Consider the following 72,089-nt stretch of genomic DNA (forward strand, 5'->3'; position numbering starts at 1 on the left):
TTTATGAGCCTGCTAAAAGGCTTTGAGGTACGCAAAGTAATATATATTTTAATGGTACCGCACACGCTAGGTGTGCCCTATACAGATAGTAGCCCCTGAGACTCTGGTTGCTAACCTAAAGGCGGCAAACAGAGGATCATAGTCCCAGGTAATGATCATGCTGCTTTCATGTGCAGGCGGCTGAGGGTCCGGTGGCTAGCCGGACTGGTGAGTTTGCCGAACTGAAGCGGCAGATGCCGACATCCTGCTTGTAAACAAGCGGCTTGACGAGGCACAGGGTATGTATTCTCCGGTGGTTAACGGATATTTAAGAGGAGCATGATGCTAGTATCTATAATATGTTGTGACTGCAGATGGAGCTGCCGCCGTGGAGACCCTTCGGGCGGAGCTTGCCCGGGCCATGGATCAAGCCAGGAGAAGTGATGCGGCCGCCCTAAAGGCGGTCGAAGAATTAAGAGCTGAACAGGCTGCTCATCGCCAGAGCGAAGATAAAATAGCCAAGATGGTTGTTGAGCTGAAGGATGCCGCCGACCGGTATGAGCTTCTTGAAAAGGAAAGCCAAGCGAAAGCGACGGACCCGAAGAAAGCCATGGTAGCAGCCAAGGAGACCCGCTCTAAAATCAGAGCGACGAACGAGGAGCTTCGTCAAGCCGGAGATATCACGGCTAGGAAGCCCTTTTTGTTGTGGACGAAGTTCGGAGATCCGAAGTATGCCCCTCTGGATCAATTATGGACTGCTGCAGATGCGTACTTGGACTTGGCAGCGAGTGCTACGGATGCGACTGAGTTTTTCAAAGATCAGAAAGATCATGAAGTTGAAAAGTTGTTCTGGTCGCAGTTCAGTGCTTCAACGTGTCCGCTGCTGTTAAATGAGCAAATGGCCGAGTGGGCTGAGCTCCATAGGTTGTCCGGGCTTGCCATGAGGTCTGTTGTAGATCATCTTTGGCCGGAAGGACCAAGGCCGAATAGTTATTTTGGTTTGGTGCAACGATTCCTTGGTGCTGTGCCGCATATCGACGCTACAAAGAGGTCGGCGTGCATAGTGGGTGCGTGGATGGCTCTTGCCCGTGTTAAGACATACTGGGCAGAGATGGAGGCCACCGCTATTGCAACCAAGAGTTCGGCCATAGGCTAGGTATCGACCGAGCACTATTTTGAAGAAGTCCTAGAAGGCGCTCGTTTAATAGAGGCTTAGTGCTCGAAGAGTATCATGTTCTAGTGACATGTATCCCAATTGTAAAACAATGCAATTATGATTATAAAGGCTGTTTTTATATTTTTGCCTGAAAGTATTATGATGCCTCTTGTGCGGCCGTTTATGTATGTATATAACCTGAAAGTTTGCAGTCGTCGGCTTCAGCCCCCACGCATATAATGCGGGGGTGTTCGGAAAAGCGCGTATTCACACTTGATCCAACGTCTTGGTCCATTAAGGAGGTGATAGCGCGGCGAACAAGGCAATCGGACTATATTGCTTTAACACTTTCACTTAGCCATAGGAGTTTGATGGTGGGGCTACTATATAGCCCCTGGTACTTCTGCGTCTATCCGAATACGGTGCGCGTACATACATGACCGGGAAACCGGTCCCTCGTTAATGCGGAGGAATCGTGAAGATTCTGATGAGTCATCGAGTGGTTGACCAGTCTCGTGCTTTATCATGACAGTCAGTTTTCGGCTTTCTCTACTGAGGTGCTCGTCCAGATGAACCAGGGCACAATCGCAGTAGTTCTCCTGGTGCCACCTTAGCCGATAGAGCGGAACGTAAGGTAGCAAAACACGGGAGCCGGGCAAACCCAATTATTGACCAAAGACATGATTCGGAGCTGATGCATGTAAGGCCAAACTCGCGACGCCGAACACTCCCTAAGGTATTCGGTCTTTACAGCATATACCGGGCTGAGTAACGCCCTTGATAATGAACCCTTAATTTCCAGGTACGTGCATTAGTCTGACGTGGCGAAATTCCAATAACGCCAGCATCCCTCTCGGTTGTGTTGAGTATCCGGAGGGTGTAAAGCAACAAGAGACAGTAAGAAAGGTTTACACAGGGTCTTAATCCAAAAAGAAACCTTTGAGCGGGGACCTGCTGCACGTCTGCGCATGTGTCTTCGTTGTGCCGTATCCTGGAAGGGTGTAGCACGATTATCATCTGTAAAAGAGAAAAACTCAGGTGAAAGTTTTCGTGTGAAAAATTGGTTATTTTTAATAAACCATTAAAATTCAGTCTAAATAAGGTCAACCCGAACTGTAGTTCTTTTTACATGCGGGAAGCCCCTAGCACCACCTATGGGGGTATATCCATCAACCCGATCTCAGGTTTATCTGAGCTATTCCAGCCAGTGTTGCGCCGGACTTGTCTAGCCGTGTCCGCGGTCTTGACGACCGATCATTTATTCTGGTTGGAGAGGCCAGTCAGTGTTCGACTGCTAAAGCCGCCACACATTCTTCCGTACGAAGGAATGATCTGTGTTTCCGCTAATTATGATGGTGCCACGTGGACCGGGCATCTTAAGCTTAACATAAGCGTAATGCGGTACTGCATTAAAACGAGCGAAGGCCGTTCTTCCGAGTAGTGCTTGATAGCCGCTTCGGAATGGAGCGATGTCGAAGGTTAACCTTTCACTTCGCAAGTTGTCGGGAGAACCGAATAGAACCTCTAGTACTAGAGAGCCCGTGCAGCGGGCCTCTATGCCTGGTATTACTCCTTTAAAGGTAGTATTGCTTTGGTTAATTCTTGTCGGGTCTATCCCCATTTTGCGGACTGTGTCCTGATATATCAGATTGAGACTACTGCCGCCGTCCATAAGGACTGGGGTGAGATGGTATCCGTTAATTATTGGGTCTAGCACCAAGGCAGCAGATCCTCCGTGCCGGATACAAGTCGGGCGATCCCTGCGATCGAAAGTGATCGGGCAGGCCGACCAAGGGTTGAACTTGGGGGTGACGGGCTCCACGGCGCATACGTCTCAGAGTGCACGTTTGCTCCTCCTCTTCGTTACGTGAATCATGTTCACTGTTTTGACCTCTGGTGGGAATTTTTTCTGTCCCCCAGTGTTTTGCCGGCGGGGCTCATCCTCATCTTCACTTGGTGTCTCCCTCCCCTTATGCTCGGCGTTTAGCTTGCCGGCTTGCTTGAAGACCCAGCATTCTCTGTTGGTGTGATTTGCAGGTTTTTCGGAGGTGCCATGAATCTGACATAATCTGTCTAGAATCTTGTTTAGGCTGGACGGTCCATCTCGGCTGCCTTTAAATGGCTTTTTCCGTTGACCGGGTTGAGAGCCCCTGAATCCGGCATTTACCGCCGTGTTGTTTGGGCTGTCTTCATTGCTTCAACGCTTGCTTTTATGACGTCGCGGTTTCCCATTACCATCCCTGACTTCGGATGTGCTTGGGTCGCTGGTGCCGCTACGGGCCAGCCAACTATCTTCGCCCGTGCAAAAGCGGGTCATAAGGCTTGTTAAGGCTGCCATTGTCCTCGGTTTTTCCTGGCCGAGGTGTCTGGCGAGCCATTTGTCCCGGACACTGTGTTTGAAAGCCGCTAAGGCTTCGGCGTCCGGGCAGTCAACAATTTGATTCTTCTTAGTGAGGAATCTATTCCAAAGCTTTTGGGCTGACTCTCCGGGCTGTTGAATTATATGACTTAAATCGTCTGCATCTGGAGGCCAGACATAGGTCCCTTGAAAATTAGCCCTAAAAGCATCCTCAAGCTCTTCCCAACTTCCAATTGAGTTTTCGGGGAGGCTCTTCAGCCAATGTTGAGCTGGTCCTTTCAACTTGAGGGGCAAGTATTTGATGGCGTGGAGATCATCTCCATGAGCCATATGGATATGAAGGATAAAGTCCTTGATCCAGACCCAAGGGTATGGCGTTCCGTCGTACGCCTCTATGTTCATGGGTTTGAATCCCTCTGGAAATTCGTGATCCAGCACCTCAACGGTGAAGCATAGGGGGTGCGCGGCACCCCTGTACTTGGATGTGTCATGACGTTCTAACGGTTTTAGTGTTCGGTTTTGATTCTGTGCTAGAGCGCGCTTCCTAGATCCGTAGATGGACCTGGTCATACCGACATCGTTAGCCGCCCTATCGCGGCCACGGGGTGGTCGATTCGGCTGATTGGCCGTTTTATTTTTCGGCTGTATAGGCTCTAAAGCCTCGTCATCGAATTCAGGCAGCAGCTTGCGCTTTGGATAGCTCTTTGTGTGGCGACTGCCACCGTACTTTTCTGCAGTGTCGAGCACTTTGTTCCATCTACTGTTTAGTGTATTTTGCGCGGCCTTAAGCCTTTGCTTCTGCTTCTTTAGGCTCCTCGCGGTGGCAATAAGCCTTCTATGGAGGTTCTCTTGTTCCAAGTGCCTTTCCGGGATGATGTGTGCATCGTCGTCCGGACTGTTCTCCTCTCCCGAGACAGGTTGATCAGCTTTATCCTCGGTGCCGCCTTGATCGGACAGCGGCTCCGTACTATGTTCGCCATCCGCTGGCTCGTCTTGCTCTGGCACTGGGTCCATGTGGTCGTCGTTTTCTTTGGAGTCGACCAGGGTATTATTTTTCCTTGCACTATTATCGCTGCTTTTGCCGAGGCGGGATTTGGAGCGGCGCCTACGCCGTCGCTTTGGTTGCTTCTCGAGGGAACTATCCTTCGCTGCATCCTTCCGTTCCTCGTCATTGTTTTCTTTGGGTGTATCCACCATATATATATATATCGTGTGATGAAGTGGCTGTCCAGCGCCCTGTGGGCGGTGGTTCCTGTTCCTCTCCTGCATCGTTGTCCATACCGTCGATGTCTTCAGAGTCGAAATCGAGCATTTCGGTTAAGTCGTTGACAGTGGCTATTTAGTAGGTGGTGGGTGGGAAACGAATTTCTTCGTCGTCCGCTTCCCGCTCGAGCCAGACATAGTTTGGCCAAGGGCCTCCTGACAAGGAGAGAGACCTTAATGAATTTAGCACATCGCCCAAGGGCGAGTGCTGAAAGATATCCGCGGAGGAAAACTCCATGATTGGCGCCCAATCAGATTCGATAGGCATGGACGCAGGCGGTTCGGAGCCCGTGGCTGGGGACGAATCCAAGGATCGGGCAACACAGGTCTCGTAGGAGGTAAAGTCAGCATTCGGCTCTATCGCCGCTGAGTGTGCGGCCTCCGTGATGGGGTCCATTCGCCCGTCCTCGGACGGCGCGATGTGCTCCGGATAGAGGGCCGAAGTTGCCACAGGGGTGATCTCCCGAACACTGTCCGGCGGCAGAGCTAAGTCATGCTCGTCGTGACTGTGCGGCGCACCTGACACGGGCTCGAATCCGTCGAAGATCAAGTCTCCGCGGATGTCGGCAGTACAGTTTAAGTTTCCAAACCTGACCTGACGGCCAGGGGCGTAGCTCTCGATCTGCTCCAAATGGCCAAGCGAGTTGGCCCGCAGTGCGAAGCCGCCGAATACAAAGTTCTGTCCGGGGGAAAAACCTCACCCTGGATCGCGTCGTTGCCGATGATTGAAGGAGCCATCAAGCCTTATGGTGACGGCATAGTGGAACTCTCAATGAAAGCACCAATGTCGGTGTCAAAACCGGCGGATCTCGGGTAGGGGGTCCCGAACTGTGCTTCTAAGGCGGATGGTAACAGGAGGTGGGGGTCACAATGTTTACCCAGGTTCGGGCCCTCTCGATGGAGGTAATACCCTACTTCCTGCTTGATTGATCTTGGTGATATGAGTATTACAAGAGTTGATCTACCACGAGATCGTAGAGGCTAAACCCTAGAAGCTAGCCTATGATTATGATTGTTCTTGTCCTACGGACTAAACCCTCCGGTTTATATAGACACTGTAGGGGCTAGGGTTACACAGAGTCGGTTACAAGGGAGGAGATCTACATATCCGTATTGCCAAGCTTGCCTTCCACGCAAAGGAGAGTCCTACCCGGACACGGGACGAAGTCTTGAATCTTGTATCTTCATAGTCCAATAGTTCGGCAGAAGTATATAGTCTGGTTGTCCGAGGACCCCTTAATCCAGGACTCCCTAAGTGAGGAGTTGGATGAGATTCATCATGTAATCGAGTTAGTTTTGTTAGGGCTTGATCCCTGGTATCCACTATGTTCTTAGATTGATGTTGCTATGACTTTGCTATGCTTAATGCTTGTCACTTTGGGCCCGGTGCCATGTACTCAGATCTGAACCGTTTATGTTATCATCATTATATCCATGTTTTAGATCCGATCTTGCAAGTTATAGTCACCTACTACGTGTTATGATCCGGCAACCCCGGAGTGACAACAACCGAGCCCACTCCCGGTGATGATCGTAGTTTGAGGAGTTCATGTATTCACTATGTGTTAATGCTTTGTTCCGGTTTTGTATTAAAAGGAGGCCTTAATATCCCTTAGTTTCCAATATGGACCCCGCTGCCACGGGAGGGTAGGACGAAAGATGTCATACAAGTTCTTTAATAAAGCACGCATGACTATTTACGGAATACATGCCTACATTATATCGATGAACTGGAGCTAGTGCCGTATCACCCTAGGTTATAACTGTCACATGATGAATGTATCCAACAAGTCACCGATCCAATGCCTACGAATTTATCTTATATTGTTTCTGCTGAGTTACTACTGCTATCATCACTGTTACACTTGCTACAAAATTACTGCTATCATTGTTACTGTTACCGTTACTGCTGTCACGACTATTGAAACTAGCAAACTACTTTGCTACTGATCACGTTGCTGCAGATAATTAATCTCCAGGTGTGGTTGAATTGACAACTCAGCTGCTAATACCTTCAAATATTCTTGGGCTCCCCTTGTGTCGAATCTACAAATTTGGGTTGGATACTCTACCCTCGAAAACTGTTGCGATCCCCTATACTTGTGGGTTATCAGACTGACAGATTCATCATCAAGAAGATCCTAAGAGCCTTGTATGGAAAATATGATACCGTGTGCACGTTGATCCAAATGATGCCCAATTACAAAGATGTCAAGCCAACTGAACTCATTTGAAGAATTGTTGCTCATGAGATGTCACTCAAGGATAAAGAAGAGCTTCACAACAAGTCTAGTGGTGCTTACAAAGCCTCATGTGATGCTCCTACATAATCAAGTGAGAAAAAAGCCTTCAATGAAGACTTGAGCCTAATGGTGAAGAACTTCAACAAGTTCTACAAGAGTAGAAGCAAAGAAAGAAATTCCAAGTCAAGGTCCTACAATGAAAAAAGATCTTCTAGTCGTGAGCGTAATTACTACAATTGTGGAAGACCCGGACACTACTCCAATGAGTGTAGGGCTCCCTACAAAAGAAGAGAAGACTCATCTAAAAGGAGAAGCAAAAGAGAAGAATCACCTCCAAGGGAGAGAAGAAGTAGAGATGATCGTTATGAACCAAGAACCTCTCGCAGAAGCAAGGATTCGGAAATAAAGGAGAAGTCATGAAGGAGCTATACAAAACGAAGACATCAAGCTCATGTTGGTGAATGGGTATCCGGCTCCGACTCCGACTACCACTCCGAGAGAAGTTATCACTCTGACTCTGAATATACTCAAGATGAAGGTGTTGCCGGTCTAGCACTTGTGTCAACCAACTCCTATGACATTTTCGATTCACCAAATGAAGGAATTGGAAGATGCTTCATGGCTAAAGGCCCAAAGGTATCACACCCCGAGTATGTTGATTTCAATAGTAATGAAGATGATTTGCTAGGTGATGATGATTTACTTGTTGATAACTCTAGTGATGAAAACTATGATAAACTTGCTATTAATCATGCTGATCAAGATAAAACGAATGACAATGATAAAAAGGAGATTGAGCGTCTAACTAAAGAACTAAACACTCTTAAGTTAGCTCATGAAACTACCTTAGAAGATCAACGAGAGCTTTTAAAGACTCATGAGAACCTACACTTTGAAAAGCTCAACCTAGAGCAAGAGCATGGGTTCTTAAAAGCAATCAATGATGATCTCCGTAAGAAAAGTTCTTCTTACAATGCCAAGCATTTACTCCTGTCTACTTACATGCCACAAGTAAAATCTAGCAACAAGAATAAGAAAGATTCTTTATCTAGTAGTAACAATAATCATGCTAAATCCAATATTGTTGCTTCTAGTAGTTCTCTTGATTCCACTAATGGTTCTCTTAGCCAAGTTACACTTGAGCAAGAAAATAGCTTATTGAAGGGAATTATAGAGAAAGGTGTTTACAAGAGCCTTGTCGGAAGTAAGCAATTGAGGAAATTGTACGCAAGCAAGGAAGGCACCGGAAGAATCAAGGTGTTGGTTTTGAACGAAAGTTCAATGCCAATGGAGTTGAGTGGGAAGAAGATCAATACCCCAAGACGAAGTTTGTTCCTCAAGAAGAGAAGTATGATCCTACTTCTTTCAAGGGGACACAATCTCAAGATGATCTTCCACCACAAGACCACAAGCAAAAAGGCAAGGAAAAGCTTCAAGAGGAGATTGATGCATATGAAAAAATTCCTAAGCCTTGGTCAAGTGGGTTCCCAAGACTACATCAAGTTCTACTTCATCAAGTACGACAACAACTCCAAGGATTCCCATCAAGTCGATGTGGATCCCGAAGAAGAAGAACTAGAGAGTTCTTGAGGGTGACTCCGCCAACGTACTTCACTCATATTCATTTTGGCAACAACAAGTGCAAACAACTTCCACATCTTGCACTAGTTCAAGGAGTCACAAACCCTCTTGTTGGTAAGACAAGGGACAAGGTAACCTAATGCTTTCATGGACATCATCTTGTATGTACTTCACTCTATGTCTATGGATATCCTTGTTTGTTCCTTGTGGGACTAACCCATGTAGGTATTGAAAGTGCAACTCACTCCAATGGATTGCTCCAAATGATCTACATTAACATTGAGCATCCACATCTTCAACATCTACATGAAGTCATCATCGACAAAACCCAAGGTTAGTTCATCCCTCTTAGGGGGGATATCACATCTAGGGGGAGCTTTACTCTAAGAATTGAGTTAAAGCAACTCTAATGGTGTGAACACAACAATGCTTTATGTAAAAGTGGTAACCCCACTTGTTCTTAAACGACGAGTATGACCTACGATCAAATGTTCTCATTTGACTCCTCAGTCAATATACTCATATATAGATGACATAGTCATCGCCAATTGCTTGATATATGCTAGAGTGTTTGTGCATGCTTTGCCACAAATTTCATTTGCGATCTTATTGTGTGAGCATGTTGATTGCATATTTTTCCCATTCGAGGACATCCATTTGTTGCTTTGATTGTTTGGCTCTTCTTCTTTTGCCAAATGGATGGACAAGAATGCCTAAGAACTTCCTCTAGCTATCTATGCTTTTCTCGTCTCAAACTCTATTCATGCTACATCACAAAGTTTGATCAAGTCAGATTCGAATCCTCTGGGTGAGGAGCACCCGGAGCCACCGATTCGTCATAGACTTAAACTTCCAAAACCTCTCTGTGTATTTTGGTCTGATGATTAATTACTTTCGGTCATACCTAGTTCACTGAGTTGATCTAGGTTTTCAATCTTGGTGCAACCGATTTGAACAATTCGGTCACACTGAGTTGCAGTAACCGCTTGCGATTCTGTATCTTGGTGCCACCAAGTCGTTCCACTCGGTCACACCGACAGGGTCAGGATATATATACCCACGGGTTGAATTTTGGAAATTTCTCCAAAACCCTTCGCCCGCGCGTATCCTGCTATGCCAACTCGAGTTTCCAGATCGTCTCCTCATTGCCAGTGACCTCCTGCCGCTGGTCTCCGCCGCCGTCAACGGGGACCTTTGCGGCCGTTGTCGCCGTAGCGAGTTCACCGTCGAGTTAGGGTATGAACTCGACCCCTATGTGCAATCTTTACCTCTGATTCCTCCACTTAGGTCAATGACATGATTCTTACCACGTATGAGATTACTCTATCATGCAAAAACTTCCTTTAGATTAGTTTTGAATCGAAATTTTAGGGTTAGGTTTCCGCCGAACTCATCTCAGACCGACCAAGTTGTAGAAATCAGTCTCACCAATTTGGCCTAGGCCATTGCACTTGTAATTTTCGGTCTGACCGAAACTTATGAATCGGTGTGACCGAGTTCAACTCTCAGTGAAACCCTAGCAATCTTGGAGTCACCGAACTGTGTCTTGGTCTGACCGATTCCCCTAGTTTAGACTCCAATGTTGCTTCGGTGTCACCGAGTTTAACAAATTGGTAGATCCGAAATGCTTTTTGTAGAAAACTAAAACTAACTTTTTGACTCAATTATTTTGCAAAATCTCTGCACTTTGTGATGCTCATCCACTCTATATCAACTACATCTATTCACAGGGTCAGCTTTCAGTTTGCAGTGTCAGCTATGTCAGATCAAAGTGACAGCCAGAACAAGTCTGAGGAGCAAGTTAACATGAGTGAGGGCACTAGTCCCTCTGGCAGCTATGATGAGGGTAGCAGAAGCACCCCAAGCAACTTGCCCAAAGCAGCTACCAGGACAAGGAGAAAGAGAAACTCAGATTCTAAGGATGAACATTATGTTGCTGCTAAGGAGGAGGTCAGCTCAAATAAGAAAGTTGTCAAGAAATAATTTTGCACTGTAGCTTCAACCAAGCCTGGTTTGCACAAGAAAGCTCCTGCCAAGAGAGTGCCTATGTCTAAGGCCAGAGCCTCAACTCTTGAAGCCTCCAAATCAAAAGTTGTATAGGCTGCTGGTGAGGGCAAGAAAAATAAGGAAAGGAAGAGAGGGAGATGGTGCAAGCGTGTTGATCCCATGGCTGAATTTGAGAAGCACTCTTCAGATGAAGAAGAAGATGAAGAAGAGGATGCTGCACCAGCACCCAAAGCTCAGAAGCTGATGGGGGATGCCATCAAGTTTGGGGCTGCTCCATCAAAGCCCGAGACTGTCCCCAAAGCTACAGCTCAAGCTTCAAAATCTGCACCAAAGAGAAGCACCAGAAACATACCTGCTGCAGAAAAGAACAAGGCCCCAGTGCCTGAAATGGAAGAAGAGGAAGCCCAAGTGCTCAGAAAGTTGAAGCCAAAGTTCCCTGACCATGATGATAATCATCCAGTGGTTGAAAACATGAAGGAAAGAAAGGATGCAGGTCTCAGATTGTGGAGACAATCAGACCCCTATGATGCAAGGAGAATAACTGTTGTGGATTACAGATTTCACACCAAGTAACAGCAAGACTTCTATGAGACAATTCTGTTGGATAAGAAGCCTATTGTGTGTGACATGAAGTGGATAGACTGGGAATACATTGATGAAAATGAAGACCACTTCCCTGGAGTACATGAGAGCTTCAGATTCAATGAAGTTGACACCTTTGTGGGTCAGAAATTGACCAAGTGGAATGATGAGCTTATCATGCAGTTTTATTCAACAGCTCACTTCTATCCAGATGGAAGAATTGTTTGGATGTTTGAGGGTACATGGTACCAGTCAACTATTGCTAAGTGGGACAAGCTTATCAATGCCCCTGAAGAGCATGAGGATGACATTGATGTCTATGCCAAGCGCAAGAAAGATCACAACTCCATGGCCAACATGTACAAGGAGATATCTGACAAGGCCTTGGAAACACATAAGCTAGGCTCAGCGTATTATCTGTTGTCTGGACTGGCCACCATAAACACCATATCGAGGCACACCTTGTTGCCCAAATCAGGTGATCATAGGATGATCATAGGCCACTCCATCAACTTGCTTCAACTGTTTCATGTGCCACAGAAATTCAAGGTGATGAGCTTGATAGTTAAAACCTTCAAGAGAACTGTAGCAGACCAAAAGGGATCATGTGGGTATGCTCCACACATTCAGATACTCATCAACTCCAAGATGGGCAAAGGCATATATCTGTTGGACAAAGAGCACCTTCCCTTGAGGCCCGATTTTGAGGACAACACAGTTGTCATGGATGCTACAGATCCTACATCAGTAGATGCTCAAGAGAAGAGAGAAAAAGCAAAAGCAGAGAAGGCAGCCAAGATGCCAAGTGTTGAAGAGGCATCCCAAGTTTTTCTCAAGTCTAGACAAGACCAACTTGGCTATCTTATTCAAGCTAATTTGAGGATTGAGAAAGGATTGGCCACCCTGACTCGGAATCAAGAGAGTCTTGAGAGAATTTTTGGGACAAAACTTCATGAAATGGATCTCAAGGTGACAGAGATTCAAACTTCTGCGGAGAAGATCCAAGAAGAGCTTCAGGATAGGAGTGACAAGACCACCACTGATGCTTATCAAAGGGTGCCCAGAAGACAGAGGTCTGCACCAGTGCTAGTGACAGACACAAGAGCTACAACTTCAGCTCCTGCAGCCACAACTTCAGTTGCCCCTCCAGTTGCAACTCCACCAGCTCCTACAACCTCTTCAAATGCATTTGTTCCAGGACTCCTCTCCACGCCACCTTCGCACTCAGGCGCTCCCAAAGATCAAGCTTAGAGAACCACTTAGCACTATGCATTTTCAAGCTTTTTGGTAACTTGTTGCCAAACGGGGAGAAAGTGTATAGATCATAGGCTGAGAGAGAGAGAGCTTTGCTTCTTTTTGCCTTATTTGCTACTTATTTGTTTGCTTGCTTGGATGATACTCTATGGTTGTGTGTGTGAGATACTTGTATGGTCATATGCTTGATGATATCATACTTTAATGTTTGTGCCTGGATGATGATATTCTCTATCTCTCATGCATGATCATTTACTTTGTCTTGGTGATGAGTGTATATTTCACAATCTATCATTTTGAGCGCTCCACCAAGATGTATGTGACATGGAAGAGTAAGCCATGATTGTAATTGATTGTGCATTTGCATTCAAAAGCAAATTTTAAATAACGCACAAATTTAGGGGAGCTCTTGCTTATCACATACTTCTCAAAGCGACGATGTATTTCGTTCTTATTATCATTTGTCGAAGCTTTGACCTATATGTTGTCATCAATTACCAAAAAGGGGGAGATTGAAAGTGCAACTAATCCCTCGGTGGTTTTGGTAATTGTTAACAACATATAGCTCATTGAACTGATACTCTTTCAAGATGACCATTACAGAAAGTTCAATGATTGGCATGGCATGGACTAGAGATGTGGACCCCTCAAAATGCTAAGGACACATATTGGCAAAAGCTCAAGACTCCACATTTTCATTTTAGTGATCCAAGATCACATTGAGTCCATAGGAAAAGCCAATAGTATTAAAAGGGGATGAGGTGTTGCTTAATGGCTTGCTTGCTCAAATTTCTTAGTGATATGCTCCAAAAACCCTCAACCACTTTCTCAATTCCACATATATCCTAAACCTAAAGTCAAACTCGGCCCCACCGATTTGATCTATCCGGCGCCACCGAGTTCATTTGACATAGCCACTGCCAGAAGCCCTAATCTATTCGGTCTCACCGATAGGGATCTCGGTCTCACCGAGATGGGATTGCAAACTCTCTATTTCCCTTCGTAATGTTTCAGTCTAACCAAAATGAGCGATCGGTCCCACCGAGTTCGCAATGAAAACTCTCTGTTTCCTTTTCGTAACATTTCGGCCTCACCGAAATGAGCGATCGGTCCCACCGAGTTTGCCTGACCAACTCTCTGTTTGCCTATTACTGAAATCGGTCTCACCGAGTTCATGTGATCGGTCTCACTAAGATCAAGTTATGCCCTAACCCTAGCACATCGGTCCCACCAAGTTGATCATGTCGGTCCCACCGAAAAACCTAACGTTCACATTTTAAACTGAACCGGTTTGACCAAGTTTCACTATTCGGTCCCATCGAGTTTGGTAAATTGTGTGTAACGGTTAGATTTTGTGTGGAGGCTATATATATCCCTCCACCCATCCTCCATTCGTGGAGAGTGCCATCAGAACGTGCCTACACTTCCAACATTCATTTTCTAAGAGAGAACCACCTACTCATGTGCTGAGACCAAGACATTCCAATCCAACCACAAGAATCTTGATCTCTAGCCTTCCCCAAGTTGCTTTCCACTCAAATCATCTTTCCACCATATCCAAATCTGTGGGAGAGAGTTGAGTGTTGGGAGACTATCATTTGGAGCACAAGAGCAAGGAGTTCATCATCAACACACCATATATTACCTTTTGGAGAGTGGTGTCTCCTAGATTGGTCAGGTGTCACTTGGTAGCTTCCGTCAAGATTGTGGAGTTGAACTAAGGAGTTTGTACGGGCAAGGAGATCGCGTACTTCGTGAAGATCTACCCTAGTGAGGCAAGTCCTTCGTGGGCAATGGCCATGGTGGGATAGACAAGGTTGCTTCTTCGTGGACCCTTCGTGGGTCGAGCCCTCCATGGACTCGCACAGCTGTTACCCTTCGTGGGTTGAAGTCTCCATCAACATGATTGTACGATAGCACCACCTATCGGAACCACGCCAAAAATCTCCATGTCTACATTGCGTTTGCTCCCTCCAAACTCCTCTCTTTACCTTCATATGCAATGATTTACATTCTGCTGCTATACTCTTAGAATTGCATGTGGAGTGTGATTGCTTGACTTGTGCTAAGTTGCTAAAATCTGCAAGATTTAAAATTGGGAAAAGGCTAGATTTTTATTTGGTCAAGTAAACTAATCACCCCCCCTCTAGACATACTTTTGATCCTACAATAACACGGACAAGCGAAGACACAGAGACCATGACATGAGGCTGGCATATGATATAAAAGTTCATATGGGATGGATAAGCCAATGGGTTGACAGGGGCGACGGTTGAGGAGATAGGTGGCAGCGAAGAGGGCCTCGACCTAATTTGAAGGTGGCATGTGAGCTTGAAAAAGGAGTGTGCAAGTCATGTCATTGAGTGTACGAATAGCGCGCTCGGCCTTTATGTTCTGGGGTGGGGGTATATGGACACGAAAAGTGAAGATGGATACCATGTCGAGCAAAAAAATGACTAAGGGCGGATTTAATGAATTCAATGCCGTTGTCAGTTTGCATGGCAAACGAGCAGTAAGTTAAACTGGGAGTGTCTAAAAGCGACAAAATTGATAGAGTGTCGGTAGTGTCGGACTTATGGCGAAGTGGAAAAGTCCAAATAAAGTGATTATAATCATCAACCACGACATGATAGTACTTAAAACTAGAATTGCTCGAAATGGGATAGGTCCATAAATCATAGTGAATTAAGTAGAACGACACGACGCTAAAAGTTTCAGAACGTGAAAATGGCAAGTGATCATGTTTGCCAATGTGATAAGCATGGCAAAACATGGAGTTTGCACTATTACATGGAATGGAAAATTTGGACGATAAATGGGACGTAGCATCACGTCCTGGGTGACCACCTAGGCGAGGACAGCGACGTCGGGCGGTGTATGAGTGGCAGAGCATGTAGAGCGGTCCTGGGCTATTGCAGTGTATGATGTCATGTCTAGTTCGAACATCCTTAACAGAAAACCCGAAGGGTCAAACTTTATAGATCATAAATTATTAGTAGCAAATTGACGTGTTGAAAGAAGATTTTTGTAAGGCTAGGAACTGCTAAGACATCATTAAGCACATAGGAGTGATTGTATACAAGGAGAGATGTGTGACCTACTGAAAGAACTGGTAAAGAGATTGTTGCCAAAAGTGGCATGCGATAAAGGAGGTGTGATGGAAGGGATAGAATTATACTAGGGTCTGAGACCATGTGCGAGGTAACGCCCGAATCCATGACCCACTCACCAAGGATGCGTTAGGTTACCTGCACCGATGTTCTCCACTTAGCATCGGTGGCTCATATGGGCCTAGTTGAGGTAATGCGGGCAAAAAACCATGCTCTACACATGTTTTGGTTGCCTGCATATTGCCTCCCCTGCATGAAGGCAACAATTTATGCCTTGTGTTTGGTTGCCTGTGTGTGGGTGTTCTAATGCAAAGCATGGTGCTTGGTTGCACACATAAGCTAGTTCTAGTTACCTTATACCCTACATGGTGAGCTTACCATCTACCACTCTAGCACGTGCTTACCCCATTACATATGATCACAATGATAACATGGGTAAAACAACACTAGAATCACTACAAACTAGACGAAGTTCTTCACCCCACACATCCTACTATCTTGTCTTAAATCCCCCTTGAAGGCAGCAACCTTAGGAACTTGTTCATCGTTGGTGTTGTGTTCTTCGAGAAGGTATCAGCGGTAGTCATCCTCTGCCCGCTGTCTACTACTAAAACCTCCTAGATATGAGCTACCTGGGTAACAAAAATCACCGTAAAGTTGCATCGTGTTTGGACTTCGGTAGGTATGGTTTTTCTACGAAACAAAAAACATGCAAAAAAATAGGAACTACCACTGGGCACTAAGTTAATAGGTTAGTCCATAAAAATAATATAAAATGGCATATAAAACATACAAAAGTGATAATATAATAGCATGAAATAATCGAAAATCATAAATATGTTGGAGACGTATCAGTTGGCATGCCATATGGCCGCCCACACGAGCGGGCGCGGTCGTATGGAACACCATATTTTGTTTTGGCTCCTCTGCTGCGCCTCCCACTTGATCTCCTCTATCTACACTTTACTGCTTTCCATTTATTGGCTTGACTTCGTTCATAAATAGCCCATTTCATGCGCAAACAAAATAAAGATTAGATATTTGGAATCCTTTGCATTCATTAGTCATTAGTAGCAATATAGGAGTGAATATATCAGCTTTAATGAAATATTTCGGTTTAAACTCAAGATAGAGGAGTGTAATTACACTCATCATACCAAGGTAGGTCAGCACGCGGGTCTAGTCCGTCACAGGTTGGCCAACATCGCGGAGGGCATCGGAGAGCGACTTGGGACGATGGCAGTAGGCGGTAACCATGAGATCACCTTGATCGAGGGAAGATAGATGACACACGTCATCTGATTGTTGAGGGAGAGGTTACAGATTAGCATGTAAGCCTCGTAGGGGGGTGTCTAGTTCTCTGCCATGATGACGTCAAGAATCTCGTCGCTGATGGAACCATAGAGCCATGAGCGAATAAAGAAGTCCTTGTGGTTCCACTCTGGGGTGCGGTCGGTGACCGGGGTGGCATCGGAGACGTGACCGGTGATGTCGGGGGTTGGGTGCGACATATGCCAACGGATGGCTTATCATGGTGGGAGCGAGTAGAACGTCGCCGGTGCCTGGAAGCGGGATGAGGCGTACACACGAACGCCGGCGCACTTTACCCAGGTTCAGGGCTCTCCTAGGAGATAACACCCCTAGTCCTGCTCTGCGGGGTCTCCGCATGATCACTAAGGCACTAGTGAGTACAATGGTGCTCCTCGAGCTGTTTGCTAGAGGTGGAAGAAAGCAAGGCTAGCTCTCTTCTTTCTCTATGGTGAGTCTAGTTCTAAAAAGTTGGGAACCCTTTGCATGGGTGCCCTGGGGGGCTTATATAGGCCTACCCCCTAGGGGTACATTGGTAATCTTGCCGGGTGTAGGACCCGGCTGTCAGCGTCTCCGGCCTCCGGCTTCTCCGCTGGCTGCTGGGGCCCGCCGACTGGCGGGCCCCGCCGACTAGTCTGGTACGGAGCCGACAGGCCGCTCCCGCCGCTCGCGGGTCTTACCGGCTGCTGATCACTATAGTCGTGATGCTAATGACGCAGGCTTGGTCGGGGGAGCGTGGCTACAGTCCCGCCGCTTGGCGGGCGATCACTGTAGCCATTCCGCGTCTTGTCTGGTTAATGGCGCACGGGTCCTGAGGGGGGAGTTGGCCGCCTGCTGGAACTCGACCGTCCTCAGGTCCGGCTGGTCCGGCTTCCTCCGCCTTCCGGGATCCCGCTGCCTGGTAGGGCCCGCCGTCTTCGGGCCGTACCGACAGGCGGTCATGGGAGCAGGGCTCCGCCTGACAGGGATGATGTCAGGGGTGGAGTGGCAACAGTGCCGCGTCGGGCGGAGATCTCCGCCTGTACGGAGCACTGTGGCCACGCCCGGCCCTGGATCTGGGAGGGATGGGCTACACCATAGCCGCTCCTTCTCCTGTCTTTCTAGATGAGGTGCAGACTTTGCTGGCACCACGGGCCGACTGCTAGGGGCCGACTTCTCTAGAAGCCGCCCACTAGGAGTCGGCTTCTGGAACTCGGCCGTCTACGGGCAGCCGGCTATTCCTCCAGCCGGCCACCAGAAGGCGGTGCTTCGTCTTGATGCCTTGAGGGGCGCAGTTGGCCCCGATGTCTTGAAAGGCTCTGGGTCTCGGGTGAGCCTACCCGTGGCCCATTACTCCGACAGGTGAGCTCGTATTTGTCGAGAAGGATACTGATGAGCATGGCCAATTTGAGAATTTGGAGGCTTTCAGATCAAGGGTGGCCTGGACATGTATCTTCACGCTAGCGACGTTGAAAGCGAGAGGGGCCGGGGTGGTGGCCAGAGCAGCAAAGAAGGTGACGACAGAAGCGGTGGGGGAGTGGTGGGAAGGTGCGGTGGGAGATCCCATTGCAACCGTGGTGTTGGCTGGAGCGGTGCTCATTGCGGGCGTAGGAAAGCAAGGATCGGGAGGTTTAGATTTTTGTGTTAGGCTGATACCATGTAAACAACTAACATGTTGAGGGAAATCACCGCGCTTGGGGCGTTCAACTCGTATATATTTATAGCACATGTACAGGGTCTCTTGCAAGGCAAGAATACAATCAATCTTAAATACCTAATTATTGATAGGATTAGTAGAAGAGATTGCCTAACAAACTATACATGCAACATACTTTAACAGAAGGTCACCCACGGAGGATAGATGCCATCAACAAGATAGTAGCCCATGTTGTAGTCATGACCATTCATGGTATAGTTGCACAGAGGAGCATGCCCTTCAGTCAACCTAGCAAACAATGAAGACCGCTGCAATACGTTGATGGCATTGTGACAAAGAAAGCGTGTAAAATCCAGAAGTCTTGTGATGCGACTACTTCAAAAATGATGGCGGGCTTCTTAACATGGCCCTGATATTGCCATTGTAGAGCATACGAGCAGTTCTTCCATCTCCGATGCATGCAATCAAGGGATCCGAGCGTACCTAACCATCATCTTGCTCCTGAGAGTGCCATGAGCCTTTCGGTGTCTCCGACAATTTGTTCTCTAAAACACCAAGGTTCAACACCTTGACTACCGCAGTAGCAAACCTAACCATGGCAACTCTACATGTGCTTTCAAACATCCGGAGGTACTCGTCCCACTAATCTATGGCCATGCCATAGGCAAGAATCCTCAATGCAACCGTGCACTTTTGATAACCAGTGATCCTTATTCAAGATGAAGTAGTCATCATCGGGCTGGACACCATTGCAGAGGCAAATAAAAAATTCAGCGTCCAAAACCGTCGGCGAAATTTTCCGCCAATACGGCATCATGGACAAAGTAGTCATACATCAGCGTCAAATGCCCCCATGCCAACACTCAATGTCCCTTGATTGACCCCTTGAAATTCAGGACATGCTCCTCTGTATGCTCCATATCTACAACTACTGCCTGAATCATCGCTGCTTCAGCCTCATATTCTTCCTCCTCATCTGACGAGGACCATAAAGTGGGTGTAGACGTACTCGCCATCTGATTCTATCGTGTTTTCTTCAAAGTAAGGAAAAAATTGTCAACATTCTGGCTATGACATTTGGCCAAACACTTGCCGATGTGGTGTTTGTCATGGACGGCACCTGTAGGGGTAGGGGATGCCTAGGGAGCATACAAATAAGGGATAGATGATGACATAGGCATAGCGGTCCCGGTGCCCAGGTGGAGCGGCGGAGGTCCGGCAAGACCTGGGCGGGCGCCCGGGATGGTACTACGATGGCGTCATCCTGAGAGGGAGTGGATATAGAGCAAGAGGTGAGGGACGGGGTTAGAAAGACAGGGGCTCTCGATGGGGTTTTGGGTGGGTCGGGGATATAGGATCCTACGTGGCGGAGGTCTGAACTCCCGCCAACTCCCAGCTTTACGAGAGCTCCTAGTTAGCGCTTCTAGTGTTGGTTGCTGTTGGGGAACGTAGCATGCAATTTCAAAAAAAATTCCTACGATCACGCAAGATCTATCTAGGAGATGCATAGCAACGAGAGGGGGAGAGTGTGCCCACGTACCCTCGTAAACTGAAAGCGGAAGCGTTAGTTTAACACGGTTGATGTAGTCGAACGTCTTCACGATCCAACCGATCAAGTACCAAACGTACGACACCTCTGAGTTCTGCACACGTTCAGCTCGATGACGTCCCTCGAACTCTTGATCCAGCAGAGGGTCGAGGGAGAGTTTCATCAGCATGACGGCGTGGTGATGGTAATGGTGATGTGATCCGTGCAGGGCTTCGCCTAAGCACTACGTGAATATGACCGGAGGAGTAAACCATGGAGAGAGATGCCACATACGGCTTTGAACAATTGGTGTGTCTCCAAGGGCTGCCCTGCCCACATATATAAAGGAGGGAGAGGGAGGAGGCCGGCCCTAGGGGGCGCGCCAAGAGGGGGGAGTCCTACTAGGACTCCTAGTCCTAGTAGGATTCGCCCCCCCTCCTATTCCTTCTCTTGGAGGGGGAAAGAGGGAAGGAGAGGGAGAGGGGGAAGGAAAGGGGGACCGCGCCCCCTTCCCCTTGTCCAATTCAGACAGCCCATGGGGGGCGCCACCCCTTGTGGGATCCCCACTCTCTCCCCTACGGCCCATAGTGGCCCATTACTTTCCACCGGGGGGTTCCGGTAACCTCCCGGTACTCTGAAAAATACCCGAAACGATACGGAACCATTCAGGTGTCCAAATATCATCGTCCAATATATCAATCTTTACCTCTCAACTATTTCGAGACTCCTCATCATGTCCGTGATCTCATCTGGGACTCCGAACAATCTTCGGTCACCAAAACACATAACTCATAATACAAATCGTCATCGAACGTTAAGCGTGCGGACCCTACGGGTTCGAGAACTATGTAGACATGACCGAGACACATCTCCGGCCAATAACCAATAGCGGAACCTGGATTCTCATATTAGTTCCTACATATTCTACGAAGATCTTTATCGATCAAACCGCAATGACAACATACGTTATTCCCTTTGTCATCGGTATGTTACTTGCCCGAGATTCGATCATTCGTATCTTCATACCTAGTTCAATCTCATTACCGGCAAGTCTCTTTACTCGTTCTGCAATGCTTCATCCTGCAACTAACTCATTAGTCACATTGCTTGGAAGGCTTATTGTGATGTGCATTACCGAGAAGGCCCAGAGATACCTCTCCGATACTCGGAGTGACAAATCCTAATCTCGATCTATGCCAACCCAACAAACACCTTCGGATACATATGTAGAGCATCTTTATAATCACCCAGTTACGTTGTGACGTTTGATAGCACAAAAGGTGTTCCTTCGGTATTCGGGAGTTGCATAATCTCATAGTGAGAGGAATATGTATAAGTCATGAAGAAAGCAATAGCAATAAAACTTAACAATCATTATGCTAAGCTAACAGATGGGTCTTGTCCATCACATCATTCTCCTAATGATGTGATCCATTTCATCAAATGAAAACACATGTCTATGGTCAGGAAACTTAACCATCTTTGATTAACGAGCTAGTCTAGTAGAGGCATACTAGGGACACTTTGTTTTGTCTATGTATTCACACATGTATCAAGTTTCCGATTAATACAATTCTAGCATGAATAATAAACATTTATCATGATATAATTAAATATAAATAACAACTTTATTATTGCCTCTAGGGCATATTTTCTTCAGTCTCCCACTTGCACTAGAGTCATTAATCTAGATTACATTGTAATGATTCTAACACCCATGGAGTCTTGGTGCTGATCATGTTTTGCTCGTGGAAGAGGCTGAGTTAACGGGTCTGCAATATTTAGATCCGTATGTATTTTGCAAATCTCTATGTCTCCCTCCTTGACTTGATCGCGGATGGAGTTGAAGCGTCTCTTGATGTGTTTGGTTCTCTTGTGATATCTGGATTCCTTCGCTAAGGCAATTGCCCTAGTATTGCCACAAAAGATTTTCATTGGACCCGATGCACTAGGTATTACACCTAGATCGGATATGAACTCCTTCATCCAGACTCCTTCATTTGCTGCTTCCGAAGCAGCTATGTACTCCGCTTCACACATAGATCCCGCCACGACGCTCTGCTTGGAATTGCACCAACAAACAACTCCACCATTCAATATAAATATGTATCCGGTTTGCACCTTAGAGTCATCTGGATCAGTGTCAAAGCTAGCATCGACGTAATCATTTACGACGAGCTCTTTGTCACCCCCATAAACGAGAAACATATCCTTAGTCCTTTTCAGGTATTTCCGGATGTTCTTGATCCCTGTCTAGTGATCCACTCCTAGATTACTTTGGTACCTCCCTGCTCAACTTATAGCAAGGCACACATCAGGTCTAGTACACAGCATTGCATACATGATAGAACCTATGGCTGAGGCATAGGGAATGACTTTCGTTTTCTCACTATCTTCTGCAGTGGTCGGGCATTGAGTCTGACTCAACTTCACACCTTGTAACACAGGCAAGAACCCTTTCTTTGACTGGTCCATTTTGAACTTCTTCAAAACTTTATCAAGGTATGTGCTTTGTGAAAGTTCCATTAAGCGTCTTGATCTATCTCTATAGATCTTGATGCCCAATATATAAGCAGCTTCACCGAGGTCTTTCGTTGAAAAATTCTTATTCAAGTATCCTTTTATGCTATCCAGAAATTCTATATCATTTCCAATCAATAATATGTCATCCACATATAATATTAGAAATGCTACAGAGCTCCCACTCACTTTCTTGTAAATACAGGCTTCTCCAAAAGTCTGTATAAAACCATATGCTTTGATCACACTATCAAAGCGTATATTCCAACTCCGAGAGGCTTGCACTAGTACATAAATGGATCGCTGGAGCTTGCACACTTTGTTAGCACCTTTAGGATCGACAAAACCTTCTGGTTGCATCATATACAACTCTTCTTTAAGAAATCCATTAGGCTGTGTTTGGATGTCTGTATTGGTTTCAATTCCAATTCAGACAGGAAACTGTGATCGACATGAATACGAATTTGGTTGTTTGGATGTATATCAAATTGGCTAACGGAATCGTCCTGAGGTTTTAATACAGAACCGTGTTTGGATGTCAAACACTGGAATTGCATAGCAACATTACTATATGCATTAAAACAGTAGTTGTATGACTATAATTGGATGATTATATATTAAAAATTATCATCAATTATTCTAGAAATCGACGATGACATCAGATAAAATTGACACAAAAAGAATCAAAAATAATTTTACACCAACACAGTACAACACATATAGTTTAAATAGATGTATCAAATTCTCAACGACACATAGTTCCAAATGTAACATCACAATTGTTCAAATAAGTAGAAGTTGAACAGTACATAGTTCCAAATGTAACAAACCAAATAGTTCAGATAGGCAATAATACGTGGTTCAAGGAATCATAACACACCAAACAATACATAGTTCCAAGAAGTTTAACAAGACACGGGAATCATAACTATCATAACTTCAAGGCAATAATAGCAGCCAAGCCTTCCTCATGTGCATGGGAAGCTCCATTAGAGCTTTAAACAAGCGCTCATTAAGAATCAACTTTCCGTAAGAGCGCAACATGTCTACTTCTGCCAACTCTGGTATCAACTCAAGTGCAGCAAGTACTTCAGAAGGAGTAGTAACCTTTGGCAATGGAAGTGGATCAGTTGTCTTCAAAGCATCCTTGAAAGTAGTCCTCATTTCTCCAATCATGCACATAATGGCATCACCTATTCGTTATCTCTTTGGTACCGTTCATGGAGAGACTTCAATTCTTTATTCTAGATCTGCAGCAGTCTCAACACCTGTCTTGGCATCTTCACCGTCCGCATGATCTTTTGAATATATGGTAGAGATGGCTTCCCAGTGCTTCACTACTTTGGTCTTGTAAGAAGCCAATGCTTTCTCCTTCTTATTAGCCTGCACAATACACCCATCAGAGAAGTAAAGTTGCTGCCCTGTTTTGTTACATACAAAAAATAATTAAAACAATGCAAATGTATAGAAGTTACCTCCAAATATTTAGTCCACACATCGTCGCTATCAATAGATAGCTTATTATTGACCCAATCCCAACCAAAACCGCTTTGAGAAAGGATCTTGTTAATGATTTCAAATTGATTGTCGGAAGTCCTAAGCCTTCCTAATATGTTGTTCTTCGCGATATCCTTATTGCACTTCCTCTTCACATTCTTGATAGCTGCACTGTACACATGTGCTTTCCATCCATTTTGTGAATGGTCACCCATGTTGTGATGATGAACAAGTACCTCAAGCAAGGCAGCGTCCATCTCATCATCCCATGTGACATAAGTCCTCTTTCCAGTACCAGTTCCTTCAGCCATGCTGCTACAAAGAATAACAATTTTGCACAAAGGAAAAAGTTTTTTGGGTCAAATAAATGCTGAATGAGAGTGCAAATTACGAGAAAACCCATCACATATATATTAATATGAAGATGATGCATGTACAAAAGACCACACAAGGCACCATCATGGTCAGCCAAGCTATCACACAAAAGACAATCAGCAAGCTACCATCATCACCTAGGCACTACCAATATGAGACAACCACCACCTAGGCACTACACAAAATGAGACAACCACCACCTAGGCACATCCACTAACTAATCCACCATCAACTAACTACGCCATCTCTAATTCAGCATGCCTGAGAAGGTATTCAGCATACATGTCTTGCGATAATTGTTGCCTACAGTTGGTCCATTCATTAGTGACTTGAACAGATGTAATCAAGTCAGTGTCGTCCACAGCCTCATGTTCCAAATTTTCTAGGTCAACATCAACTTCTTGCAGCAATAAATCATCCATCATATGCTGCCTATCCTTTGCAAAGTCGTGTAACACACAACAAGCATTAATAATTCGAATCTGCAATGATTTATATTTAAATTAGATGTCATACAGTCCATATGTTATTCAACACCATATGGACACTTGTTACCTGGTCCTTTATGTCAAAGAAAGATTGAATTCGTAGAATGGCCCATTTTTTCTTCCATAGGCCAAAAGTTCTCTCCACAACATTTCTAGCCCGAGAATGGCGCAAGTTATACAACTCTTTGTCAGTTTGGGGTTGTTGTTGACTTGAGACCCACTCTTTCAAGTGGTACCTAGTCGATATGAATGGAGCCAGAAAGCCAGGTCCATTGGTGTAGCCAGCATCCACTAAGTAGTATTTTCCTATGGTGCACCAATTAGATTTAGCTAACATTAACACAAAAAGAAACAAAATGCCAAGAGAAACAATCATACCATGAGGTATAACAAATGCATCTTGACGATCGTTTCTCATTGCATCACGCAACACTCTGGAGTCAGATGCAGATCCCTCCCAGCCAGGTAGAACATAAAGAAATTTCATGTTCCAGTCAACAACGCCTGGCATGTTAGTGGTGACATCTTGCTTTCTGTTCCTATACCTCCCTTCGTCAGCCGCAACGACAGAAACATCAACATGACACCCATCTAGTGCTCCCAAGGCATTTCCAAACCACTTCCATTTGTAATCATCCGGAGGTTCAATAGAAGGATCAGGAAGCTTGATAAACTCCCCAGTTAGGGAAAGAATGGCTGCCAACACATTCGAGAAGTGCCTACTGATAGTCTCTAAAGAACGCTTGTAAGTGCCACGCAACACTCTCATTTTAATACCATGTCCAACCACCAACAAGAACATAGCAACCTTTTCTTCTACAGTGACATATATGCTATCTTTCAGACCACACTTCATACGCAACATCGTGCAAAGATCATGAAAATTCCTTTTGGTTAAGCGCAACTCATCATAGCAAGTTACTTCTGACCCATTGTACATTTCTTTCAGCAAGTACTTCCTATGAACATATCGAAGCTCTTCATCACTAAAGCATCACAAACTCTTCGATACTCTCTGTGTACTAAGATAAGCTAGTCCAAGACAAACTGACTCAACATACATCGCTGTCAAGATGATCCTTTTCCTTTTTCTTCTTTTGTTCTCTTCGGTAATGGAAGCAATCAAATTCATTTGTGACATGCAGCTACAATGCAGATATATTATGTTAACTTTGGGCTAATTTCAATATAACCATGCATCATTCAAGATGACCATATGCATCAGACCACCACAAGCATTGAAGGTTCACAAAATTGTATGACCATGATGCATCAAATCATACATAAGCATGCATCAAATTCATAATAAGACAAGCATATGCATCAGACCACCACAAGCATAGTTCACAAAATTGCATATTCATACCTCAGGTCAGCCTAAATGGCTTCCAACTTTTAATCCAACCTGCAACAAGAAGATACATGAGTGCTCAGCAAATCATTGACAAAAGGGCTGGGAAGAAAAGGAAACAAAGTAGGCTGCTTGGAGATAGGGAAGAATCATGGATGAAGAAGGGGCTGGGTGGACACACAGAAGAGGGGGCGGCCCAGGAGGTGGTCTGAGGGAGAGGAGATGTGCACCGGCAGTGGTCCACTGCACGGCTGGAGTGGAAAGGAAAGGCCGGCGCCGGAGTGGACTGCCGCCGTTGGCTTCAGATCTGATCTGGCCACGGCGAGCAGGGCCAGAGAGAACGAGAAGGGGTAGCGCTGGAGGAGGGGAAGGGACGGCGGCAGAGGAAGAAGGGAAGGGGAGGCAGCGACCATACCTACGCCGGTCGGCATGGTGGATCTGCAGGGGCGCCGCCGTTGATCTGACAGGCAGTGGTTTCCTCTCTCGAACCCTCTGTCTCATGGTAGGGGGAGGAAAGAACTGACGAAGCGTTTTGTTTTGCGGGAGGGAAGCAATTCAGGCGAAATCGGAGGTATAGGCCTCTGTATTAGCGCGATGGGTGGGCACGTGCGAGCGAAAACTCCAGCGTATTCGTTTCCGTTTTAGTGGGTTGTTTCAGAGTACATCCAAACTTCTGTATTGGGGTCAGCCCATTACCAAATCCAATTCGACAGCCCAATACGAACATCCAAACGCAGCGTTAAGGAATGCAGTTTTGACATCCATTTGCCAAATTTCATAATCATAAAATGCAGCAATTGCTAACATGATTCAGACAGACTTAATCATCACTACGGATGAGAAGGTCTCATCATAGTAAACTCCTTGAACTTGTCGAAAACCTTTTGCAACAAGTCAAGCTTTGTAGATAGTAACATTACCGTCAGTGTCAGTCTTCTTCTTGAAGATCCATTTATTTTCTATGGCTTGCCGATCACCAGGCAAGTCAACCAAAGTCCATACTTTGTTCTCATACATGGATCCCATCTCAGATTTCATGGCCTCAAGTCATTTCATGGAATTTGGGCTCATCATCCCTTCCTCATAGTTCGTAGGTTCTTCATGGTCTAGTAACATGACTTCCAGAACAGGATTTCCATACCACTATGGTGCGAAACGTACTCTGGTTGACCTACGAGGTTCGGTAGTAACTTGATCTGAAGTTTCATGATCATCATCATTAACTTCCTCACTAATTGGTGTAGGCATCACTGGAACTGATTTCTGTGATGAACCACATTCCAATTCGAGAGGTGGTACAACCACCTCATCAAGTTCTACTTTCCTCCCACTCACTTCTTTCGAGAGAAACTCCTTCTCTAGAAAGGATCCATTCTTAGCAACAAATATCTTGCCTTCAGATCTATGATAGAAGGTGTACCCAACAGTTTCTTTTGGGTATCCTATGAAGACGCATTTCTCCAATTTGGGTTCGAGCTTATCAGGCAGAAGCTTTTTCGCATAAGCATCGCAACCCCAAACTTTAAGAAACGACAGTTTAGGTTTCTTGTCAAACCACAGTTCATATGGTGTCATCTCAACGGACTTAGATGGTGCCCTATTTAACGTGAATGTAGCTATCTCTAAAGCATAACCCCAAAACGATAGTGGTAAATCGGTAAGAGACATCGTAGATCGCACCATATCTAATAAAGTACGGTTACGATGTTCGGACACACCATTACGTTGTGGTGTTCCAGGTGGCGTGAGTTGCGAAACTATTCCACATTGTTTCAAATGAAGACCAAACTGTAACTCAAATATTCGCCTCCGCGATCAGATCATAGAAACTTTATTCTCTTGTTACGATGATTTTCCACTTCACTCTGTAATTCTTTGAAGTTTTCAAATGTTTCAGACTTATGTTTCATTAAGTAGATATACCCGTATCTGCTCAAATCATCTGTGAAGGTCAGAAAATAACGATACCCGCCGCGAGCCTCAACACTCGTCGGACCGCATACATCAGTATGTATTATTTCCAATAAGTCAGTGGCTCACTCCATTGTTCCGGAGAACGGAGTCTTAGTCATCTTGCCCATGAGGCATGGTTCACAAGCATAAGTGATTCATAATCAACTGTTTCCAGAAGTCCATCTGCATGGAGTTTCTTCATGCGCTTTACACCAATATGACCTAAACGGCAGTGCCACAAATAAGTTGCACTATCATTATTAACTTTGCATCTTTTGGCATCAATATTATGAATATGTGTATCACTACGATTGAGATTCAACAAAAATAGACCACTCATCAAGGGTGCATGATCATAAAAGTTTTTACTCATATAAATAGAACAACCATTATTCTCTGATTTAAATGAATAACCGTCTCGCATCAAACAAGATCCAGATATATTGTTCATGCTCAACGCTGGCACCAAATAACAATTGTTCAAGTCTAAAACTAACCCCGAAGGTAGATGTAGAGGTAGCGTGCCGACAACGATCACATCGACCTTGGAACCATTTCCGACGTGCATCGTCACCTCGTCCTTAGCCAATCTTCGTTTAATCCGTAGCCCCTGTTTTGAGTTGCAAATATGAGCAACAGAACCAGTATCAAATACCCAGGCGCTACTACGAGCATTAGTAAGGTACACATTAGTAACATGTATATCAAATATACATTTCACTTTGCCATCCTTCTTATCCGCCAAATACTTGGGGCAGTTCCGCTTCCAGTGGCCAGTCCCTTTGCAACAGAAGCACTCAGTTTCAGTCTTAGGTCCAGACTTGGGTTTCTTCCCGGGAGTAGCAACTTGCTTGCTATTCTTCTTGACGTTCCCCTTCTTACCTTTGCCCTTTTTCTTGAAACTAGTGGTCTTGTTAACCATCAACACTTGATGCTCCTTCTTGATTTCTACCTCCGCAGCCTTAAGCATTGCGAAGAGCTTGGGAATTGTCTTTTCCATCCCTTGCATATTATAGTTCATCACGAAGCCTTTATAGCTTGGTGGCAGTGATTGAAGAACTTTGTCAATGACACTATCATCCGGAAGATTAACTCCCAGCTGAGTCAAGTGGTTATGATACCCAGACATTTTGAGTATATGTTCACTGACAGAACTGTTCTCCTCCATCTCACAGCTATATAACTTGTTGGAGACTTCATAACTCTCAACTCGGGAATTTGCTTGAAATATTAACTTCAACTCCTGGAACATCTCATATGCTCCATGACGTTCAAACGTCTTTGAAGTCCCGATTCTAAGTCGTAAAGCATGGCACACTGAACTATCGAGTAGTCATCAGATTTAGCTTGCCAGACGTTCATAATGTCCGGAGTTGCTCCTGCAGCAGGCCTTGCACCTAGCGGTGCTTCAAGGACATAATTCTTTTGTGCAGCAATGAGGATAATCCTCAAGTTACAGACCCAGTCCGTGTAGTTTCTACCATTATCTTTCAACTTAGCTTTCTCTAGGAACGCATTAAAATTCAAGGGAACGGTAGCACGGGCCATTGATCTACAACATAGATATGCAAAAACTATCAGGACTAACTTCATGATAAATTAAGTTCAATTAACCATATTACTTAAGAACCCCCACTTAGATAGACATCCCTCGAGTGATCTAAATGATCACGTGCTCCATATCTACTAAACCATGTCCGATCATCACGTGAGATGAAGTAGTTTTCAATGGTGAACATCTCTATGTTGATCATATCTACTATATGATTCACGTTCGACCTTTTGGTCTCAGTGTTCTGAGGCCATATCTGTATATGCTAGGCTTGTCAAGTTTAACCTGAGTATTCCGCACGTGCAAAACTGTCTTACACCTGTTGTATGTGAACGTAGAGCTTATCACACCCGATCATCACGTGGCGTCTCGGCACGACGAACTGTAGCAACGGTGCATACTCAGGGAGAACACTTATACCTTGAAATTTAGTGACGGATCATCTTATAATGCTACCGCCGTACTAAGCAAAATAAGATGCATAAAAGATAAACATCACATGCAATCATAATATGTGACATGATATGGCCATCATCATCTTGTGCCTTTGATCTCCATCTCCAAAGCACCGTCATGATCTCCATCGTCACCGGCTTGACACCTTGATCTCCATCATAGCATCGTTGTCATCTCGCCAACAATTGCTTCTACAACTATCACTACCGCATAGTGATAAAGTAAAGCAATTACATGGCGATTGCATTTCATACAATAAAGTGACAACCATAAGGCTCCTGCCAGTTGCTGATAACTTTTACAAAACATGATCATCTCATACAATAACTTATATGGCATCATGTCTTGACCATATCACATCACAACATTGAAAGGATCGAGAAGAGGGGTCTAGAGGGGGGGTGAATAGACTCTAATCAAGAAAAGTTGCAGTTTTTAATCTCTTGAGTTGAAGTGGAGTATTAGCACAAGTTTAAGCATTCACAATACATATCAAGCAAGCATGCGAGCATACAAAGAGTATATGAGCAGCGGAAAGTAAGGCATGCAAGTTGCAAGAATGTCAAGAGATGGGATTGCAGTGTGCAAACACAATTTGGAGACACGGAGATTTTTTATCCGTGGTTCCTATAGGTGGTGCTATCGTACATCCACGTTGATGGAGACTTCAACCCACGAAGGGTAACGGTTGCGCGAGTCCACGGAGGGCTCCACCCATGAAGGGTCCATGAAGAAGCAACCTTGTCTATCCCACCATGGCCGTCGCCCACGAAGGACTTGCCTCGCTCGGGTAGATCTTCACGAAGTAGGCGATCTCCTTGCCCTTACAAACTCCTTGGTTCAACTCCACAATCTTGACGGAGGCTCCCAAGTGACACCTAGCCAATCTAGGAGACACCACTCTCCAAGAAGTAACAAATGGTGTGTTGATGATGAACTCCTTGCTGTTGTGCTTCAAATGATAGTCTCCCCAACACTCAACTCTCTCTCACAGGATTTGGATTTGGTGGAAATAAGATTTGAGTGGAAAGCAACTTGGGGAAGGCTCGAGATCAAGATTTATGTAGTTGGAATGGAATATCTTGACCTCTACACAAGTGTAGGTGGTTCTCCCTCAGAAAATATGTATTGGAAGTGTAGGAATGTTCTGATGGCTCTCTTCACGAATGAAGAGTGGGTGGAGGGGTATATATAGCCTCCACACAAAATCTAACCGTTACACACAAATCACCAACCTCGGTGGGACCGATTCAGAGAACTCGGTCGGACCGATTTGGTTCATAATGTGACCGTTAGGCATTTCGGTGGGACCGACAGGATCAACTCGGTGGGACCGATGTGCTAGGGTTAGGGTAAATCCAAAACTCGGTTTGACCGATTACTCAAACTCGGTGGGACCGATTTGGGTAATAAGTGAAACAGAATGTTGGCCAAGCAAACTCGGTGGGGCCGGTTTGACTTTATAGGTTAGGACATATGTGGAAGTGAGAAAGTGGTTGAGGGCTTTGGAGCATATCACTAAGCACTTTGAGCAAGCAAGCCATTAAGCAACACCTCATCCCTTCTTAATAGTATTGGCTTTTCCTATGGACGCAATGTGATCTTGCATCACTAAATAGAAAATGTAGAGTCCTGAGCTTTGAGCTTGAGCCAATCCTTTGTCCTTAGCATCTTGAAGGGGTTCCACATCCTCTTGTCCATGCCACTCCATTGTTGAACTTATCTGAAACATACTAGGTAGAAGCTTTAGTCCAACAAGAGATATGTTGATATTAATTACCAAAATCACCCAGGGAGCACTTGTGCTTTCAATCTCCCCCTTTTTGGTAATTGATGACAACATACATCAAAGCTTTAGGTAAAGATATAGAGAGCAATAAGCAAAGCTTTGGAAAGACATGTAACATGAGTAGGCTTCTTGATGTATTCACATCTTGTTGAGTTGCTTTATCCCATGACTTGGAGTAAATCTTCTCTAAGATGTATTCACATCTTGTTGAGTTGCTTTATCCCATGACTTGGAGTAAATCTTCTCTAAGATGGAATGGCATACCTTGGGTGGTGGTGTTGATCTTGATCATGCAGTCGAACTTGTGTGGGTTGCTCAAGGGTATGTAGCTCATCAAGAGTTGGAAGCACCACTTGGAGTTTGAGTTCATCTTCCTACATGGGCTAGGTTTGCAAGGAAGAGCACTTGTGTATCCAAAATGACAATCATAAAATTTAACATAGAATGAGTCAAAGGATATATTTGAGGGGTTTTGTGCTTCCTTGACTTCAACCACCATTGTATAGAGACTTGGTGATGTAGAGATTGCTCAAGATGTGAGTGAGTTGCAATCTCATGGATTTAGATTCATCCAAGTACCTACAAGGGTTAGATAGCATGCAAGGGTGCAAAAGTATCCAAGACATATAGATAGCATCATGAAATAAATATCAAGGATTAGTCAAAGGCTCATGCCTTGCATGTATCCAAATGGAGTTCCTACTCCAAGTTTGAAGCATCAATGATGTTCAATTCACCTCTCAAACGACAAAAGACTTTCTCATCAAGCGGTTTGGTAAATATATCCGCTAATTGCTTATCGGCGTGAACATGCTTAAGATTAATGTCCCCTTTGGCAACATGGTCTCGAATGAAATGATGACGAACTTCAATATGTTTAGTTCGAGAATGTTGCACGGGATTGTGAGCAATCTTAATAGCACTTTCATTGTCACACAACAATGGAACATGTTTCACATATATCCCATGATCTTTAAGAGTTTGGGTCATCCAAAGTAATTGAGCACAACGTGATCCAGCACTAATGTATTCCGCTTCGGCGGTGGATAAGGATACCGAGTTTTGTTTCTTGGAGGACAAAGACACAAGAGATCTACCAAGAAATTGACAAGTACCCGAAGTGGACTTTCTATCAACCTTGTCTCCGGCATAGTCCGAATCGGAGTAACCAACAAGATCGAAAGAAGACCTCTTAGGATACCAAATGCCAAAATTTGGTGTGTGTATTAAGTATCTCACTATCCTTTTCACAGCCTTAAGATGACACTCTTTAGGTGCCGCTTGATATCGTGCACACATGCACACACTTAGCATAATATCGGGACGAGAGGCACATAGATATAACAATGAACCAATCATAGAGCGGTAAACCTTTTGATCCACCGGATCACCGTCTTTGGTCAAATCAAGATGTCCACTAGTAGGCATGGGTGTAGACATACCTTTGCATTCTTGCATATTGAACTTCTTGAATAAGTCCTTGGTGTACTTTATTTGAGAGACAAAGGTACCTTCCTTAGTTTCCTTGATTTGCAAACCGAGAAAGAATTTGAGTTCACTCATCATAGACATCTCAAACTTCTCCGACATTAGCTTTCCAAACTTCTCACTAAAATGAGGGTTAGTTGAACCAAATATAATATCATCAACATAAATTTGGCACACAAATAGTTCTCCATTAACCCTCTTAGTAAAAAGAGTAGAATCAATTTTACCAATTTCAAAGCCTTTTTCAATAAGGAACTTGGTCAAGCATTTATACCACGCTCTAGGGGCTTGTTTAAGACCATAAAGGGCTTTGTGAAGTTTTTAGACATGATTAGGTTTCTTAGGATTGACAAAGCCGGGAGGTTGGTTAACATAAACTTCCTCCTCAATTTCACGATTTAGAAAAGCACTTTTAATGTCCATTTGGTACAAGGTGATATCATGGTGATTAGCATAAGAAAGTAAGATGCGAATGGACTCAAGTCTAGCAACGGGAGCATATGTCTCATCATAGTCCATACCTTCGACTTGAGTGTAGCCTTGGGCGACTAGGCGTGCTTTGTTGCGGATGACTTGATCATCTTCATCTTGCTTGTTGCGAAACACCCATTTGGTACCAATGATGTTGTGGTTGTTGTCGGGCTTCTCGACCAATGTCCATACTTGATTTCTCTCAAAGTTGTGTAGCTCTTCATGCATAGCGTTTATCCAATCCGGATCTTCCAATGCTTCTTCAACCTTCATAGGTTCAATGCTAGAGATGAATGAGTAATGTTCACAAAAGTTAGCTAAACGAGTTTTAGAGCGAGTGATTATCCCGGTTTGGATATCATTGTAGATTTGCTCGACGAGATGATCTTTGGCGATTCTTGCTCGAACTCGTGGGAGCTTTGGCTTGGCTCGGGGTGGAACATCTTCTTCATCTTGTTCTTCTTCTTATTGGCCTTCTTCATTGTTGACGTTGTCATTCTCTTGTCGTGGTGGAGAAGGAGGTTGTTGATGATCATCTTGGTGTACTTCCTCGTTTTCTTCGTCTTGGTGTGTCCCACTTGTGGATGCTTCCGCATCAATTCTTGGTTCACCTTGTTGTGAGGTAGAAGCTTCCACTTGGACGGACGAGGTACTCTCCTTCACCTCCGTTGGACGAATCTTGCGAATAGACAAGTCTTGGATTGCTTCCGAAGGGTCTTTGTCTCCTACATGAATTGGCAATTGCTCTACTTGCGAGCCGTTAGATTCATCAAACTTCACATCTACCGTCTCTTCAACCTTTCGGGTGAAATTGTTGTAGACACGGTAAGTGTGAGAGTTTGAGCCATAACCAAGTAGGAAACCTTCATGAGATTTAGGAGCAAATTTAGAACGACGATGCTTATCAAGAATGTAGCATTTTGAGCCAAATACTCGAAAGTATCCAACTTGGGGTTTGTTACCGGTGAGGAGCTCGTATGCCGTCTTGCCGAGTAGCTTGTGAAGATACAAGCGATTTGTTGCATGACAAGCTGTCTCAACTGCTTTCGTCCAAAAGTGTTTTGGAGTCTTGTACTCATCAAGCATCGTTCTTGCCATCTCAATAAGAGTCCGGTTCTTCCTCTCAACGACTCCATTTTGTTGAGGTGTGTATGTAGCCGAGAACTCATGTGAAATCCCCTCTTCGTCAAGAAAGGTATCCACATTTGCATTATTGAACTCCGTTCCGTTGTCGCTCCGAACCTTCTTGATCTTCACGTCAAATTGATTTTGGGCCTTCCTAGCGAAGTTTTTGAAGGTCTTTTGGACCCACGATTTGTCATCAAGAAAGAACACCCACGTAAATCTTGAAAAATCATCAACTATGACTAGTCCAAACGAGTTACTACCGAGACTCTTGTAGGCATTTGGACCAAAGAGATCCATGTGAAGTAGCTCGAGTGGTCTTCTCGTGGTCATGATTTTCTTCGCGCGATGACTTCCTCCAACTTGTTTCCCTGCATGACAAGCACTACAAAGTCTATCCTAGTCAAATATGACATATTTTACTCCAAGGATATGATCACCTTTAATAAGCTTATCAAGATTTCGCATGCCCACATGACCTAGCCTTCTATGCCACAACCAACCCTTAGAAGATTTAGCAATTAAGCAAGTTCTAGGTTGAGCCCTTTTAGTGAAATCAACAATGTAAAGATCACCTCTATGTATACCGGTAAAGACCATTTTATGATTGTCTCTTCGAAACACTTGGCAATCTACCTCAGTAAACAGGACATTGAAACCGAAATCAACAAGTCTAGATATTGAAAGTAAATTGTACCCAAGGGATTCAAGGAGCATGACATTTTGTATGGAGCTATCATGTGAGATGGCGACCTTACCGAGGCCAACCACCTTACCCTTTGAGTTATCACCAAAAGTGACATATTTTCGAGGGCCGTCGTTTTCAGCAAGCTCATGGAACATATCTTTATCTCCGGTCATATGATCAGTACATCCACTATCAAGGACCCATTCCTTTCCTCCAGCCATGTAGCCACGAAGATTTGCCATAAGACCAAAGTGTCTCATTGCATCATCAAGATCATAGTCACTATCATCATCCTCATCATAGTATCCATGTTCAACATCATCTTGTGATTGATCAATTCCTAGAGAGGGTAATTCATTAGATAAATGATCACTTCTATGGTTATATTTATGGATTCTAATAGCTTCAGAAATGATATTGCTAATGATCCCAACATCTCCTATGGCACGCATGAGATTTGTAAGCTCAAATAGACAATCACCAAAGCTAGGATCACTAGAATTCATCTTACTCAAGGCAATAGACTTATGGAGAATTTCGTCTAAATTTTTCAAGGAATAATCTGGAAATCGTTCCTCAAGAAATCTCCATATAGTATAGGCACAGTCAAGAGTAGGCAAACTAGCAATCAAATTTTTGGGCTATCCTCTTATGATAAGATTGATAGTTCTAAGATTGCGAATCATGTCAAGATCCTCTTCGGGTGTGGGATGCAAAGGATCAATATGAGGTGCACAAGGGCTAGTAATGTACTTGTTCAAATGATATTCATTGAAAATCTCAAGCATTTCATATTTCCACTCATGAAAATATTCTCCATCAAGAATAGGCACTCTATGTCTAAGACTCCCCAAAGTAGACACATCCATCTTCCTCCAAAGGTGTTTAAACCAAGGCAATGGAGACCAAAGCTCTGATACCAATTGAAAGGATCGAGAAGAGGGGTCTAGAGGGGGGTGAATAGACTCTAATCAAGAAAAGTTGCAGTTTTTAATCTCTTGAGTTGAAGTGGAGTATTAGCACAAGTTTAAGCATTCACAATACATATCAAGCAAGCATGCGAGCATACAAAGAGTATATGAGCAGCGGAAAGTAAGGCATGCAAGTTGCAAGAATGTAAAGAGATGGGATTGGAGTGTGCAAACGCAATTTGGAGACACGGAGATTTTTTATCCGTGGTTCCGATAGGTGGTGCTATCGTACATCCACGTTGATGGAGACTTCAGCCCACGAAGGGTAACGGTTGCGCGAGTCCACGGAGGGCTCCACCCACGAAGGGTCCACGTAGAAGCAACCTTGTCTATCCCACCATGGCCATCGCCCACGAAGGACGTGCCTCACTCGGGTAGATCTTCACGAAGTAGGCGATCTCCTTGCCCTTACAAACTCCTTGGTTCAACTCCACAATCTTGACGGAGGCTCCCAAGTGACACCTAGCCAATCTAGGAGACACCACTCTCCAAGAAGTAACAAATGGTGTGTTGATGATGAACTCCTTGCTGTTGTGCTTCAAATGATAGTCTCCCCAACACTCAACTCTCTCTCACAGGATTTGGATTTGGTGGAAATAAGATTTGAGTGGAAAGCAACTTGGGGAAGGCTCGAGATCAAGATTTATGTGGTTGGAATGGAATATCTTCACCTCAACACAAGTGTAGGTGGTTCTCCCTCAGAAAATATGTATTGGAAGTGTAGGAATGTTCTGATGGCTCTCTTCACGAATGAAGAGTGGGTGGAGGGGTATATATAGCCTCCACACAAAATCTAACCGTTACACACAAATCACCAACCTCGGTGGGACCGATTCAGAGAACTCGGTCGGACCGATTTGGTTCATAATGTGACCGTTAGGCATTTCGGTGGGACCGACAGGATCAACTCGGTGGGACCGATGTGCTAGGGTTAGGGTAAATCCAAAACTCGGTTTGACCGATTACTCAAACTCGATGGGACCGATTTGGGTAATAAGTGAAACAGAATGTTGGCCAAGCAAACTCGGTGGGGCCGGTTTGACTTTATAGGTTAGGACATATGTGGAAGTGAGAAAGTGGTTGAGGGCTTTGGAGCATATCACTAAGCACTTTGAGCAAGCAAGCCATTAAGCAACACCTCATCCCTTCTTAATAGTATTGGCTTTTCCTATGGACTCAATGTGATCTTGGATCACTAAATAGAAAATGTAGAGTCCCGAGCTTTGAGCTTGAGCCAATCCTTTGTCCTTAGCATCTTGAAGGGGTTCCACATCCTCTTGTCCATGCCACTCCATTGTTGAACTTATCTAAAACATACTAGGTAGAAGCATTAGTCCAACAAGAGATATGTTGACATTAATTACTAAAATCACCCAGGGAGCACTTGTGCTTTCAAACATGCCCTGCAAAAACAAGTTAGACGTCCTCTTCTTTGTTGTTGCAAGTTTTACGTGGCTGCTACGGGCTTCTAGCAAGAACCGTTCTTACCTACGCATCAAAACCACAACGATTTTTCATCAAGTGTGATGTCTTAACCTTCAACAAGGACCGGTCGTAGTCAAATTTGATTCAACTAAAGTTGGAGAAACAGACACCCGCCAGCCACCTTTATGCAAAACAAGTTGCATGTCTGTGGGTGGAACCGGTCTCATTAACGTGGTCATGTAAGGTTGGTCCGGGCCGCTTCATCCAGCAATATCGCCGAATCAAAATAAGACGTTGGTGGTAAGCAGTATGACTATTATCGCCCACAACTCTTTGTGTTCTACTCGTGCATATCATCTACGCATAGACCTGGCTGGGATGCCACTGTTGCGGAACGTGGCATGCAATTTCAAAAAAATTCCTACGATCACGCAAGATCTATCTAGGAGATGCATAGCAACGTGAGGGGGAGAGTGTGTCCATGTACCCTCGTAGACCGAAAGCGGAAGCGTTAGTTTAACGCGGTTGATGTAGTCGAACGTCTTCATGATCCAACAGATCAAGTACCGAACGTGCGGCACCTCCGAGTTCTGCACAGTTCAGCTTGATGACGTCCCTCAAACTCTTGATCCAGCAGAGGGTCGAGGGAGAGTTTCATTAGCACGACGGCGTGGTGACGGTGATGGTGATGAGATCCGCGCAGGGCTTCGCTTAAGCACTACGTGAATATGACCGGAGGATTAAACTGTGGAGAGAGACGCCGCACACGGCTTGGAAACAATTCGTGTGTCTCAGAGGGGTGCCCTGCCCACGTATATAAAGGAGGGACAGGGAGGAGGCCAGCCCTAGGGGGCGCTCCAAGAGGGGGGAGTCCTACTAGGACTCCTAGTCCTAGTAGGATTCGGCCCCCCTCCTATTCCTTCTCATGGAGGGGGAAAGAGGGAAGGAGAGGGAGAGGGGGAAAGAAAGGGGGGCTGCACCCCCTTCCCCTTGTCCAATTCGGACAGCCCATGGGGGGGGGGCCACCCCTTGTGGGCTCCCCTCTCTCTCCCCTATGGCTCATAGTGGCGCATTACTTTCCCCGGGGGGTTCCGGTAACCTCCTGGTACTCCGAAAAATACCCGAAACGATCCGGAACCATTCCGGTGTCCGAATATCATCATCCAATATATCAATCTTTACCTCTTGACTATTTCGAGACTCCTCATCATGTCCGTTATCTTATCCGGGACGCCGAACAATTTTCGGTCACCAAAACACATAACTCATAATACAAATCGTCATCGAACGTTAAGCGTGCGGACCCTACGGGTTCGAGAACTATGTACACATGACCGAGACACATCTCCGGTCAATAACCAATAGCGGAACCTGGATGCTCATACTGGTTCCTACATATTCTACGAAGATCTTTATCGGTCAAACCGCAATGACAACATACGTTATTCCCTTTGTCATCGGTATGTTACTTGCCCGAGATTCGATCGGAGGTATCTTCATACCTAGTTCAATCTCGTTACCGGCAAGTCTCTTTACTCGTTCCTAATGCATCATCCCGCAACTAACTCATTAGTCACATTGCTTGCAAGGCTTATTGTGATGTGCATTACCGAGAGGACCCAGAGATACCTCTCCGATAGTCGGAGTGACAAATCCTAATCTCGATCTATGCCAACCCAACAAACACCTTCGGAGACACTTGTAGAGCATCTTTAAAATCACCCAGTTACGTTGTGACGTTTGATAGCACACAAGGTGTTTCTCCGGTATTCGGGAGTTGCATATTCTCATAGTCAGAGGAATATGTATAAGTCCTGAAGAAAGCAATAGCAATAAAACTTAACAATCATTATGCTAAGATAACGGATGGGTCTTGTCCATCACATCATTCTCCTAATGATATGATCCCGTTCATCAAATGACAACACATGTCTATGGTCAGGAAACTTAACCATCTTTAATTAACGAGCTAGTCTAGTAGAGGCATACTAGGGACACTTTGTTTTCTCTATGTATTCACACATGTATCAAGTTTCCGATTAATACAATTCTAGCATGAATAATAAATATTTATCATGATATAAGGAAATATAAATAACAACTTTATTATTGCCTCTAGGGCATATTTCCTTCAGTTGCTGTATCGGCGCTACGCGCGCGATCTCGTGGGCTGGCCCATTAGCAAGGCGCTTGCATCGCTCGAACGGTCGACAATAGGATCGATCCTCGCTCGCTCGGTTCCGCTATAACCTATCCTTTTACCCTGTTGACCGCGGACTTCTCGAAATTTGAAAACAAGAGTTTATCGAATTTGGAAAAAGGTTCATCTAATTCCAAAAAAGTTCATCGATTTTGGAAAAAAAATCATCAATTCAATTTTTTATCGATTTTGAAAAAAAATCATCGTTTTTGAAAAAAAGTTCATCAATTTTGAAAAAAATTCATCAAACATTGAAAAAAGTTCATTGATTGGGAAAAATGTTCGTTGATTTTGAAAACAAGTTCATCAAATTTGGAAAAAGTTCATCGATTGGGGAAAATGTTCGTCCATTTTGAAAACAAGTTCATCAAATTTGAAAAAAAAATCATCAATTTTTAAAAAAGTTCACAATTTAGGAAAAAGTTCATTCAAAATGTTTAAAAAAGGACACAAATTTTGAAAAAAGTTCACCAATTTTTTACAAGTTCGTCAATTTTGAAGAAGAAGTTCATCGATTTAAAATCACGCATTTAAGCAAAGAAATAGATAGAAAAAGGAAAAAAAGAAAAAAGGAAAAAGAAAAGTGAACTGGAGAAAGAATAAAAGAACAAAAGAAGTTACTATGCACAAGTGTGCGATGTCCCTACTGGTTAGCGCGGCCTGCTCTGACTGTACGGGTCTCGAGTTTGATACATCGCCCGTGCACCTTTTTTGCACTTTAAACAGATAAAAGAAAAACGCAAAATGGGCCGGCCCAGCTCGCAGCAAAGGGTGTGCTCTTCAGGTGCCTGTTTGCAAAATGACCTATAATAGGCGCCCGAAGCGCCAAATAGGAACCGCCTGGCTCTACACCCGATTTGCCGAAATTCAGACGTAAACATCTGGGCCGAGTTCTTTCAGTATCTTCGGCCCTTCACGAGAGTATCGTCTTAAAGGGCCAGCAATCGGTTGATCAGGTCATGCAGCATGGAGAACATGTCAAATAATCTCTATATAAATCCTACATATAATAAGCACGTGCAAAAGCTTAAGTTTGAGAAGCACAAGCACATAGTCCTGCCAGTTTATACTAAAACCAAATAACCCAGTTTGAATTATTACACACCACACACGTATCCGTCATATAGAAATAGCTGATCACTACGTCAAAGATCACAACACAAAGGGTAGGAGCACTACACGAATCTTCCATGAATCGAATGCTCATGTGCACACAAATACTAACAATCTCAACCAACACACACACACAAACAGAGAAATAGGTACCGCTAGGCCCAGCAGCTCTTACTTGACAAGTATGCGCACTCCACCGAGCCCTGCCAGGAACGCCAGTGGCAGAAGCGAGGCACACAAAACGCATCGGCGTGCTTGGCTGCGTGGGTGGTCGTCGCCGACGCCGGCCGAGCCCGACATCCATGTTACCGCAGCGAACACCTCCGCGAAGCCAACAAAGCCGGCGGAGGCGACGGAGACGTAGTAGGCGAGCTTGTGGTCGTCGAAGATGCCGGTGGGCAGCGTGTAGACGGCCACGGAGGTTGCCATGCACGCGGTGGTGAAACCGATGAAGCAGACCAGCCGTTCCACCGGCCACCGGCCCTCCATCCCCGACCCCGGCGGGAGCTCGCCGCCCTCGATGCCGAGCGCCAGCTCGGGTCCCATTCCGGCCTGGACAACTAAGCTGCGAATGTCAGCCTTTCAGGTGCTAAGGATCGGAATTCAGTAGAGCTAGCAGAGCTCTCGTGTCATTGCCAGCCTGTAGATCTATGCAGGTCGACGATGCCGGAGGACAATATATAAGCCGTGATCGAGGATTCGAGGTTCCGCGTTTGGATTTCAGATTGTCAGGTTACGTAGACATAGGCGTGGCATATCAATATGTGCGAGAGCGACAGGCTCCGCTTACGTGAGATAGAGTGTCATTGAGGAAATCAACAAAGCTCGACTGGGTTCGGATTGGTGTTCGCGAGTTTGTAATCTCCGGGTATAGCTACCCCCTTGTACGAGCAACAAGCTAACAACAAGAGAGCTAGCTTCCGCCTACGTGAGATAGAACGTCATTGAAATTGGATGTATGGGCATGCTGATATACCATATCGCAAAAGGCTCGCGGATGTTTGGCCCGTCGTTATCGGTCTGTCATGTCACTGATTGGAACGGTGTATCGCACATGGTCAACGGCCGTGTGCGCACGTGTTTTCGCCAAGAGCTGCAGAAGTAATTTCTTTGATTCTTTCCCAATTTCCTTTTCCTAATTTTCAGTTTTTCACTTAGGGCTTGATTGATAGTAGGCCTGTAAACTCTTGCCCTTGCAAAAAAAAAGTTTGAAACTCTTATCGAGTTAGACATTTGGTAGCATAAATACTTGACTCAACGCGAGAACAACAAAGACTAGTGGAGTTAAGTCTTAGAGCATCTCCAGCCGTTGGCCCCCCGAGGAGGCTTAAAAATCGCCGTCTGGGGACAAGCCGGCGCTAAAAACAGCGTTGGGGTCGATTGGGTTCCCAGCCGCCTCCCCTAGGTGGCCCCAGGCGCCGATATCGGCCCATTTTTTGCAAAAATGTGACCGCTTTTCGACCCATTTTCGGCGATAAATCGGCCCGATATTGGCACAAATCGGCCCATATTCGCCGTGGTTCGGCACAAACTCAACTAAAGTAATTTTTTTGTCACATAGTTGATGATAGAAAATCAATAGAAATCAAATAATTCAACAAAAAAATAGTTCAATACAAATTATATTGTTTAAACAAATAAAAAGAGCTAGGCGTTGCCTTTGAGTCTCCATAGATGCTCCCCCAGATCCTGCTGCAGTTGTTTGATGCACCTGTGGGTCTCAGATCTCCTGACGCATATTGAGAAAGGCAGTCCAGGTTGCCGGTAGCTGATGATCAACTTGCGCAAGAGGGCCCTGCCTGTAATATGGTTCAGTGTCAAACACTGGGTCTTCCTGCTTGCTCTCAATGATCATGTTGTGCAAGATAACACAACAAGTCATGATCTCCCACATTTGATCTTTCGACCAGGTCTGAGCGGGGTACCGGACAACAGCAAATCAAGATTGGAGCACACCAAATGCCCGCTCGACATCCTTCATGCAAGCCTCCTGAACCTTCGCAAAGTGGGACTTCTTGCCTCCTGGCACAGCGTTTGAGATAGTCTTCACAAACGTAGACCATCTCGGATAGATGCCATCAACTAGGTAGTACCCCTTGTTGTAGTGCCGCCCATTGACCTCGAAGTTCACCGGAGGAGAATGGCCTTCAACAAGCTTGGCAAAGACAGGGGAGCACTGCAACATGTTGATGTCATTGTGAGTTCCTGGCATACCAAAGAAGGAGTGCCAAATCCAGAGGTCCTGTGTGGACACTGCCTCAAGTACCACACTGCAACCACCTTTGGCGCCTTTGTACATCCCCTGCCAAGCAAATGGACAGTTCTTCCATTTCCAATGCATGCAGTCGATGCTTCAAAGCATCCCAGAAAATCCTCTTGCTGCATTCTGTGCTAGGATCCGAGCAGTGTCTTCAGCATTGGGTGATCGCAAGCATTGCGGTCCAAACACTGCCACAACTGCCCTGCAGAACTTGTAGAAACACTCAATGGTCGTGGACTCGGCCATGCGCCCATAGTCATCGAGTGAATCACCGGGAGCTCCATATGCAAGCATCCTCATAGCTGTCATGCACTTCTGGATTGAGGTGAATCCAAGTTTGCCGGTGCAATCCTTCTTGCACTTGAAGTAGCTGTCGAACTCCCGGATGGAATTCACAATCATGAGGAAAAGCTTTTGGCTCATCCGATAACGGCGCCAAAATACTTTGTCGTCGTGCAATGGAGCGTCGGTGAAGTAGTCGGAGTAGAGCATGCAATAGCCTTCCAGACGATGCCGGTTCTTTGCTTTCACCCGCCCCGGCGCCTCGCCGCCTCGCCGCGGCTTTTCATTGTTCGCGAGCAGGCCGGCGAGGGCGGCGAGGACCATGAGATGCTCCTCGTCCTGGACGTCGACATCGGCTTCCTCCTCCATCAACGCCGCGAGCGCCTCCTCGTCGTCCGAGTCCATCACCGACCAGACAAATCGTCGAACACCTAGCGGGCGTGGTGGGCGCAGAGCCGCCGGTATGCCGCCCTGCGCGGCCGGAGCGCCGGAAAACTCGCCCGAAAGGTGGTGGAGAGGTTGCCGCGGTGAAGCGTTTTCTCTTTTCCGACAGGGAATGGCCTACCTAGCGGTGCAGGGCAGTGGGTGGCGCCAGCACTACTGGAATCAGGATCTTTGCCGTCAGCCAGCTCTTTGCCGTCTGCTAGCTGACGACAAAGAAGGTCTTTGCCATCAGTTTAACAAAGCTGACGACAAAGACCATGTTTGCCGTCAGCCAGTTCTCTGCCGTCTGCTAGCAGACGACATAGAAGTTTTGCCGTCTACTAGCAGACGGCAAAGAGGGAGGGTGGCCCACTAACGAGAACCACCTAACGGCCACTTTCTCGGCAAAGCTTCTTTGTCGTCCGCGAGCACACGGCAAAGAGAATAGCCAACCTAGCAGCCGTTTCCCCCGGGCCCACCCGACTAGCTATGCTCTTTGCCGTCTGCGAGCAGACGAGAAAGAAATTAAACCTAACTCAAAAACGGTGGGCCCCACGCCCCACCCCTCTCTCTCTCCCTCACCTCACCCGCGCCGTCCCCGTGTCCGCCGGCCCCGCCGCCGACCCCACCGCCCCCGACCCCACCGTACCCGCCGCCCTCGACCACCACCACCCCTGACGCCCGGCACACCGCCGGCCGTCGCCGCTCCGTCCCCCGCGGCCCGCCGCTCCGCTCCGCGCCCCCGACGCCCCCGCTGCCCCGGCGCCCCGCCGCTCAGGCCGCCCGTCGCCGCTCCACCCCCTACCGCCCGGCGCCGCTGCACCCCCTGGTGAGGCTTCTTTTTCCTTTTTTCTGTCTTTTCTGGTTGCTGTTTTTTGCTTTAGGTTAGTTAGTTAGTTTTTAGGTTAATTAGTCACTTGTTTTACCCTACTGTGCATAGGTTATTTAGTTATTTAGTTATTTTTTAGGTTAATTACTTAGTTAGTTTCTTTAGGTTAATTATTTAGTTAGATAAGCCCAAGAACAAGAAATGAAAAGAAAGAAAGAAAGAAGACCTAAAAGGACTAGGAGAAAACATAGAAAAAAGAAGAAGAAGAAAAAAGAAAACAGTGGCAAGCCTATTCCCCATGTTGCTTTGCCTAGCCTATTGTACATGTCCACTTTTTTCCCTCCAAAATTTCAAAATTTATGCTAATTTGAATTTACTTTATGCACACAAAATAAACGTGTTTGCATTCAACATGGCACCAAAAACCAAGAAGCAATTTTCCATAATGAAAACAAAAAAGAGGCAAGTGAAAATTAAAGCAGTGGCAAAGAGAAAGCAGCGGAACAACAGCCTGCCAGCCAAGCAAAGTAGCAAGCCATGCTTTTGCTCCCAACCCCCAACCCTTCTGATTCCCTCCTCCTCTCTTTAACTTCTTTTCTTGTAGCTTAGTAGTAGCTTTGAACAGCTAAAGCGATCCCCAAAGCAAGGGCTGTGGTGGTGAGAGCACGTTGTTCCTATGGGACTAAAACGTGTTCTCTTCTTCTTGACCGGTCAGTCATGGTCATGTTGTGTGTGTCCTGGAGGTGGAGGTGAGGTGTGGTACTGCATCATGTGCTGCAATGGATATATGGATGGTTGGATGGGTTAACATGAATAGTAGTAGGGTGATTTTAGGTTACTAGATTTTAGTTGATTTTAGATTAATAGATTTTAGTTGATTTTAGGTTAATAGATTTTAGTTGATTTTAGGTTAGTAGATTTTAGTTGATTTAGGTTAATTAGTTGATTTAGGTTGATTAGTTGAAGAAGAAAAAGAAGACAAGGGGAATAAGGAAAATAAGGAAAATGAAGAAGAAAAAGAAGACAAGAGGAAGAAGGAAGAAGAAGAAAAAGAAGTAGAAGTAGAGATGAAAAAAAGTAGAAGTAGAAGATGAAAAAAAGTAGGAAAAGTAGAAAAACAGGGTCACCGAGTGGTCGAGGGCTCGAGGATCAAGGGGAAAAGGAGTCGAGGGTCTAGGGGTCGAGGATCGAGGTGTCGAGGGGTCAAGGATCGAGGGGAAAAGGAGTCGAGGGCCTAGGGGTCGAGGATCGAGGTGTCGTGGGGTCGAGGGGAAAAGGGGAAAAGGGGTTGAGGGTCACCGCCCCGACCCCCTGACCCCGACCCCGACACGACACCCCGAGCCCGCCTCGACACCCTAACACCACGACCCCAACACAGCACCCCGACCCCGACACGGCACCCCCGACCCCGACACACTTAAATATTTTATTATGTTCATGATGATAGTACACACTTAAATACTTTATTATGTTTATGGTGTACTAATTTCGTTTACTCTTTGTCATTGCAGGTGTTGACAGACGGTGGGCGCGGGTCAAGAGCGCTCCGAGCCTCCTAGCGTGCTGGGAGGGGTGCTATTATTCCACCCCAACACCTTTGGAGAGCGCTGGTAGACAACATGATGACACCGGCGGGCGCTTCTTCTTCGGCCGGGAGAGGTCGGGGGAAGCCCAAGAGGGCTGCTAGAGGTGGACGTGGCAGCAGGAGAGGTAGGAAGGCTGCTGCGCCTTCCCTGCCGCCACCCCCAACTGTTTCTTCGGATCACGGGAGTGCTCCGTCTCAGGTGGACCCGTCATACTTGGACCCGTCTGGTCCACGAGCCTCGGGTCGCCGAGCCTTCCTCCCACGAGACTCGGCCCCCAGAGTCTTCGTCCCATGAGACTCCGGTCCCAGAGTCTTCGTCCCACGTGACTCCGGAGACTAGTGGCCATGCTGATGGCAAGGAAACCTTTTCTGACGATAGTTATAGCGAGGGCGAGCTGGTTGAGGGGGGCAAGAAGGTCTACCAGCGTGGTGGTACGAAGCTCCCGGCCGTGCCAGCGACCCGCGATCACATGTGGTTGATTGAGCCTAACGGGGAGAAGTTAGTGCATTTACTCTTTTTTAACCTTTGTCCTTCATGTTTCTTCAAATTAATATCTAATGTGTTGGCCTTGTCATACTGCAGGGGTTGGAAACACGGCGATGGTGTCCGCAAGCCCAACCAGTTCCTTGGTGTGCTTTGCCGACACCACTTCCCGGGGTGGGTCACGTTCCCCGGTGAGGGTCAGGTTCCATAGCTAGCAATGAGCTGGGAGCTGTACGTGGCTGCCCCGTCCCCGCCGGACGAGAGGGTTGACAGTGTCTTGTGCGAGACGGTGGCCGACATTGTGAGGCGGCGGTTTTGGGCAATTTCTCCTTTACAGAATTAAAAATCGACAGTACCTAGTGATTATACTAATCAGTGTTGTCTTGTTCGATTGCAGACCTTCTACAGGTGTCTTGAGGAACACGAGGCAGAGGCGGCTACGGTTCTCGAAACCGAGTGCAAGTGCCTACTTCAAAACTTACGGCACGAGACTAGGGTGCAGGCTGTTCGAGACTACTATGCCTCGACTAACATTAGGAGGGCCAAGAAGAAGTGCCGCGGCAAGTATCTGATTAAGGAGAAGTACATGAAGGTAATTACCTATTCTTAAGGCCTTGTACTTAGTTTCCTTGATTTCATTCATAGGCATAGCGCTGAAATTTCTCTTTGCCTAACTTAGGTGCCCCGTGCGGATAGGATGGACTATTGGGAGGCGATGGTGGATGAGTGGTGCTCCGCCCAACGGCTAGCCGTCCACAACAAGGCCAGGGATAAGCTTGCCCAAATGCAAGGTGTGACACACCATCAAGGGAGCTCCAACCTTTTTGAGTACGGGGATCACTGGGTATGTGATTTGAGCCCTTAACGATTCATGCAATTTCATTCTTCATGCTAGCTTGAGCCCTTAACTAATATGTTGTTCCTCTCTTTTAGGCGAAACACAACAAGAAAGACGTGCCACCGCTGTACGACCTCTATGCCATGGCCCATACTGCCCCGTACAAGAAGGCCAAGGCATTCTCTGAGGATGACCTCGATCATCCAGAGAGCTTCACCAACATCTCCTCCCACAACAAGCTCGTGAGGTACAGAGACGTTGGGAAGACGAGGAAAGGGGAGGACTTCAACCCGAGCCAGAGTCCTTTTGATCCAGAGATCGTGATTCTATCTGGTGACGGGAGGTACCATGGCTCAGTAGCCATTGGGGATGGACTCATACGTTGTCCTAGAACTCTCCGGGAGATCATGAAGCGCCAGACGAGCTCTGATCCTGACATATCGCCTCGTCCACGGCCAATGGAGATCGCCATCGAGGCTAGGGCCCAGGAGTTTCTGGCAGAGGCAAACAAGCAGGTTAAGCAGAGGGAGAGGGAGTTGGAGGAGAGGACGGCTAGTCTGTTGGAGGCGGAGAGGAACCGGAATGACGCGTCTCACTGGGCCCTATACGAGCTCCTCGTGGTAAGTTTCTCCTGCATATTAGCCAAATCATGCATGTAATGTTCGTTTCATTACTAACTAATATGACTGACCCGTGAAAATAAAATGTGCAGCCGTGTGCGAGAAAAACGGTCAAACCCCCTCCGCCGATGCCCCAGATTGGTATAGCGGACACGGTGAGTTTCATTTGAATGGTCATTAGTTACTATGATTCACATTTCAGTTGCATCATGCTAACGAGACATTGCAAATGATCTTTGGTGCAGCATGCCTCCCGACAAGCATCGACCGATCCTTCTCCGTCTCGCACTGGCGCAACCCCGACCCCGACCGGTCCTTCTCCGTGTGGCACTGGCGCAAACCCGACCGGTCCTTCACCTTCGTGATGACGGTAAGTTTTCTCTAGTGTTTTGCTTACGAAATGCATAAAGACCTAGACTTAGCTTTATTTCCTCCAAAATGCTTACCATAATGACCTAGACTAGCTTACCCTCCTCCAAAATGACATAATTAGCTTACTTAGCTCCAAAATGATCTATAATTAGCTTTGTTTCCTCCGAAATGACCTAAGTTAGCTCTAATATGCTAAGTTATCTCTAATATGCTTAGTTACCTAGGTTTGCTCAATAATGACATACACTTAGCTTTCTTATTAAAAAATGGCATAATTAGCTTACTTAGGTTTGAAATGGCATAACAATCTTGGTAACCTCATATATGTCATATAGTTAGCTTATTTTCCTTGAATATGACATAATAAGCCTAATTAGCTCCAAAATGATCAATTTTACCTAAGTTAGCTCCAAGATGACCTAAGTTAGCTCTAAATGCTAAATTAGCTCTAATATGCTTAGTTACGTGGGTTAGCTCAATAAAGACCTATAATTAGCTTACTTATGTAAAAAAATAGCATAATATGCTTACGTAATTCGAAAATGGCATAATTAGCTAGGTTAGCTCCAAAATGACCAATTTTACCTAGGTTAGCTCCAATATGATCCATTTTACCTAGCTTAGCTCTAAAATGACCTACACACTTAGAATTTTTACCTAGCTTAGCTAAAAATGGCATTTTACCTACCTTAGTTAGAAGAAGAAGAAGATAAAGAAGAGGAGAGGAGAAAAAGAAAGGGAAGATAAATTCTTCTTTTTCTTCTTCTTTTTCTTCTAGCTAGTCTTCTTATTCTTCTTCTTCTTCTAACTTTCATCTTTCCCAATTTGCAGATTTGCTTTAGATGAGGAAGCTTGCATTGATGGAGTGTACTCTTCTCCTTGTGCTTCTTTTGGATATGTTGATATGTTGTTGGAAACTTGTTTTGGATATGTATGTATGGATATCTTGTTGGAAACCATTGTATATGTTGGATATGTTGTTGGAAACTTGTATGTTGGGTATGTTGAGTGGAAACTTATTGTTGGTATGCTTGTTGAAATTATTTTCAAATGTGTATATATATATCTCTGAAATTTTGTCAAATTGAATGAATTTAAGGAAAAACAGGGGCTATACAGGCACTTCGTCGTCTGCTGGCAGACGACGAAGAGCTTTGCCATCAGCCGGCAGACGACAAAGCTGCCACGTGGCAGCTACCTGTGCAACCTGGGGGCACTGTGCTGGCCTATATGGATGCTTTGCCGTCTGCTGGCAAAGACCTTTGCATCTTTGCCGTCTGCCAGCACACAGCATAGCATGCCACATGGCAGCTACCTAGGCTAGCCTATATGGGCACTTTGTCGTCTGCTGGCAGACGGCAAAGATGCAAAGATGTTTGCCATCTTCCAGCAGACGGCAAAGCATGCCGTTAACCCCTTAACGGACCTAAGCTGGCATGTGTGCCATACAGGCTCTTGCCGTCTGCCAGCAGACAACAAAGAGGCCTTTGCCGTAGCTTATTCAGCCGGACCTGTTGCCGTCTGCTGGCTAACGGCAAAGGCCTTTGCCGTCCGCCAGGCATGCCTTTGCCGTCTGCCATGGCAGACGGCAAAGTGCCTGATTCCTGTAGTGCAGGATCGGCGGGGTGGTGGCCGAGCGTGCGGGCGTGGGGGGCGAATCTGGACGAGCGCGCGGGTCTGGAGCCCTTTTTTTGCCTGACAGTGTGGCCCAGGCATATTTTTACCTTCCGTCAGAGCCCCCGAGCGCCCCCCAGTGCGCCGGGTTCGGCCTTGGTCCGCCGGCGCCAATTTCGGCCCAAACCGGCGAAAAACAGGCTCCTGGGGGCGCGACTAGGCAGATTTTTGGGCGCCGACGCTAAAAATCGTCTGGGGGCCTATTGGAGGCGCGGCTGGAGATGCTCTGATGCAAACGGTTTAAACTCTCTTTCACTGATATATTTTCAAATCATCGCCTTGCGAAAGTGTACAACAAGGGAGGTCCATCGAACATGAGCCAAATTAATCGTCTGCAATGAGGCTCAAGGATGTAGACGTTTTGGTAAAAGCAATCGTATGCAAAGATGAAGCCTATCCTACATGCACCTCCTAAAGCAAGCGTTTGCGATGTATAAAACGTCTCAAACAGTTTCTTACGTAATAATCATGTAGGATGGCACAAATATCGCACACACTATACATTGACGTAATGTTTGCGATGCGGATGACATCGGAGACAATTGTTCCACATATCTGATACGTCTCCGTCGTATCTATAATTTTTGATTGTTCCATGCCAATATTATACAACTTTCATACACTTTTTGGTAACTTTTTATACTATTTTTGGGACTAACATATTGATCCAATGCCCAGTGCCAGTTCCTGTTTGTTGAATGTTTTATGTTTCGCAGAAACCCCATATCAAACGGAATCCAAACGGGATAAAAACGAACAGAGAATATTTTTGGAATATTTGGGAAATATGGGAAGAAGAATCAACGCGAGACGGTGCCCGAGGGGGGCACGAGGCAGGGGGCGTGCCCCACCCCCTGGGCGCGCCTCTGACCCTCGTGGACCCCCCGTAAGGCGGTTGTTGCTCTTCTTTGCCCGCAAGAAAGCTAATTTTCGGAGAAAAATCTGGGCGAAGGTTTCAATCCAATCGGAGTTACGGATCTCCATATATATACGAAACGGTGAAAGGGCAGAAGACGGAGAGCGCAGAAACAGAGAGAGACAGATCCAATCTCGGAGGGGCTCTCGCCCCTCCCACGCCATGGAGACCATGGACCAGAGGGGAAACCCTTCTCCCATCTAGGGAGAAGGTCAAGGAAGAAGAAGAAGGAGGGGGGCTCTCTCCCCTCGCTTCCGGTGGCGCCGGAACGCCGCTGGGGGCCATCATCGTCACCGCCATCTTCACCAACACCTCCGCCATCTTCACCAATATCTCCATCACCTTCCCCCCTCTATCTATAGCGGTCCACTCTCCCGCAACCCGATGTACCCTCTACATGAACATGGTGCTTTATGCTTCATATTATTATCCAATGATGTGTTGCCATCCTATCATGTCGGAGTAGATTTTTGTTGTCCTATCGGTAATTGATGAATTGCTGTGATTGCTTTAATTTGCTCGTGGTTATGTTGTTGTCCTTTGGTGCCCATCATATGAGCGCGCGCGTGGATCATACCATTGGGTTAGTTGTATGTTGATAGGACTATGTATTGGAGGGCAAGAGTGATAGAAGCTTCAACATAGCATAGAAATTGATGCATATGGGATTGAAGGGGGACCAATATATCTTAATGCTATGGTTGGGTTTTACCTTAATGAACGTTAGTAGTTGCAGATGCTTGCTAATAGTTCCAATCATAAGTGCATAGAATTCCAAGTCAGGGATGACATGCTAGCAGTGGCCTCTCCCACATAAAACTTGCTATCGGTCTAGTAAAGTAGTCAATTGCTTAGGGACAATTTCGCAACTCCTACCACCACTTTTCCACACTCGCTATACTAACTTTATTGCCTCTTTATCTAAACAGCCCCTAGTTTTTATTTATGTGCTATTTATATTCTTGCAAACCTATCCAACAACACCTACAAAGTACTTCTAGTTTCATACTTGTTCTAGGTAAAGCGAACGTTAAGCGTGCGTAGAGTTGTATCGGTGGTAGATAGAACTTGAGGGAATATTTGTTCTACCTTTAGCTCCTCGTTGGGTTCGACACTCTTACTTAACGAAAGAGGCTACAATTGATCCCCTATACTTGTGGGTTATCAAGACCTTTTTCTGGCGCCGTTGCCGGGGAGCAATAGCGTGGGGTGAATATTCTCATGTGTGCTTGTTTGCTTTATCACTAAGTAATTTTTATATGCTGTTCTTAGTTGTTGTTTATCTTTAGTTATGGATATGGAACACGAAATACCAAAAACATTAGGTGTACTTGCTACTCATGGAGATGGGGAACCTCCTAAAACCCTAGATGCTTATTATGTGAAAAATATTATGTACTACTTTGATAATCCTGAGAAAACCCCATTCAACTTTGTAATGGGAGACACGTTGGATCAATGTGAATACTTTAGGGATTATCGCTTGACTCAAAAAGGGAAACTATTATGGGATCAAATTTATATGTTGAAGTGGTATGCTCGGCAACTATGCTTGAGATATGATTATACTTGTTGCTCTAGGATGAAGGCTCCACACCTTCCCTTTTCATGCAAATTTAATGATAATGAAACCTTAGCTTCTTATGCTAATGGTATATATGATTACTATGATGTGGAACAAATTGAAGAATTTGTTGCTTTTAAGGGTGCTTATGAAATTGAATCTTTGTTTGAAAAGTATGAAGCTTTTGATGATGATGTTTATAGGCCTGAAAATTTTGCTATATTGAAATATTGCTATGAGAATTATGAATATAATTCTGATATTGATGCTTTAATTGAGAAAGTCTCCGCTGTCCAAGACGAGACTAATATTTTGCAGGAGTCTATGGAAGAAGAAATTGATGAAACTGTGAGCTCATTGGATGAAAAAGATGACGAGGACAGCAAAGAACAAAAGGAGGAAGAGCGGGTTAGCTACCCGTGCCCACCTTCTAATGAGAGTAACTCTTCAACTCATACATTGTTTAATTTCCCTTCGTGCTTACCGAAGGATGAATGCCATGATGATTGCTATGATCCCTTGAATTCGTTTGAAATATCCCTTTTTGATGAACTTGATGCTTGCTATGCTTGTGGCCAAGATGCCAATATGAATTATGCTTATGGAGATGAACTTGCTATAGTTCCTTATGTTATGAATGAAATTGTTGCTATTGCACCCACACATGATAGTCCTATTATCTTTTTGAATTCTCCCAACTACACTATATCGGAGAAGTTTGCACTTATCAAGGATTATATTGAATGGTTGCCTTTTACCATTGCACATGATGATTTTGATGAATATGATATGCATGTACTTGCTGCTCCTACTTGCCATTATTATTAGAGAGGAACTATATCTCCACCTCTCTATGTTTCCCACACGATAAAATTGCAAGAAACTGTTTATACTATGCATTGGCCTTTACTAGGTGTGCATGAATTGTTCTTTTATGACATGCCGATGCATAGGAAGAGAGTTAGACTTCGTGATTGCTTGATATATGTTGCCTTGTGCTCACTACTAAATGCCAAATCATTTCTAATTAAAATTGGCTTTGATATACCTTGGGATCCGGGTGGATCCATTACTTGAGCACTTTATTCCTAGCTTAATGGCTTTAAAGAAAGCGATGCCAGGGAGACAACTCGGAAGTTTTAGAGAGTCATTTATTTCTGTTGTGTGCTTTTATAAAGTTAAAAATAAAAATAATGTGCCAAGATTTGCCTTTAGGATGTTTACAATGCTTGTTGGTTTGTGCGGTGCAGGACAGAAACTTTGGCTGTAGTGCGCGATTTTACATTTTTTACTGGAATGTCAAATGGTTCTGAAACTTTTTGCACTGTCTTTATATACAAATTGTTTATTTTTCCTAATTTTGGTAGAATGTTTTGGGTACCAGAAGTATGGTGAATGTTCAGATTACTACAGACTGTTCTGTTTTTGACAGATTCTGTTTTTGATGCATAGTTTGCTTGTTTTGACGAAACTATCAATTTATATCAGTGGATTAAGCCATGAAAAAGTTATATTACAGTAGCTACAATGCCAAAACAAAATATGAATTGGTTTGCAACAGTACTTAGAGTAGTGATTTTGTTTATTATACTAACGGATGTTACCGAGTTTTCTGTTGAAGTTTTGTGTGGATGAAGTGTTCGATGATCGAGAAGGTCTCGATATGAGGAAAAGGAGGAGAGGAAAGAGCTCAAGCTTGGGGATGCCTAAGGCACCCCAAGTAAATATTCAAGGGGACTCAAGCATCTAAGCTTGGGGATGCCCCGGAAGGCATCCCCTCTTTCTTCAACAAGTATCGGTATGTTTTCGGATCCGTTTCGTTCATGCGATATGTGCAATCTTGGAGCGTCTTTTGCATTTAGTTTTCACTTTTCTTTTATGAAGCATGCTGGTATGAGATAGTCCTTGGTTGATTTATAGAATGCTCTTTGCACTTCACTTATATCTTTTGAGTATGGCTTTATAGAATGCTTCATGTGCTTCACTTATATCATTTGAAGTTTGGATTGCCTATTTCTCTTTACATAGAAAACCGCCATTTGTAGAATGCTCTTTTGCTTCACTTATATTTGTTAGAGCGTGGGCATATGTTTTGTAGAAAGAATTAAACTCTCTTGCTTCACTTATATCTATTTAGAGAAATGACAGGAACTGGTCATTCACATGGTTAGTCATAAAATCCTACATAAAACTTGTAGATCACTGAATATGATATGTTTGATTCCTTGAAATAGTTTTGCGATATAAAGATGGTGATATTAGAGTCATGCTAGTGGGTAGTTGTGTATTAGTATAAATACTTGTGTTGAGGTTTGTGATTCCCGTAGCATGCACGTATGGTGAACCGTTATGTAACGAAGTTGGAGCATGAGGTATTTATTGACTGTCTTCCTTATGAGTGGCGGTCGGGGACGAGCGATGGTCTTTTCCTACCAATCTATCCCCCTAGGGGCATGCGTAGTAGTACTTTGCTTCGAGGGCTAATAAATTTTTTCAATAAGTATATGAGTTCTTTATGACTAATGTGAGTCCATGGATTATACGCACTCTCACCCTTCCATCATTGCTAGCCTCTTCGGTACCGTGCATTGCCCTTTCTCACCTCGAGAGTTGGTGCAAAGTTCGCCGGTGCAGCCAAACCCCGTGATATGATACACTCTGTCACACATAAGCCTCATTATATCTTCCTCAAAACAGCCACCATACCTACCTATCATGGCATTTCCATAGCCATTCCGAGATATATTACCGTGCAACTTCCATCATCATCATATACATGACTTGAGAATTTATTGTCATATTGCTTTGCATGATCGTAAGATAGCTAGCATGATGTTTTCATGGCTTGTCCGTTTTTTGATGTCATTGCTACGCTAGATCATTGCACATCCCGGTGCACCGCCGGAGGCATTCATATAGAGTCATATCTTTGTTCCAGTATCAAGTTGTAATATTGAGTTGTAAGTAAATAAAAGTGTGATGATCATCATTATTAGAGCATTGCCCAAAAAAAGAGGCCAAAGAAGCCCGCAAAAAAAGAAAAAAAAAAGAAAAAGGGGCAATGTTACTATCCTTTTACCACACTTGTGCTTCAGAGTAGCACCATGTTCTTCATATAGAGAGTCTCTTGAGTTATCACTTTCATATAATAGTGGGAATTTTCATTATAGAACTTGGCTTGTATATTCTGATGATGGGCTTCCTCAAATGCCCGAGGTCTTCATGAGCAAGCAAGTTGGATGCACACCCACTTAGTTTCCAGTTTGAGCTTTCATACACTTATAGCTCTTAGTGCATCCATTGCATGGCAATCCCTACTCCTCACATTGACATCAATTGATGGGCATCTCCATAGCCCGTTGATTAGCCGCGTCGATGTGAGACTTTCTCCTTTTTTGTCCTCTCCACATAACCTCCATCATCATATTCTATTCCACCCATAGTGCTATGTCCATGGCTTGCGCTCATGTATTGCGTGAGTGTTGAAAAGGCTGAAGCGCGTTAAAAAGTATGAACCAATTGCTCGGCTTGTCATCGGGGATGTGCATGATGTGAATATTTTGTGTGGTGAAGATGGAGCATAGCCAGACTATATGATTTTCTAGGGATAACTTTCTTTGGCCATGTTATTTTGAAAAGACATGATTGCTTTATTAGTATGCTTGAAGTATTATTGTCTTAATGTCAAATGATAGACTATTGCTTTGAATCACTCGTGTCTTAATATTCATGCCATGATTAAATACATGATCAAGATTATGCTAGGTAGCATTCCACATCAAAAATTATCTTTTTTTATCATTTACCTACTCGAGGACGAGCATGAATTAAGCTTGGGGATGCTGATACGTCTCTGTCGTATCTATAATTTTTTATTGTTCCGTGCCAATATTATACAACCTTCATACACTTTTTGGCAACTTTTTATACTATTTTTGGGACTAACATATTGATTCAGTGCCCAGTGCCAGTTCCTATTTGTTGCATGTTTCATGTTTCGCAGAAACCCCATATCAAACGGAATCCAAACGGGATAAAAACGGATGGAGAATATTTTTGGAATATTTGGGAAATATGGGAAGAAGAATCAACGCGAGACGGTGCCCGAGGGGAGCACGAGGCAGGGGGTGCGCCCCACCCCCTGGGCGCGCCTCTGACCCTCGTGGACCCCCCGTAAGGCGGTTGCTACTCTTCTTTTGGCCGCAAGAAAGCTAATTTTTGGAGAAAAATCTGGGCGAAGGTTTCAATCCAATCGGAGTTACGGATCTCCATATATATACGAAACGGTGAAAGGGCAGAAGACAGAGAGCGCAGAAACAGAGAGAGACAGAGAGACAGATCCAATCTCGGAGGGGCTCTCGCCCCTCCCACGCCATGGAGACCATGGACCAGAGGGGAAACCCTTCTCCCATCTAGGCAGACGGTCAAGGAAGAAAAAGAAGGAGGGGGCTCTCTCCCCCTCATTTTCGGTGGCGCCGGAACGCCGCCGGGGGCCATCATCGTCACCGCCATCTTCACCAACACCTCCGCCATCTTCACCAACATCTCCATCACCTTCCCCCCTCTATCTATAGTGGTCCACTCTCCCGCAACCCGATGTACCCTCTACTTGAACATGGTGCTTTATGCTTCATATTATTATCCAATGATGTGTTGCCATCCTATGATGTCTGAGTAGATTTTCATTGTCCTATCATTAATTGATGAATTGCTATGATTGGTTTAATTTGCTTGTGGTTATGTTGCTTTCCTTTGGTGCCCATCATATGAGCGCGCGCGTGGATCACACCATAGGGTTAGTTGTATGTTGATAGGAGTATGTATTGGAGGGCAAGAGTGACAGAAGCTTCAACCTAGCATAGAAATTGATGCATACGGGATTGAAGGGGGACCAATATATCTTAATGCTATGGTTGGGTTTTACCTTAATGAACGTTAGTAGTTGCGGATGCTTGCTAATAGTTCCAATCATAAGTGCATAGAATTCCAAGTCAGGGATGACATGCTAGCAGTGGCCTCTCCCACATAAAACTTGCTATCGGTCTAGTAAAGTAGTCAATTGCTTAGGGACAATTTCGCAACTCCTACCACCACTTTTCCACACTCGCTATACTAACTTTATTGCTTATTTCTCTAAACAGCCCCTAGTTTTTATTTACGTGATCTTTATATTCTTGCAAACCTATCCAACAACACCTACAAAGTACTTCGAGTTTCATACTTGTTCTAGGTAAAGCGAACGTTAAGCATGCGTAGAGTTGTATCGGTGGTCGATAGAACTTGAGGGAATATTTGTTCTACCTTTAGATCCTCGTTGGGTTTGACACTCTTTCTTATCGAAAGAGGCTATGTTGATCCCCTATACTTGTGGGTTATCAATATCGCGCGTGCCAAATGATGTCTATCACAAACATTTAATCTATCACCCTGTTTATGATGTGAACCATATCTCACACGTTCAAAAACTATAAATGTGTGTGGCCCCACTACTATCACACACTTTTTTCACATACTAAGGATGCATTTGGTTACCTGCATCTTTTTTTGTCACTTTGCATACTTGTCCGAGTTGGGCCTGGCTGAGCATATGTAGGCAAAAAACCAACATATGCATGTTAATTGGTTGTCTGCATTGCATCAAGGCTCAGATGGGTGCAAGTTGTTTGGTTGCCTGTGTTTGTGCTTTAGGGGTGAGAAGATTCAAAGCATAGCTATTTGGCTATGTGCAAGTATTTGGTCTGCTCACCCCTTTCAAATGTGTTGGACATGCCACCATTTGACAGCACACAACACACACACACACACACACAACACACTATGATCAATAGCAGCAGAAAAACAACAAGAACAAAGCAAACAACAGGCAGATCATAAGCTACTAGGCATAAGCTTAAAATAGCAGGGCATCCCATGCCCCTGCTAGACCCTAGGTTGCTGCTCTCTGGGCAAAATATGGACATGTTCACAACAAAACAGACGTTCAAACGTAAAAGTTCAAACCGAAACTACTTCAGTTTAGACTTGATAGACTAACTACATGGTCTGAGTAGGGCTGGACAAAAAGCTCGTAGCTCGCTTCTTAATGAATAGAGCCAATCATTGATTTCAGCTCGTTAAGCTTAACGAGCTTAACGAGCGAGCTAACAAGTTTCACGAATAGATCGTTAAGCTCATAAGTAACAACACAACACATATTTTCATCCGACATGACAAACTTTTTGTAGCACCTCAGCCCATCTATTCAATCCAATCGACTTAGGAGGCAACAAACCAGTGCATTTATTTTTGTAGTCACCGTATCTCTGTCGGTGTCAAAACCGGCGGATCTCAGGTAGGGGGTCCCGAACTGTGCATCTAAGGTCGATGGTAACAGGAGACAGGGGACACGATGTTTACCCAGGTTCGGGCCCTCTTGATGGAGGTAATACCCTAGTTCCTGCTTGATTGATCTTGATGAATATGAGGATTACAAGAGTTGATCTACCATGAGATCGTAATGGCTAAACCCTAGATGTCTAGCCTGTATGATTGTGATTGCCTCTACGGACTAAACCCTCCGGTTTATATAGACACCGGAGGGGACTAGGGTTGTACAAAGTCGGTTACAGAGAAAGGAATCTTCATATCCGAACGCCAAGCTTGCCATCCATGCCAAGGAGAGTCCCATCCGGACACGGGAAGGAGTCTTATGTCTTGTATCTTCATAGCCCATTAGTCCGGCCCATGTTACACAGCCCAGACGCCTGAGGACCCCTTAATCCAGGACTCCCTTAGTAGCCCCTGAACCAGGCTTCAATGGCGATGTGTCTGGCGCGCAGATTGTCTTCGGCATTGCAAGGCGGGTTCCTCCTCCGAATACTCCAAAACAGCTCTCGAACACAGAAAACATGTCCGGCTCTGCAAAACAAGTACCACACACACACACGCAGAGAGTATAATACTTCACGAGTCCAATCCACTGACAACTTTTGTAGCATGACATCAGGTCGCTGCCCGGCCATTATTTCGAACTGTTTTTTAGCCTCCCGCTCCACGTTTCAAGATGCGGTTTTATTGGCACGTCTTGTCGAAGCAGAGATCGTGTCCCCTTATTGCGGGATTCTCATCAATACGGGCGTGGGTAATCCAACCACGCCGTCTGCACGACCCTTGGGGAATAGGCGAGTTTTAAATTGAGTGGGGAGGCACTTGATATTCGCTGCCTTTATAAGGAAATAAGGATTCACCCTTTCACCCACGCCTTCTTCCTCTCTGCCCATCCATTCTTGAGCTCCAGCGCCCAAGCTCCCACCCTCTCCACCTCAAAAAAGCACTCCGACCATGTCCGGATCTGGAGCGTAGGGAAAGTGGATGGTCTCCTCCGTCAAGGAGAAGGACATCACGAAGCTCCGGGAGACCGGGTATTTGGCCAAGGAAATCGCTCATCGGCTTCCGGCCAAGGGGCAGATCGTCCCCACCCCGGAGCGCCATGAGAGGGTAGTGTTCATCCCCCACTTCGTCTGCGGGTTGGGATTTCCTCTCCACCCATTCGTCCGCGGACTCATGTTCTACTACGGGCTGGATTTCCACGATCTGGCCCCCAACTCCTTCCTCAACATCTCGGCATTTATTGCCGTGTGCGAGGCCTTCCTCTGCATCCCACCCCACTTTGGACTGTGGTTAAAGATCTTCAATGTGAAGCCGAAGGTGGTGGGTGGTCAACACGCGGAGTGCGGAGGCGCCATGGTGAGCAAGCTGCCCAACGTCTCATGGCCCAAAGGTACCTTCGTAGAGACCGTCAAAGGGTGGAAACAACAGTGATTCTACGTCACAGAGCCTCGCGACGCCACCTGGGCCGTGGCTCCCGAATTCTAGTCCGGAGCCCCGATGCGGCTCACCTCCTGTCTAGAGAAGGGCCTGGACTGGCCTTCGTCGGACAAGCTGACAGCGCTTCAGACGTGCATCAAGAGCATGGTAGACAAGAACATCAAGCTTGTCAATGTGATCCAGGTGATGCTTTTTTGCCGGATCCTTCCATGCCAAAGCCGGACTTTCCATCTGTGGGAGTTCGATCCGGCCGAGCACCAAATCCTACAACAGTTCTTCGGCACCACGCACGAAGACATCTGGAAGGTGCTTTTCAAGGCCAATGAGACGTGGCCGAAGACGATCGAGGATCGTGGGTACAACCTGACCCATCCTGCCAATCCAGTAAGTTTTTCGTATTTTAAGGTGTATCCTTTACTTGTATACTCAAGGAAGACGTCTAAGCTTCGCTACTTGTTGTTTTGTTCAGGGCTGGACAAAGAAGGCGGAGCGGATTCAGTGTCCAGCTCCGCTGCCCAAAGACCCAGCAATCCCACTTCCGACGAAGATGCTGGTTAAGCCGTATTATGGGCGACCATCTAGTTATGCCTCCGTCTCTGCTCATGGTATTTTGAGTGCGTAGTTATGTACGCGCGGTACGTGCGCCGCCATTTGGTCGGGACTGAGACGGAGGCCGGATTGCTAGTCTAACTCCTAATGAGCCAGACTATCATGCTGCGGAGTAGTTCGGACTCGTTTGATAGTGTCCGGGAGCTTGGCCGCTGAAATAAAGTTCTGCTTAATAAGGCCGCTCTATACTTCCGCTGCCAGGGCCGCGGTGTGCTCCTCGGTGCGGAGGGAGCGCTCTGTGTTTCCATTGACTATTATGACACCGCGTGGTCCGGGCATCTTGAGTTGGAGATAAGCATAGTGTGGCACCGCATTGAATCAAGCAAATGCTGTTCGTCCGAGCAGTGCCACTGCGGAAGGGGACGATGTCGAAGATCAAGTCTTCGCTTTGGAAGTTGTCCGGAGATCCGAAGACAACCTCCAATGTGATTGAACCCGTGCAGCGGGCCTCTACACCTGTTATTACTCCTTTAAAGGTAGTCTTTGTGGGTTTGATTCTTGATGGATCGATGCCCATTTTGCGGACTGTATCCTGATAGAGCAGGTTGAGGCTGCTGCCACCGTCCATGAGGACTCGCGTGAGGTGGAATCCATCAATGATTGGGTCAAGGACCAGTGCGGCTGAACCGCCATGACGGATATTGGTTGGATGGTCACTGCAATCAAAGGTTATCGGGCAGGACGACCATGGGTTGAACTTTGGGGCGACTGGCTCTATCGCATAGACGTCCCTGAGCGCATGTTTGTGCTCCCTCTTGGGGATATGGGTAACGTATATCATGTTCACCGTTTTAACCTGGGGGGAAACTTCTTCTGTCCCCCTGTGTCCGGTTGACGGGGCTCCTCGTCTTCCTCCTCACTCTGCGGCCCCTTCTCCTTGTTCTCGGCATTTAACTTGCCGGCCTGTTTAAAGACCCAATAGCTTCTGTTGGTATGATTGGCTGGGTTATCGGGGGTGACGTGGATCTGACATGGACGATCGAGTATGCGGTCCAAGCTGGATGAGCCCGGATTGTTCCTTTTAAATGGCTTCTTCCGCTGGCCGGATTTGGAGCCACTGAATCCGGCGTTGAGTGCCATGTCATCGGTATTATCACCGTTGTTTCGATGCTTGTGCCTGTTGCGTCGGGGCTTGCCGTTGCTCTTTCTGGCTTCAGAGGTGCCAGGTTCGCTTGAATTATTATTGCTACGGGCTAGCCAGCTATCTTCGCCCACGTAAAAGCGGGTCATGAGTGCCGTGAGGGCTGCCATGGACTTCGGCTTTTCCCGGCCGAGGTGTCGGGTGAGCCATTCGTCGCGGATGCTATGCTTAAAGGCCGCTAGGGCTTCGGCATCCGGACAGTCGACGATCTGGTTCTTTTTAGTTAAGAACCTAGTCCAGAATTTCCTGGCTGACTCTCCGGGCTATTGAACTATGTGACTTAAGTCATCGGCGTCCGGAGGTTGGACGTATGTAGCTTGGAAGTTGTCACGGAAGGCGTCTTCCAGGTCCTCCCAGCTGCCAATGGAGTTTTCAGGAAGGTTGTTCAACCAGTGCCGAGCTGGTCCCTTGAGTTTTAGCGGGAGGTATTTGATGGCATGAAGATCATCACCGCGGGCCATATGAATATGGAGAAGAAAATCCTCAATCCATATCGCGGGGTCTGTTGTCCCATCATATGATTCGATGTGCACAGGTTTAAACCCTTTTGAGAATTCTTGCTCCATTACTTCATCGGTGAAGCGAAGGGGGTGTGCGGTGCCTCTATATCGGGCCAAGTCACGGCGTAGCTCGGATGGAGTCCGTCTACGGTTTTCGGCCCGGGCATGATTATGCTTGTCACGTCCGGCTAGATAGCTGTCGTCGCGCGTCGGGGCACGCCCCCGAGATCCGTAGATCGATCTGGTCTGACCTGCTCTACCTTCCAGGTCCTGCCGCCGGTCGTATGTATATCCCCGAGCTGTTATATCTCTACCTTTACGGTGAGGTAGTATGGGCTGGTGTTCGGCTTGAGTTGTCGTTTTGTCCCGGCCGCGTGGTGGCCGGTCAGCCGCATTACGCGCTGATGGTATGGGCTCAAGGGCCTCGTCATCAAATTGAGGTAGTAATCTGCGCTTCGGGTAACTTTTGGTTGGGCGCTCGAGGCCGTATTCCTCGGCTGCCAGGACATTAGTCCATCTATCGTTGAGTAAATCTTGATCATCTCGAAGCTGCGGCTGCTTCTTTTTCAGTCTCCTTGCAGTGGCTATTAGCCGACGCTCCTGCTCGAGAGGTTCCTCCGGCATGATAAAGTCTTCGTTGCCGAGGCTCACCTCATCCTCGGAGAGTGGAAGATAGTTGCTATCCTCCGAGTCTTCGTTTATGGCCTGTTCTTTAGGGCTAACCTGCCCATCTTCCCGATCGTCCTGTTCGAAAGTTGGCTCGACGGGTCTTCTTTGTCTTCAGCATCGTCCGGAGTGTTGTCGTCTCCTGTGCCGGCATTGCTGTCTTTTCCGCAGCGTGATTTAGAGCGGCGCTGCTGAAGTCAGCGCTTTGGTTGAATCTCAGGAGGTTTATCCTCAACTGGATCCTCTTTGTCATCGTCGTCACCCTTTTTGGGTGTATCCACCATGTACACGTCATGCGAAGAGGTGGCCGTCCAGCGACCAGTAAACGGCAGGTTTTGGTCCTGCTCTTCTCCAGCATCGTCGTCCATACCGTTGATGTCTTCGGAGCCGTAATCGAGCATGTCAGTTAAGTCCTCGACAGTGGCTATGAAGTGGGTGCTGGGTGGGACGTAGAATTCCCTGCTCTCAGCCCCTAGTCCGGGCTGGGCGTAGTTCGGACATTGCTCCTCCTAATCCAATCAAAAAACCCATTTTGGTCTTAGTGTAAATCCAGCGTGGGGTGCAGAAGGTTTTGATCCTTTTGTTCTGGGGGGGAATAGCTTCTGACGAGGGATCGCATCAAGTCCTGAGCCTCGCTTAAAAGCAAGGTTTTGCCAGGGAGAAGAAAATCCGTGGAGTACGGCGGGAAGGAAACACCTTGGCCGAGCTCACACGATGCTGACTCCAAGGGTTCGGAGCCAGTGTCCAGAGTAGAGTCTAGCTTCATGATGGCTGCCAGCGACACTACTTCCCCCGGCTCTCCCGTACTGGGTGTAGCGGCCGCAGATAGTACGGCGGGCTTAGTAATCCCATCTTCGGACCTGGCGATGTGCTCCGGATCTAAGGCCAGAGCGGAAGTTGGGGTCGCGAACCCTTGGAAGATCAAGTTTCCTCGGATATCAGCGACATAGTCCATATTTCCAAAACTAATTTGGTGACCTGGGGCGTAGCTGTTTGTCTGCTCTATACGGCCAAGCGAGTTGGCCCGCAGTGCGAAGCCGCCAAACACGAAGATCTGGCCGGGGAGAAGGACCTCCCTCAGGGAAGCATTGTTGTAGATGATTGACGGAGCCATCGAACCTTTTAGCGACGACACAAAGGAACTCTCAATGAAAGCACCAATGTCGGTGTCAAAACCGGCGGATCTCGGGTAGGGGGTCCCGAACTGTGCGTCTAAGGTCGATGGTAAAAGGAGACAGGGGACACGATGTTTACCCAGGTTCGGGCCCTCTTGATGGAGGTAATACTCTACTTCCTGCTTGATTGATCTTGATGAATATGAGGATTACAAGAGTTGATCTACCACGAGATCGTAATACCCTAGATGTCTAGCCTGTATGATTGTGATTGCCTCTATGGACTAAACCATCTGATTTATATAGACGCCGGAGGGGACTAGGGTTGTACAAAGTCGGTTACAGAGAAAGGAATCTTCATATCTGAACGCCAAGCTTGCCATCCATGCCAAGGAGAGTCCCATCCGGACACGGGAAGAAGTCTTCTGTCTTGTATCTTCATAGCCCATTAGTCCGGCCCATGTTACACAGCCCGGACACCAGAGGACCCCTTAATCCAGGACTCCCTCAATCTCATCTTTAGAACCACACCTACACGCTCATCATGTAGACTGTAACACATTATAATCTGTTAACAAGCGCTCACGAGCTTAACGAGCTTCAAACGAACCAAGCCGAGCAGGGTTTTTTGCTCGTTAATCTTAACGAGTCGAGCCTTAACGAGCACGAGCTTAACGAGCCGAGCAGCTCGTTAATCCACCAATAGGCATGAGTGATGTCGTCGACGCAGCTGTGCTTTGAGCACCAGACCCTGCAGATGTTCGAGGTGTTGGCGTTGAAGATCTGCACCTTCAGTCCCAGCCCAGCGAGCCTAAAGACTAGGAGGTCGCTGGGGACGATCTTGTGTCGGCGGAAGAAGTACTCCCAGCCGCGCCTGAGCACCATGTGCCCCTTCAACATCTGCGCCGGGACCCAGAACTCGCACCACTTGTTGGCATAGAGGCTGACGACGTGAGGAGGGCCGGTGACCAGCCATTGCTTCATCACCGGCCTGAAGGGAGGCGGGATGACGAGCATGGCGATGTCCTCCCGGTCATGGATGTTCACATAGAACCTGATAGGTTCTCATGCATCCTCCTCATGGCTCGTCATTGGCCTCCTGCCAGCGCCGAGCGGCATGCTCATGTACTCCACGCTTTTAGGTACCACCGCCCTCTCCAGCCACCGGTTCATGGGGATGAGATCCTTCGCACCCTTTGTGTGGACGATGACCTGCGCTCCTCCACCGGCTCTGTCCCACTCCGTCTTGATTATCTTGCCAGCAAGGTGGACGACAGTTAGCAACAATGAAAGATGATCATTGGTAGTGCAAATGCCAATGATCAGTGCTAGCAATGATCAATGCTAATTAAGAAGGATCATAACTAACACTGATAAGTGCTAACAGTGATCATTGGTAACAATGACAATGCTAACACTAATTAAGGATAACAATGATCAGAGCAAGCAATGGTCAGTGCTATCATATCATTCCAAATGCACATGCACATGCATTGTCCTACTCTGATCATGTGTGTCCTACTACTATTTTTGGCATTCAGGTATGTCCTACTACCATGCACATGCAATTTCCTATGTTGATCATGCATTCACGTAGCCTAACAACATCAAGAACAACATCCAACACACTTGCACATCTACGAAGAACACCACTAACATACACAACAAGAGCAACAATAGAATAACATACACACTAAGAACAATGCTAAGCACAGCAAGAACAACATCCTCAACAATATGGAGTGCACAAAACAAACAATGTGGCAAGAACAACATCAAGATCAGTGGTAAGAGCAGCAAGAACGATGCTAACTACATCACTAACAGCAGTAAGAACACTGCTAAGAACAACCCTAACATTATCAAGAACAATGCTAAGAACAACAAGAACATCACCAATAGTAGCATTTGGAGTGAGCAAACTAGCATTCACTATCATCTATCTAATCTAGCACTAGCATTCATCACAAACAGCAAGAACAACATCAACATGATAGGCATGCACACAGATTCATCCCCAAAAACGGTGGATTCAGATCTAATCCACTCGAATCAAATCAAATCGGATTGAATCAACTATCCACAACCTAATCTACCCTAAGAACCCTAACTATGAAGCAAGGGGGAGATTAGAGGAGCTTACAATGGGGGGTGCCGGTGGAGCGTACGCCGGTCGTGGAGAAAACCCCGGCATGAAGAGGGGTCCTGCCGCCGAAGAAGAAGAACCGGCCGTTCTGATGGCCGCTGCCATCGACCTCGTCGCGCGCCGACTGGACAAGTAGCCCGTCGTCCTCGAGCTCCCATCCCCTTGTACCGGACGCAGGGGAGAAAACCCTCGAATGGGGGTAAAAATGCCCCCATAAGAGGGGCCGGCAAATGACGAAGCCGGCGGGTATTCAATACCCGCCGTCGTTGAGCCCAAGAAGAGGAGCTCCGGCTCGGTGGCGGAGTCGGAGCGAGCGGTGGCGGCGTTGCATTGGCCTATGGCGGCAGCATGGTGCAGAACAGTGAGGGTGCACGGATTGTTGCCGCGAGATCCCGTTTGGAGGCGGAGAGGCGGCAACCCACCTCTCCTAGATGCGATTGCTGCCGGCGATGAACAGAGTGGGTGGGGCGCGGCGATACGGAGGCTCTTCCACTGGAGAAACCGAATGGGCGATGAGGGGGGGAGTCTGTGTGAACTATTGAATGTGTGGTGACAGAAATGAGCGAGGGGAGTTATGAGACGTCCCGTCGTCTCCCGCGCTTCCCCACATGTGCAAGCGCTCACCACGTGTGGCCCGAGCAAGCCTGGCTCGCAAAAAATAGTTGATTCGGTCGTTCCTCCAGAGCCAGGCCAAGACCTGCTTTGAGGTTCGTGCGGGCCAGGTTTTAGATGCAGCCTAGGCAACCAAACGGGCCGAAAACTGCCCGTCGGGCCTGGCTGGACCTAAGGCAACCTACCAAACGCATCCTAAGTGTGTGCGACATGTGTTCCTAGCACACACTCAAACAGACTCGTCAATAATGCACTGTGTTCGATGTGTCCATCGACACACACGCATCTAAAGGATGGAAACGTGTGTGATATTGTGGACAATCGCATATGTTACTTGTCAGCAAACTGTGTGTGCTCATGGTTTCCATCGCACATGTTTTTCCTTTGTAACCGTGTGCATCGTATTTACACAATAATGACCCGTTGACAACTGGTTTTCCCCCATGATTTATTTTCTACAATTTATATCTCTCTAGAGTTTGAATTAGAAATTTTCAAAATTTGAATTATAAAGTTTGGCATTCATATATTTGATATCCATCATCTATACCCTATTTACCATGGTTCAACAACCAATGCATAAATAAAATCACAATACAATATGTTCAAGAATTACAGAAGCAACTGATTAACAATGATGAACCACAGTAGTATTAGAAGTGGTGAAGAGAGAGGGAAAATACATTTGGGGTTGTTGGCGAAGGTGAAGAGGCGGAATGCTCATATTGTGCCCTCATCCATGCCGAAGGCACACACAACTTTAGTCCAACCCCTCGTTATGATCGCTCGCCCATCCTTCACCGCCTTCAGATAAACTTCTAGTTCATCCTCGGATACTTTAATTTTCATTGCCTCCGCACCTCTCATGTAGTTTGCGAGGTAATCTTTAGTGAACTTCTTTGGAAAACAATGAAAACAAAAAACATTCAGATATTTTCATATAATAACTCATTGTCGACAGGGAAAAGAAGGCAACATCGTTCTTACCATCAGAAAGTTCACTGTTGTCGTGAATAGAACATAAACAAAGACTTTAATTCTCATCACCCATCTCTTTCTCCTAACAATCTTTCTTAGTTTTCTCACTTGATGCTGCTTGATTAATATTTCATTGTCACATATGCAGAAAGGGTCAAAGCATGGATCTGTACCACTGATATACGTAACCAACAAGTAAACGTTAGAAGTTAGACTGTAATTGCACACTGATGCAACTAACCTCGATGGTAAATAACAACATCGCCCATTGTGGCCCCACATAATTACTTGGAAATACATGTTAACTACAATAGTGTTAACATCAACCAAATATAGTCATGGTAAAGAATAGCATGTTCCAATGATAGCTTCATTAGGAAGAGTTAACACGGTAGTAAAGCAAAGGCATGTTTACTAGAACAGCCTTAACAACAACTAAACATAGCCATTTTAACAAGTATTGGTGAAATTGAACTAGACAGTTCATATTTAAACATCACATTGCATACTTCAACATTACATTGTGCATAACTGGAGTAAACACGGCATATGTTAACTACAACAGGCTTATAACAACAACCAAATATAGCCATTGAAACTCGTATTAGTGAAATTGAATTTAACACTTCATACTTGAAGATCACACTACATAGTTGAACATCACATTACGCGTAACTGAAATAAACAAGGCATATATATATATTTATATATGTGTCAACCACAAACAACCAAATATAGCTATTGAAATTGGTATTGATGAAATTGAACTGGACAGTTCATACTTAAACATCACATTATGCATAACTGAATTAAACACGATAGAGTTAAACATCGCAAGGCAAATGCTACTAGAACAGAATGGCCCAGTTGTATAGAAAAAGTAGCGAAACTAGCTAAAACATGTTACTCCTAGCCATCCAAGATGATCATGCACTGGTACAACGAGGTGCTATACACACGGTTTTTAACCCCTTTCCGCGACGGCATTTGGAACCGTTGCCAAGTGAGTGTGGGCGATAGGGGGGTCCTTCCCACACGACCCAGAGACCATCGGGGATAGGCCCTCCTGGCACACAGGCTGGGGAAAAATGAGCTCATGTGCGATCGGGCGAGGCATCGAAACCCAATAATTTCCATTCGTATGTACATCCCACACGGTGAATCCCAGAAAAATATTTCTGTTTGTATGTATATCACACACGGTCAATCCAAGGAATACGTTTTCGTTCTTATGTACATCCCACACAGTCAATCCAGGGAAAACGTTTCTGTTCGTATGTACATCCCACATAGTCAATCCAGGGAAAACGTTTCCGTTCGTATGTACATCCCACACAGGTTTATGTATAGGCTCGTGTGTGATAGGTGTAACTATCACGCACGCTCTGCCTTGGTTAACCGTTTGCTTTTATCAACTACATCACACATGATTTGATGAAGAAAACTGTGTGGCATTGGGCTATCCATCACAAGCGCTTTTACTGCTAGAATCGTTTGCAAAGTTCCATGACCCATTTAGCAGGTTTATTAGTTTACAATTAATAATTCCAGTATTACGCAAATTCACATTTCATATCGAACAGTTGTTTGCCAATTTCATATCAGGCACATAAATATATTTTAACATCACAGTATGATAGCTACCTGAAAACATCACAGTATAGCATATAGCTAGTTCAACTTCATAAGAACAATATTAGAACAATATATTCATTTCCCTAATCGAGATCATCCAGGCTCGTCTTATCCACCTCTGCTTTCAGTTCAGTAAGAACCTATTTTGCACTGGTCAATTGGGAAAGTGCCTCCTCCATCGCCAACACCATCTTAGCAAAGTCTGATTTAAAAAATCAGAGCTCATTCTCCACCTTCCTCTTTTTATCCCACGTCTTCAAATATTCTTCAGCGTTTGCAACACTTTCTCTAAGCCTACCTCTGTTCTCTTCCTCATACATGCTCCAGAGCTTTGCTAGGCACATCTTCAAAGACGGTGGCCACTCTTGATCAACCCACTCCAAGTAAGAACACTTCTGTTCATCCTATAATATTTAAAACTAGATCAGGAACAATTGTAGGGGAAATGGGTTTATAGCAACATAGAAAATCACCAATACTTATTTTGAAAAACTAAAGAACAGGTTAATTATGACATATCTTCTCAAAAAGATCAATGTGCAAATGAATTAATTGCTACTGAGACAACAACCAAATTTCTAAACATCAGAAGCTATAATTAACTATAACAACGCTACAAGTTCTTACTCATGTACTATAAATAACAAATTGAAAATTTTACGAGGAAGGTAAATATAACTGCAACAACATAGCGACAGTGTTTGGATGACAGCAAATTGATACTAGTAGGTGTGTACATGCACAAATTTAGTAACATAGAACTAATAGCACTAAGGTCGTCCACTATGTATGCCAAAACCGGTGTAAAGACAATTGTTGCTACATCTCGCACTGGTGCCCTACACTGGCGAGCCGATGCAGCGGAAAAAATGAGGGACCTGGATTCCGGAGCACCTAGTTGCTCTGATGCCTAGTTCCTTCGTGCCATAAAGATTTAGTATTTTATTGCTTGGCTGCTCGGATGTGTGGACCAAAGTTGGCTGCATAAACTGCTGAAGCGGCGCCAAATAATTTTCTAATGGCACCGCTAATGAGATGGCGACATTTTTAGATACTAGGTACAAACTGTGACACTGTCTTAATATGCGTTTGGTTGAAGGTGTGGTATGAATGGGTTGGGACCGTGACAGTGTTTGAATCACGTCTAACAAATGATTTGGAACAACGAAAGAGGGTCTAACCTTCTCTGCACATGCCAGAAACTTCCTCCCACTGTCCACAGATTCAAACGCAACTAGCTTCACGCATGGAGATTGATGGTGACAACGAGCAGACAGATCTTCAGCCACCGTGCTCCATTCGTTACAACTGATGGTCCTAGGGAGCTACAAGAGGAAGAAATGACTCAAATCGACCGCGGGTTAAAATCCTTCATTACAAGTCATAGCCTGAGAGAGAGAAGAGAGACATACCCGGGTGGCGAAGGAGTCATCGTCGGAGGAGGAACCGCTGGAGAGGTCATTGAAGAAGACCATGGCGACCCCGGCGGTAGCATGCGAAACGGTGATAATCCCCAAGTGTCGGGAATCATCGTAGCAATTCCCAAAGGTAGAAGTGATAAGTATG

General features: G+C 45.6%; 1 protein-coding gene across 1 annotated transcript; it reads right to left on the minus strand.

Annotated features, from left to right (window-relative positions):
- Positions 1–23,765: 23,765 nt before the first annotated feature.
- LOC109772427 (uncharacterized) lies at positions 23,766–24,334 on the minus strand. The gene is made up of 2 exons (XM_020331114.1): positions 24,002–24,334; positions 23,766–23,909 (listed from the first exon to the last, which is right to left on the minus strand). The coding sequence occupies exons 1-2, from the start codon at positions 24,332–24,334 to the stop codon at positions 23,766–23,768; spliced, it is 477 nt and encodes a 158-aa protein (XP_020186703.1).
- Positions 24,335–72,089: the final 47,755 nt, after the last annotated feature.

This window comes from Aegilops tauschii, chromosome 2 (assembly GCF_002575655.3).
Source record: "Aegilops tauschii subsp. strangulata cultivar AL8/78 chromosome 2, Aet v6.0, whole genome shotgun sequence".
NCBI classification, from domain to species: Eukaryota; Viridiplantae; Streptophyta; class Magnoliopsida; order Poales; family Poaceae; genus Aegilops; species Aegilops tauschii.

Bases quoted from the DNA above. Each gene is read 5' to 3' on its own strand.
- LOC109772427 (XM_020331114.1), bottom strand. From the start codon at position 24,334: ATGGCTGAAGGAACTGGTACTGGAAAGAGGACTTATGTCACATGGGAT. The intron at 23,910-24,001 runs GTAACTTCTATA...TGTATTGTGCAG, and splicing joins TGTGGACTAAATATTTGGAG to GCTAATAAGAAGGAGAAAGC.